The sequence below is a fragment of the Peromyscus eremicus genome, chromosome 4 (assembly GCF_949786415.1).
Source record: "Peromyscus eremicus chromosome 4, PerEre_H2_v1, whole genome shotgun sequence".
Taxonomy (NCBI): Eukaryota; Metazoa; Chordata; class Mammalia; order Rodentia; family Cricetidae; genus Peromyscus; species Peromyscus eremicus.
Window position 1 is genome coordinate 143,730,564 of NC_081419.1, and position 72,089 is coordinate 143,802,652.

General features: G+C 45.5%; 1 protein-coding gene across 4 annotated transcripts; it reads right to left on the reverse strand.

The window, feature by feature from the left end:
• Positions 1–12,156: 12,156 nt before the first annotated feature.
• On the reverse strand, positions 12,157–35,335 carry Znf217 (zinc finger protein 217). Of its 4 annotated transcripts, none has more exons than XM_059261981.1 (6): positions 35,206–35,335; positions 22,713–24,435; positions 19,886–20,002; positions 17,732–19,264; positions 15,845–15,980; positions 12,157–14,225 (listed from the first exon to the last, which is right to left on the reverse strand). In XM_059261981.1, the coding sequence occupies exons 2-5, from the start codon at positions 24,100–24,102 to the stop codon at positions 15,871–15,873; spliced, it is 3,150 nt and encodes a 1,049-aa protein (XP_059117964.1). In that variant the 5' UTR covers positions 24,103–24,435; positions 35,206–35,335; the 3' UTR covers positions 12,157–14,225; positions 15,845–15,870. The 4 variants fall into 4 exon arrangements, with proteins under 4 accessions (XP_059117964.1, XP_059117965.1, XP_059117963.1 ...); XM_059261982.1 differs by lacking the exon at positions 35,206–35,335 and adding an exon at positions 35,018–35,124; XM_059261980.1 differs by lacking the exon at positions 35,206–35,335 and adding an exon at positions 25,403–25,779.
• Positions 35,336–72,089: the final 36,754 nt, after the last annotated feature.

Genomic DNA, 72,089 nt, shown 5'->3' on the forward strand with positions numbered 1-72,089 from the left:
CGGAACCGAAGCTACAGGTGGTTGTGAGCTGCTATGTGGGTGCTGGGAATCGAACCCAAGTCCTCTGCAAGAGCAGCAAGTACTCTTAACCACTGAGCCACCCCTCCAGCTCACTCTTGTTTTTGAGACAGGGTCTCAACTCCGTAGCCCAGCTGACCTTGAATTCAGGCCTCAGCTTCTAGAATGCTGGGGTTGCAGTCATGTGCCACCATACCTAGCACACACATACATCAGGAGGTACGGCAGTGCCGGGGAGGAAAGGTGAGACAGACCCTTGTTTTCCATTGTCGATGCCGCTGGTGATTTAACCAGTTGCAGATTTGACTTGGTATTTTTATTAAGAGCAATTTCATCAGTATGTCAAGGGCTGTGAAAAACACTCCCAAGACAGGGTCAGCTGCCAGAGCAACTGTGTATCTTCAAGAAAACCCAAAGCTCCAACAGAACAACAGCCACATGGAGGCCTGAGTTCCACAAAGGAGCGTCTACACTACCACATACCTGCTGCCAGCGCCACCATGTGGCAAAGATAAAGCTTCCATCCACTTGGACTGGAAGATTTTTGGCAAGTTCCTAAGGTTATGAAATTCATATTACCGAAAATTTAAGACACATAAGGAAACTAACACATCCCTACATCATGGTTCTAAAATATCTCAACTGAGGCACAACCTGTAACCCAAGGGGGAGGGGCAGAAGTATGAAAGCATCAAGACTCTCCTCCGCTACATGGGAAGTTGGAGGCCAACCTAAATTGCATTGAGACCCCACCTCAAAATTTTTTTTCTTAAACAAAACATGGGAGAGTTGGCTCCATGGTTAAGAGCATCGGCGGCCCTTCCAGAGGTCCTGAGCTCAGTTTCCAGCACCCACACGTGATGGCTCACAACCATCTGTAACTCCAGTTCCAGGGGATCCAACGCTCTCTTCTGGCCTCTCCAAGCACCAGGCACACAGCTGCACAAACTTACATGCAGGCAAAACACAGGCATGTAAATCCTTTCTCTTAGGTTTTGTTTGTTTTGTTTGTTTATGTGCTTGTATGTTTTGTCTACACATACATACCTGATCCCCTGGGAAGTCAGAAAAGAGGTGTTGGATCCCCTGTAACTGGAGTTACAGTTGTGGGTGCTGGGACTGGAACTCATGTCCTCTGGAAGAGCAACGAAGTGCTCTTAACTGCTAAACTATCTCTATAATCCCAAAATAAATAAATCTTTCAAAAATAAATAAAAAAATTTAGAGTATGAAAGCATGTTAATTCCAAATATAATTTGTGTGGTCAATGACAACACCATGCGGCTAATGGCAGTGTATGATCATTTCTTAAGATTGATTACTTACACATGTGTGTGTGTGTGTGTGTGTGTGTGTGTGTGTGTGTGTGCAAAGCTTATGTGCACCACTTGAGTGCAGGGGCCTTCAGAGGTGAAAGACATCAGTCCCCTGAACTGGAGTTACAGGGTTTTGTGATCGGTCATGAGCTGCTGGGAACAGAATCCTGGAATTTTAAAGATGGTGGCAGACACAAGTGAGAGACAGGAATCCCGGAAGAAGGCATGGCAGAGAAAGGAAGAGGCGGGTCCAACTCTCACCCTTACATCAGGACCAGTCTCTTCCCAGAGTTCCCTTGTTTTCTTCTCAAGGGTGATTTACTAGGGTTGCTGGTGGTGGGCGACTGGTTTGGGGTTTTTTTTTGTTTTTTTTTTTTTTTTTTGAGACAGACCAGGTTTAAACTCCCAATCCCCTGCCTCCATCTCCCACATACTGGGATTATAGACACGAGCCGCCACCCCCTCAGAACACGTTACTTTAATCTGGGACCCACCTACCCCATTTCCACTTTTGCTCGGCAGAAGGCAGAGGCATCCCGACTCAGAATCCAAGTAGAGAAGGCAGCAGCAGCAATTAGGACCTGGCACTTGGAACCCTCCTGGCTCTGCTTCCACAACAGGAGTGGGGAGCAGAGAGTGCCCTGGGTGAAGTCCTGAGGGAATGTGTGCTGTTGGCACAGGCACCAGGTGCCAAGGACACCGTCAGAGGGAGGGCAAAGCTTCCTCGGGTCCCAGTGAGGTGCTGACGTGGGCTGGAAATGTCCACCATAGCTGTCTCCCCCAGGATGTTTATGGGCTGCTCTGCCCCTACAGAGAATAGTCCTACAGATGAGCTGCCTCCTTGGACCAGCCGCATAGCATCAGCCCCGCCTCCTTCCTCAGCTGTACGTGCTAACCCTCTGCTCAACTCTATCTAACAAAGTCGCTGAGCTTCCCCCTGGGGGTGGTGTGGTTTCTCTAGCCCAGACCACCCAATCCCAGCTTTTCTGTGTGTCCATTTTGTGTCCTTCTTCTTCACCCCCTCAAGCCCAAGTCAGACCCATTCCTGGAGCCACGCTAGACAAGACAAACACATTGAGGTTATAGAAGTACACCACTGTCCTAGTTAGTGTGGCTGGGGGATTCACCCCAGGGCTTCACACATACCAGGTGAGCACTGACAATTCTTAGCCTGATTCATTCTTTAAAGTTAAGTTGGGTTTCTGGTGTCTCTAGGAGAAAATACCAAAACAGCACCTGCACCCTCTTACCCCAGTGCCGCGACCACACTGTGTAAGGACCTCTTACCCCAGTGCCGCGACCACACTGTGTGAGGACCTCTTACCCCAATGCCGTGACCACACTATGTAAGGAGTGGAGAGCGCCTCTCTGGATGGTAAACATTACAGTAATCCTCCAGTTGACTCAAACATGTTCATCTTTGAGAACTTGCCCCAGATATGAAAGCTGAACAGTCAAGCTGGAAACAAGGAGATGGTCTTCATTATTGACAGGGGCCACCTGGTGGTGACACTTCAGTCTTGGCCTTTGGGTCCTATGGGGAGGCACCCATGAGTTTACTCCAGCATTCAATTAGTATTTCTCAAGAAAGCACCTCTCAAAAATCAACAAAAGTCTAACGTGGAGGCGCATACCTGTAATCTCAGCACTCTGGACATGCAAGCAAGACAGTTACATCTAGTTTCCAGCTGAAGAGCATGTCCAGAGGTGGGCATTTCGGCAGGAAAGAGATTCCTATCATCCTCCCCAGCTCATTATTACATGGCTGTCCTCATGAGGTATCCCTGCAGTCCCTACCAGCAAAGGATCTGGATGCGGCCCCACCCCCTGTGGTACTTGACCTAACAGGTCTAGGGAAACCTGACAATCTGCATTTCTAATGACCTTGCTATTCTGGGGCAACAACTGAGCACTGCTTTAGACAGCTTCAAGAAGAAATATAAAGGCCTCCATGAGCGATCTAGTGAGCAACACTGGCATTGTTTGTATACAGTAAGCTAACGTAGTAAGTCATGATGTCACCCAGAACCCAGGTGTTCAAATCAATATGAAAAGTCCAAGACTCTAGAATGTGAATTGACAAGAACAGTATAATTCACTAAGGTGTGTGCTCCACACCCTTAAAAAAAAAAAAAAAAAAAAGGAAAACCTGTATTTTCATGTTCCCAACATCGAAACGATCCAGGAACCCAGTCATCAGGAACTCAAACCCTCTCCCTGCTCCAGTAAGTCCTGACCTCCATTTCTCATGGTGGAGAGAGCTCAACCTTTTACAGGGCTTCTCGCTCTTACTGACGATGCTCTGGCCTGTGGCACCTGCAGTCACATACACATAATTAATAATTTGCGGAGACTGCAGCTGCTCCCTAAGACAGAGCCTGCCAGCGCTGATTGGACTAAGAAGTGAGTCTTTGTTCTCATGGCCAAACACCCCAGCCTCTAGTCTTTGGGCCCAGGGGTACAACCCTGCACCCCCACATCACCACCCATTGCAATCTCAATTTCAGGCCAGCAGGCAGGTCTCCTGCAGGCAGGTCAGACTACCACCATCCCCCACCAGACCCTGTAACCTACAAGCCCCACCCTCTCAAACCCACTCACTCTGAGACTTCAGCTGCTCCCTGAGACAGAGCCCACCAGCGCTGATTGGACGAAGAGCTGCTCCCTGAGAAACAGAGTCCATCAGCACCGATTGGACCAAGAGCCCCAATTAGACCAAGAGATCCCATTGGACCAAGAGAGGCTCCCTCAGACACAGACACTGCTTGCACTGAGTGGAGAAAAAGATCAGTAGATGCCCATGCAAAAATATAGTCAACAATATAAAGACAACTATGGCTCCATGAGAACCTAGTGGTCAACATCAGCAAGACCTGAACATCCCAATGCAGAAGTAGCAGAAATCGGCCTTAAAAATGACTTTAAGAAGATGATAGAGGCCTTTAACAAGGAAATGAAAAATTCTCTTAAAAAAATCAAGGAAAAGACAAACAAAAAAATTGGAAGAAATCAATAAATCCCTTAAAGAAAGCCAAGAAAAAGCAACTAAACAGGTGAAGGAAACAGTTCAAGATTTGAAAAATGAAAGAGACAATAAAGAAGGCACAAATTGAGGGAATGCTGGAAATGGAAAATCTGAGTAAATGAACAGGAAGCATACATAACAAGCTACAGATGCAAGCATAAACAACAGAATGCAAGAGATAAAACAATCTCTGGCGTTGAAGATAGGATAGAGAAAATAAATTCATCAGTCAAAGAAAACACTAATGCCAACAAAGTCATAACACAAAATGCCCAGGACATCTAGGAAACTATGAAAAGACCAAACCTAAGAACAACAGGAATAGTAGAAGGAGAAGTATACCAACTCAAAGGCACAGAAAATATATTCAACAAAATCATAGAAGAAAACTTTCCTAACCTTAAGAAGGAAATGCCTATGAAGATACAAGCTTACAGAACACCAAATAGACTGGATCCAAAAAAAAAAGTTCCCTTGTCACATAATAATCAAACCACTGAACATACAGAATAAAGAAAAATATTAAGAGCTGCAAAGGAGGCCAGGCGGTGGTGGCACATGCCTTTAATCCCAGTACTTGGGAGGCAGAGGCAGGTGGATCTCTGTGAGTTCGAGGCCAGCCTGGACTACAGAGTGAGTTCCAGGAAAGGCACAAAGCTACACAGAGAAATCCTGTCTCTAAAAAACAAAACAAAACAAAACAAAACAAAACAAAACAAAACAAAAAAGAGCTACAAAGGAAAAAGGCCAAGTAACATATAAAGACAGACTCATCAGAATAACACCTGACTTCTCAATGGAGACTGAAAGCCAGAAGGTCCTGGACAGACGTTATGCAGACACTAAGAGACCACGGATGCCAACCCAGACTATTATACCCAGCAAAACTCTCAATCACCATAGACGAAGTAAACAAAATATTCCATGATAAAACCAGATTTAAACAATACCTATCCACAAATCCAGCCCTACAGAAAGCACTAGAAGAAAAAATCCAACCTAAGGAAGTTAGATACACCCATGAAAACACAAGCAATAGATAATCCCACACCAACAAATACCAAAGGAGGGAAACACACAACACTACCACCAAAAAATGACAGGAATTAACAATCACTGGTCATTAATATCCATCAATATAAATGGTCTCAATTCGCCTATAAAAAGACACAGGCTAACAGAATGGATATGAAAACAAGATCCATCCTTCTGCTGCATACAAGAAACACACCTCAACTTCAAAGACAGACACTACCTTAAAATAAAAGGCTGGGAAAGAACTTTCTAATTAAATGGACTTAAGAAGCAAGCTGGTGTAGCTATCCTAATATCTAATAAAATAGACTTCAAACTAAAATCAATCAAAAGAGATCGGGAAGAACATTACATACTCATCACAGGAAAGATCCACCAAGATGAAGTCTCAATTCTGAATATTTGTGCTCCAAATACAAGGGCGCCCACATTTGAAAAAGAAACATTACTAAAGCTTAAATCGCATATCAAACCCCACACACTCCTAGTGGGAGACTTCAACATACCACTCTCACCAATGAACAAGTCTGCCAGATGGAAACTTAACAGAGAAATAAGGGAACTAACAGACATTTGACTCAAATGGACTTAATAGATATCTACAGAACATTCCACCCTAACACCAAAAAAAAAAAAAAAAAAAAACCTTTTTCTCAGTACCCCATGGAACCTTCTCTAAAATTGACCACATGCTCAGTCACAAAGCAAATCTCAACAGATACAAAAAAAATTGAAATCTTTTTTTTTAATCAGACCACCATGGCTTAAAGTTAGATTTCAACAACAACAAAAATTACAGAAAGCCTATAATCTCATGGAAACTGAATAATGCTCAACTAAATCACCAATGGGCAAAGAAGAAATAAAGAAATTAAAGACTTCCTAGAATTCAATGAAAACGAATGTACAACATACCCAAACTTATGGGACACTATGAAAGCAATACTAAGAGGAAAATTCATAGCACTAAATGCCCACATAAAGAAGATGGAGAAATCTCACACTAGTGACTTAACAGCACACCAGAAAGCTCTAGAACAAAAAGAAGGAAACTCATCCAGGAGGAATCCATGCCAGAAAATAATCAAATTGAGGGCTGAAATCAATAAAATAGAAACAAAGAGAACAATACAAAGAATCAATGAAACAAAGAGTTGGTTGTTTGAGAAAATCAACAAGATAGACAAGCCTTTATCCAAATTAATCAAAAGGCAGAGAGAGAGAGAGCATCCAAATTAACAAAATTAGAAATGAAAAGGGAGATATAACAACAGAGAATGAGAGAAACTCAAAGCGATTCCACTAAAATCAGGAACAAGACAAGGCTGTCCACTCTCCCATATTTATTCAATATAGTACTTGAAGTTCTTTCTAGAGCAATAAGACATCAAAAGGAGATCAAGGGGATAAAAATTTGTAAGGAAGAAGTCAAAGTTTTGCTATTTGCAGATGATATGATAGTATACATAAGTGACCCCAAAAATTCTACCAGGGAACTCTGACAACTGATAAACACATTCAGTAATGTGGCAGGGTACAAGATTAACTTAAAAAAATCAGTAGCCCTCCTACATACAAATGATAAACAGGCTGAGAAAGAAATCAGAGAAACACCACCCTTTATAATAGCCACAAATAATATAAAATACCTTGGGGTAACTCTAAGCAAGTGAAAGACCTATATGATAAGAACTCTGATTAGTCCTTGAAGAAAGAAATCGAAGAAGATATCAGAAAACGGAAAGATCTCCCATGCTCATAGACAGGTAGGATTAACATAGTAAAAATGGCAATCTTTACCAAAAGCAATCTATAGATTCAATGCAATTCCCATCAAAATCCCAACACAATTCTTCACAGACTTGGGAAAAAAAATATTCAACTTTCATGTGGAAAAACAAAAACCCCAGGATAGCTAAAAGAATCCTGTACAATAAAGCAACCTCTGGAGGCATCAACCATCCCTGACCTCAAGCTCTACTATAGAGCTACAGTAATAAAAACAGCTTGGTACTGACATAAAAACCGACATATGGACCAATGGAATCGAATTGAAGACCCTGACATTAATCTGCACACCTGTGAATACCTGATTTTTAAAAAGAAGACAAAACTGTACAATGGAAAAAAAGAAAGCATTTTCAACAAATGGTGCTGGCATAACTGGATGTCAGCATGTAAAAGATTGCAAATAGATCCCTATCTGGATCAAAAACCTCAACATAAATCCGGTTACACTGAACTTGATAGAAGAGAAAGTAGTCTTGAATGCACTGGTACAGAAGACCACTTCCTAAATATAACACCAGTAGCACAGACACTGAAAGCAACAATAAATGGGACCTCCTGAAACTGAGAAGCTTTTGTAGGGCAAAGGACACACTCAATAAGACAAAATGACAGCCTACAGAATGGGAAAAGATCTTTACCAACCCCACATCTGACAGAGGGCTGATCTCCAAAATATATTTTAAAAAAAAAATTCAAGAAATTAGACATCAAAATACCGAACAATTCAATTAAAAAAATGGGCTACAGAGCTAAACAGAGAATTCTCAACAGAAGAATCCCAAATGGCTGAAAGACATTTAAAAAATTGCTCAACATCCTTAGTCATCAGGGAAACGCAAATCAAAATGACATCTGAGATTCCACCTGTCAGAATGGCTATGATCAAAAACACTGATGACAGCTTATGTTGGAGAGGATGCAGAGCAAGAGGAACACTCCTCCACTGTTGGTGGGAATGCAAACTGGTACAGCCACTTTGGAAATCTGTATGGCAGTTTCTCAGAAAATTGGGAATCAATCTACCTCAAGACCCAGCTATACCACTCTTGGGCATATACCCAAGGAATGCTCAATCATAACACAAGGACACATGCTCAACTATGTTCATAGCAGCATTATTTGTAATAGCCAGAACCTGGAAACAACCTAGGTACCCTCAACCAAAGAATGGATTAAGAAAATGTGGCACATATACACAATGGAGTACTACTCAGCAGTAAAAAACAGTGATATCATGAAATCTGCAGGCAAATGGATGGAACTAGAAAATACCATCTCAGAAGGACAAACATGGTATGTACTCACTCATAAGTGGATAGTAGATGTAAAGCAAAGGATAACCAGACTGCAACCCACAGCTCCAGAAAAGCTAGCTAACAAGGAGAACCCTAAGAGGGATGCATGGATCACCCTAGGAAGGAGAAATAGATGAGATCTCCATGGGCAAACTGGGGGTGAGGAGGGGGGTAATGGAGGGCAAGGAATGGGGGATGAGAACATAAGGGAACAGGAGGTTTGAGCTAGAACAAGGACAGAGTGGGAGAGCAAGGAAAGAGATACTATGACAAATGAAGACATGGGAATAGGAAAAAACAGGGTGCTAGGAAAGTTCCCAGGAATCCACAAGGATGACCCCACCTTAGACTACTAGCAATAGTTAAGAGGGTGCTTGAACTGGCCTACTCTGGTGATCAGATTAGTGAATACTCTGTCATCATAGAGCCCTCATCCAGTAACTGTTGGAAGCAGATGCAGAGATTCATGGCCGGGGGCCAGGCCAAGCTCCAGGAATCCAATCGATGAGAGAGAGAAGGGATTCTATGAGCAAGGGACATCGAGATCATGATGGGAAAATGTACAGAGACGGCCAGCCAAACTAGTGGAAACTCGAACTGTGGACCAATAGCAGTGGAGTCTCCGTAGGACTGGACTAGGCCCTCTGGATAGGCGAGACAGTTGTTTAGCTTGAACTGGTTAGGGGGCCCTAGGCAGTGGGATTGGGATCCATCCCTGGTGCATGAGCGGGCTTTTTGCAGCCCAGTGCCTATGGTGAGATACCTTGCACAGCCTTGGTGCATGGGGGAGGGGCTTGGACCTACCTCAACTGAATGTACCAGGCTCTGCTGACTCCGCATGGGAAACCTTGCCTTGGAGGAGGTGGGAATGGGAGGTAAGTTGGGGTAGGGGAGGCTGGGGAGCAGGAGGAAGAAGAGGGGGATCTGTGGTTGGTATGTAAAATGAATAGAAAATTTCCTAATAATAAAAATGAAAAAAAAAATTGAGGGCTGGAGAAAGAGCTCGGTGGTTAAAAGTACTAACCACTCTTTCAGAGGATGTTCAATTGCCAGTAGTCACTTCAGGCAGATCACAGCCATGCCTCTAAGGAGCCAATGACCCTGGCGCCCTTGGGTAGCGTGTTCACATACACACAACGCATAATTACAAACCAAACCAATCTTTTTTAAAAAGGTGGGCTGAAAGGCTCAGTGGTCATGAGCACTTGCACACACATAGGGTAGCTGAGAACATCCTACAACTCTAGCTCCAGTGGATCTGGGGTCCTTTTCTGGCCCCTGTGGGTGTCCACACAGATACACATACATACTTTAAAATTGTTTACCTTTATAATACAAAGAACCCAAGATGAAATCAGGTCTGGTCACAGCAAAAGGGTGATGATTCCACAACACTCTCAACAAACCCTGGACCACCAGCGATACTGCCATTGGCCAGCCAGGAGACTCTCAGCATGGCTAGTGGCCTAAAGCATGTGTCACACACAGTAACACATTCATTCCTGGGTCTCTGCTAAGTCAGGAGGCAGCCAGGAATTGAGTCTTTGTTCAAATCGTATTTCAGAGCCACAAAACAAGTCTGGGGGTCCTGCTTTTGTTACTTACAGACAGGCTCTCCTTGAGTAACCCAAACTGGCCTGTAATTCACAATCTCCCTGCTTCAGCCTCCCCAGTGCTGGGATTACAGGCCTGAGTTCCCAACCACCACGAAATGGTCTCCTTTATAGTTTCAATAGATGATGAAGGAACAATGGAATCTTAACTTTTAAATACTCTATTACACTTATATTTATTAATTCTATTTATGTGTCTGTGTAAGTATGTATGTGGGTTTCAGGGACTGAACTCAGGTAATCAGGTTTGGAGGATAAATGTTTTTACCATTGAATCATCTCACTGGTCCCCACAAAGCTTTTTGTAAATAACTGTGTGTGTGTGTGTTGAAGTCAGAGGACAACTTGCAGGCACTGGTTCTCTCCTTCCACCATTACAGGTTCAAACACGGCAGGAGCTGCCTTTATCCACAGACCCACCTCACCAGCCCCATGAACTTTTATAAACATCTTTTCCACATTCCCAGCTTTGATTTTTGGCCACTGAAAGCTTAAGCAGAAAGGTGGGGCAACTTTATAAAGGCATCGTTCTAACTCGCCCTAACCCACTATTCAGCCTGGTATTCCTACCAGCTAGAAATAGCAAGAGGAATTCACCCTTATTCCAGAAAAACTGAACCCAAATCCACCTTAAGGTTTTAACTTCTCAGTTCAGTAACATGGATCAGAGACAAGGGCAATAAACCCCAAGCTACAGAACCAAATCTCACCCAGGGCAAGGGCCCAGTCTCTTCAAATTAACTAGTGTCACAGTGCACAGGAGAGGGGTTGGGTGGAAACCCACCACCTGATTTACTAATGTAGCTCCTGGCTCCTTTGACTAAACAGTAATGGGCCTTCCACCAGAGATACTTTTGAAATGCCATAAAATACACGGACTGGAAGAGGTTGACAGTGAGAAACACTGGTCCCACAGGGGCTGTGACCCAGGTTCAATTCCTAGCACCCACATGGTAGCTCACAACCATCCATAACTTCAGTTCTGGGGTGTCCCATGCTCTCTCCACTGCCTTCAACAGCAAGTACACATGTGGTACATACACATACATGCAGGCAAAACACTCACATATAATAAACCTAAAACATTTTAGTCTTTATCTGCTAGGGATGCACATTCACATAGTTCAGAGATAAAATTATGTCTGAGGTTTGCTTTCCAAAAACCTGGGAAAAACCGAACACGTAATCTCAGGACTTGGAAAGCAGTGGCCAGAGAGCAAGTCTGAAGCCAACCTGAGCCACATGCGAAGTCTGATGGGTCCGGGCTGTCCAGTGTACAGAGCTGGTCTCAAATAAACCCAGGAAGTGGTGTGTCTGGGCTATCCAGTGTACAGAGCCAGTCTCAAACCCAGGACCGGAGGGTGGAAAGCACTAAGTGCTCCCAAACCCCCACCCCTAACAACAACACAACTAAACCTCCAGCTTGGTATGTAAAAGGCACGCACTACCTGGCATACGGGTCGGGTCCCCAGGCCCTTCTATGTGGTGGAAATAAAGAACCAACCCTTGAAGGTTGTCTTCCAACCTCCACATGCATACCATGTTGCATGTACCCCAACACACAAAAAAAAAATAAGACTTAAAAAAAGAACAAATGGGAGACCCGGCTGCCCGGGAGCTAGGTGGCCTCACAACCATGTATAACATCAGTTCCAGGGAATGCAACACCCTCTTCTAACATCCATGGGCACAGATAAAAAGTTTAATTTTTAAGTAAATAAAACAAGCAAAAGTTAAATTTAAAACAGGAACCAGGGCCCAAAGCCAGCAAGGTGACTCAGTGGGTAAAGCCATCTGCAGGCAAGCCTAATGACCTACCTGAGTTCAGGTCATTTTCTCCTTCAGGGCCCCACAGGGAAGGAGAAAACCAACCCCCAGAAGTGTACACACACACACACACACACACACACACACACACACACACACACAGGGAGAGGGAGAGGGAGGGAGGGAGGGAGGGAGGGAGGGGGAGGGGGAGAGGGAGGGAGGGAGAGAGAGAGAGAGAGAGAGAGAATGAGAATGAACACGAACCAGGGACACAATAAAAACCAGAACACCAGAGCTGTAAAACACCAAATCTATATTTACATCCACATATAATAACATAACTTTAAGCTGAAATATATCATAAATAAAGCATGTCTACGGTCTGACAACTTAAGTATCAACAATTAAAATAAATCAAACCGGAATGAAATAAATACATTAACAAAAATCCAACGAATTGTACCTCTATCACATGTACTGTTGCCGCAAATGAAAGACACAGGAAGCCAGTAGTATCCCGAGAGTTAATACTGATGATAAGAACACACTGTGAAGTACAAGGGCTGTTTATAAACAAACAAAACCTGGAATTTTTATGCATTCAGAAAATATAACTAGAGAAATCTGAAAGCCCCCAAAATTTCAGCATTACACACATTGACTTGTTTTCTAATAGATTTGGTGATTTTTTTTTAATACAGGTTTAACTTTGCCCCCCATTGTATATAACCTCCCCCCTCAAGATTTACATTTATCATCTCTGCGAGCTTCCTGTATACTCGCTAGATTTAGGCAAAGATTGAGTCAATCATCTTGCAAATGTGTTAATCTTCAAAAATAGGCTATAAAAGTGCAGAACCTAAGAAAACAGTCTAGATTATGTACATATGGCTCAGCTTGTGGACGGGAACAGGGCCTAGTGTACATGTTCTTGATACAAAAGCACTTTCTGCAAGAGCAGACACATCTCAACCCGGTCAAGTCTCCCCTAGGGACCGTCCACAGGCCTCCCAAGGACCCCCAGGTCACATAATCAGAGTGGGAAGAGCCGGGGTTCTATGAGCTCTTCACCCTTCTGTCCTACCGAGGGGGGGGGGGGGTAAGGGAAGGGAGCAGTGCAAATTCACCTTTGAAACAGTTTCTTAATAAAATACTTTGGGTTTGCTAAACCCAAAAACTGTTGGAGAAACTCAAGGCATCAAAGGAACTCAAGTTTAAAACGTCCAGCGAGCCAGCTGGTGGCTGTCTTCCCTCAAGCCCAAGCTGCCTGTGCACTGGGGATATCACCCTGGCGGAGAAACAAAGAAAAGGGGGACGAGGGGGACTACAGCAGCTCTTCTCTCCCTGCCTGCCAGGAGGCTCAGTCAGCACTCAAGGTGTTCACAATTCACACCAGACACACCAAGACTCCAGACACAAACTAAAAATCTCCCCAAACCTTTCACTCCCTTTAAAATTGCTTCCCAGCATGCAATTCACACAAGGAAATTTGGCATATTTGTCTAGACTTAACTCGGACAACTCTCCAAGAAACTGACTCTCACAAGAGAAATGAAGAACTGAGATGGCCCCCATGGAGCCTGGCTCTGCCACCCTACAGAGCGATGGCGTCTCTGTAGGCACGTTTGCTCAGAAGCACCATAGGCCACCCCAGGGCAGGATGCCGGGGTTCCAGGACAACCTGTCCACAGAAGACAATGTTATCTTCCTTGCTGACTACCTGGTAACAGCTGACTAAAGGTGCCAGGTTCAGTCCTGCTGACTCGAGATGCACAGCCATCCTCAGAGTGCCAACACTTCCATCAGCAATTGTGCGAGGACAGACAATGGACTGTGGAGGACTCAACATAATACAGGACAGGGAAGATTTGCTTTAAAACACACTTTAAATGGGAAAGCATAAAGAAGCAGAAACTGCTCAAATCATTGAGCTCCATGAGGGAAAGAAATACACACAGTACTTCAGCAAGTTTACAACGTAGGTATTTACATTTACCTGAGGTGTGAGCGTTACAACAGTCCCCACCCCACCCCACCCCACCCCACCCCAAATGATTTCTTTTCAGCAGCGCTCAAGTATGCAAAAACTTATTTGGTCAATATTTAAAAAAATATTTAGGGACAAAATAGATTTGCAGTCCCCATTCGTGTACAGCCCAACTGCTCCCACTAGTTTTTATTGCTATTTGGTACAAAAGTTAATAGAACTTAGGAGAATGTAGTGTTCCTTCTCTGCTCTGCGAGTCTATGTACAATACAGTCACAGCTTGTTCAGTAGCTCTCATCACGTGCTCTCATCACGTGCTCTCAGAAGATGAACCAAAGTGTGATTCCGTGGAAAGTGTGTACTTGCATCCAGCGAAACCTAAGGGGAAACGGTTGAAAGCCATTAGGACAAAGCACACTGGTTGAGAATCCAAAGAAATAAGCTGGAGAAATGGCCCTACAGTTAGTTACCAGGACTGGCTCTTCCAGAGGACCCAAGCCAGGCAGCTCACAATGCCTGTAGCTCCAGCTCCAAGGGATCACATACCCTCTCTGGACAGTAAAAGCACCTGCACTGACATGGCATTCACTCACAGATGCACACATCAACCAAAGTAATACTATTTTCAACATACGTGAGTCAACCATGGGAACCTACAAGTAAAGGATTCCACTTAAGCTCCAATTTCCCAATCGACACAGCTAGAGACTAAGTTATGTGTTGATGGACTACTCAGGGGATGAGATAATTACACCAAGAACCAGAACCCAGTACTCAGGAAGGGTTACCCAGTGTAATGGCTCATTTCTGTAATACCAGGACTGAGGAAACTGAAACAGGATCCCCAAGTTCAAAGTTAGCCTACGCTGTACAGCAAGACCCTGTTCCCTACTTGCAAAAAGGAAAATCAAACTGGTGCTGCGCAAAAGCCCCTATTCCCTGAAGCTAGAGCATCTTCTCACCTCTACATCACAGCTCCATCCACGTACACACAGGATGGTTTTATGGGACTCACCTGAGTGGCAGCCCCCTCTGTCCAGGAGCACCATCTAAGCCATTTAACTGCAGTGCTCAGGTCCTAAGTCCTCAGCCTAAGAGTCAGCCTGACATGGCAGCTGCCCAGGCTGTGACATCTAAACGGACAGCCATGCAGTGCTGACAATGCCCCCCCCCCCCCCCCCGCCCCGAGCTCAAGAAGCTGCCACTCATACACAACGGAACTGTTAAGCCAAAAGTCAAAACACACCTCTGCTTGCCCATCCCCAGTTCCCTTCCCAGAACAGATAAGGACTTCAGAATGCTCTGATCAGCTCTGAACCAAAAAGACAGGCACAGCTTCAGCTCTGTGTAGACCCAAGACAGTGCCAGGCAGAAGAAGCTGGACTCTGGGAAGCCACACAGGCCAAGGCTGTCTCTTCAGGCTGGCTTGGAGTCTGTGTCTTCCAGCCTCAGGTCGGGAACCTTGTCTATCTCCAGCAGACCTATGGTAACCCTTGGTTACTGGGTTACACGCCCAATTTTGTGCTATAGCAGGAGAGCAGCTATGGAACTGTGAGTAAACAAATGGGTGTGGCACATCCCAATCCAACCCCTTTTCTCAGCAGCAGCAGCTGGAGTGTAACTGCTGAGCCCTAGCCTAACGGCCTGGCTGCAGTGAGGATTAAAGCTTGATTTATTAGATGCTCACTACATGGTAAAGCCTCAATACATTTCACGGGCTGTCTAACTACTGCCAGACACCTATAGTTCCTGAGTACTGTAAATTGTAAAAAACAAAGTTGGGCCACTCAGATGGTTCACCAGGTACAGGCACTCGCTGCCGAGCTGACAATCTGATCAATGTCACCTGTGGTAAGAGAAAAACGACTCCCTAAGACACGCTGCATCCCCCCTCCACAGCACACAAATCACCAACACATGTAACTTAAAGACAATATTTCTAAACTTTTAAAAAGAAAGTTAACCAATACAATCTATTTAAAGATACCAACACTCACCTTTTCCCCCCCAAAACCATCAGAAATCAAGTTTTTTTGTCATTTGGTCGATAATGTGTATTTCCAGCACAGTTCTCATAGCCTCTCTTCTGCAGCATGCTGGTGGACAGGTGTTGATATGACACAGGCCTCTTTCCTAAGTGAAGAGAAGGGAGAGGTCACCTGCAGTCCAGCCCCAGGCACTCGACGGAGGTGCAGGCTCTCAGTCTAGGAAGCAAGTGTCTACAGCTGTCTGTTTAGGACAACACTCAGGGACTACGAAAGGACAACAGTGGTGCACACCTTTAATCCAGAGGCTGAGGCGGAGACAGGCCAGCCTAGTCTACAAAGTGAGTTCAAGGCCAGCCAGAGCTACAAAAATCAGACAGACCGTCTCTTAAAAAGAAACATATGCCAGGACTAGTGGCACTCACCCTTAATCTCAGCACTTAGAGGCAGGGCAAGAGGGATGTCTAGAAGATTGAGGCTAGCCTGGTCTACATAGCCAGTTCCAGACAGTCAAGGCTACATACTGAGATCCTGTCCCGAAAAGAAAGTAGGTAGGTAGGTAGGTAGGTAGGTAGGTAGGTAGGTAGGTAGGTAGGTAGAGGTAGTTAGGTGGGAAGGCAGGCAGGCAGGCAGGCAGGCAGGCAAGCACACACACTTAACCTGGGCCCCAACACGATGGCTCAGTCAGTGAGGCACTTAAGGCTGCATGAGACTGGAGACTGAGGATGGAGAAAGAAAACCAACCCCAGTGTCTACCCACATCACACACACCATAACAAAACTAACAATGTACTCAAGCCTACACAGACCATAAACAAAACTCTCTACAACAGGAAAAAGGGTCAGACTTACGTGAAAGACCATGGAATACTGGACACCTAAATCCACAGGGAGCAAAACCTACCGCTTCCTTCAGGAGCAGGGATGCAGCTCAGCTGGTGCAGTGTTTGCCGAAAGCACGCAACAGGCCCTGGGTTTGATAGCCTGCACCCACAAAGACACATTACTACTTCATCACGACTTTAATGCAATCCACTGAAGCAGATGAGATCTCCTGGTTTTCTCTCCAGCAGGAAGTGGCCAGAATACACTACACTGAGAGTAGTTCTCAAGGCTTCACAATACAAGTGAAGTGGTGTACAGGTCTACACAACCAAAACCTAGAGAGACTGCCTCTCCCAGGCCAACCCTACAAGGTCTGACTGTGGCTGTCTGTGGAGCAGCAGACTCACAACACCATGAGGCAGACAAGTCTGCAAGAGAGACTTGTCTGTCCTCCAAAACTACTGTCCTCCAAGCACTGGAAAGCACCAGAAAGCTCCATGAAACTCTGGAAAAGAAACTATTTCCCTATGGGAACTCCAAAGTCATCCACAAGAGGACCACTCCCCACAAGGCGACCTCCTCAGCAGACCACAGTGTACCAGTGCCACACACACAGTCTCTTCAGCACAGGAACACAGAAAAATCCCAAATCCCACCAGAGGTTTGGAGTGTCGGCCATGACTTGTGGAAAGGAGAAGAGGGTTGTGACACAAAGGCCTAAGCAGGATCTCAATGGCACTCACATTTTGTTTTTTTTTTCCCTTGGGAACGGTCTATATAGCCCAGGCTAATCTCAAAAGCCTCAGTCACCCAGTGCTGGGATGACAGACATGCACCACCATGTCCAGATGGTACCTGCACTTCAACAGTAAGGAAAGAAACTACTTTTAGCTTGTTTTTATTTTTATTTTATTCTACATTATTTCCTTAAGAGAAATTCAAGACTTAATCCTTTAAAGTTAAGCTCTGAAGGCCCATAATCCATTGCTGCATGTTAGGTATGGAAGAATGCTTGCTTGGGCTCCTATGGGATGTGTACCTAAACCCAGCACCAACCTAGTGCCTTGGTAGTACCTTCAAGGGCTGGGCTGGCTCCTGTGTGTCCCACAGGTCCACAGGTGTACAGAGGTCCAGAGGCGTTGTAGGGTTTCTGCACAGTCAACACACTGGGGGACTCCACCTCCCCAGGGCTCAGGAAACGGGCTTTCGGGGCCATCACAGGCGATGGGCACACACACTCTGGTAACAGCGAGGTGATGCTCCTGACCACGTGGTACTTGGGTAGCTCGAAGCCCCTTCTGCCGTTGGGTCCAGGGTGTTCTGTATCCAGGGCCACCACGCTGGACTTGAGTCTTTTGGGAAGTGGCTCACAGAACTCTGCTGTGGCACTGCCAGCATTCCGGTGGCAGTAGTAGTCTCTCTCCCTCCCCTGAGGCCCCCACGGGCCGTCAACCTTCACGGGATACTCGATGGAACCGTTGCCATTACTACTGGCGAGGGAGGACTGAGACTGGGCAGCTGGCAGGGTCTTAAGCTTCAGCTCGGGTCTTTTCACTTTATCCGTAGCAGCAGAGACACCACCTTTGGGCAACAGCTCTGACTGCTGCTGTCTGGTGGCCCCGGGACCCCCGGCACTGGGCTGCGATCTGTGTGACTTCAGGTTACTCGGGGCTAAAGTGCTGGTGTCTGGCCCTGATGTCTGGGGAGCTTTGCTTGGCCCGGAGGTGCCCTGCCGGGCCTTCTCCAGGAACAAAGACTTGGCCTGTGATGAGAAGGCAAGCTTAGTCTTGGGCTTGTGCAGGCCAGACAAGGGAGGCACATCTTTGCCTAGCAAGGCAGGAGGACATCCTGTCCGCCTGCTCCTCAGCACAGACTTGCTACTGCAGTTCTTATGAGTGTCAGGATTGTACCTATGCTCCAGTCTCTGATGCATCAACAGAACTTCCGGATAAAAAGTCTTAAAGGTACAAAAGGGGCAGGCGATGGTGGGGATGAGACACTTGCTCAGAGAGATAGCAGGAGAGGCGTGGAGCGCCCCAAGGGACAGATTCAAAGGCCTGTCCTGGCAGTCAGCACCCGGCTTGTATTTGCAGTCGGCCTCCCACTCCATCTTCTCCCTGTGGCCACCTTCCCGTGCCGGGGGCCCACTCCCCTCTACTTTGCAGGCAGGGATGCTGGCCTGAGGCTCGCCCGCTGCTCTTTTTTTCGGCATGTCCAGATAAGCAGGGGCAGGACTCTTTCGTACTTTCTCGCCATTATCGGCTGCATTTTTATGGAAATCCTGAGTATCCTTGTTGTGTGCTGGTGAGAGGAGGGCGCTGCCCAGAACACTCGGGAAGACAGAAGGCGGCGTCTCCTTAAGCTGCTTGGCAGGTGGGCTGCCCTTAGCATCTTTGGCACCATCAAGAAATCGCTTTAAATTTTTGGTCTGTGCACTGTCGGCAGTTAGTAGTGCTTCCTGCGGCTCCTGGCTCCGACCTTCACTTTTAGCCTCGGCCGCAGCGTCCGCCAGCTGTTTGTCCTTGTGATGTCTCTCCAAGTGGTACCTCAGAGACGTCTTCTGGGCTGCGGCATACTCACAGAATTCACATTTGTACGGTTTTTCACCTAGAACGAGATATGCCACTGTATCATGACATTTAAAAAAAAGCGCCAATATAACTCTGCAAGCCAGACAAGCCATGACACAAAACATGGGTTGTCCCCTATCTGTCAATCTAGAACATCTCAACGGCCCAGTGCAGCACTGAACACTTAGTTAGACCTCTTCTTTCCCAGAAAAAGCCCACTGCACGCTTTCACTGACCTGGCCTCCCCTGCTGCCCTGTGGCAGGCAGTCTGTGCACTTTTTCAGCTAAGGAAATGGGAGCACAGGGAACTACGCAGTGCTCCCAGGCCAAGGCAGGCTCATGACTTCTAACCCATACTGCTGCCATACTACATCCAAAGCAACAAATATACCCTCGCTTCACTCCAAAATCAATCATAAAGTGCTTTAAGAAAGAATGTGACATGAAAAATATTGCAGTTTGTCTTCAGATGAGAGCCAGTATATGGCAGCCATAAACCAGCCTCAAAACAGGACCCCACTGTTCAAGTTAAGGACACATAAGCCACTGAACCACAGACCAGCAGCACATCATCCACATCATCCACATCATCATCATCATCATCATCATCATCATCATCATTTTAGCTAACACATGCTTTAAGAAACAAGTCCTTTACCTGTATGCGTTCTGAGATGAATATTGAGGTAATAGTTTGAACGGAAAAACTTGCCACAGTAACTACACTCTCTCGAGGACGTGAGGGGCTTTGCTTTTCCTCCATCATCATTTTTATCTTAAAGCAGAAACAAAAATATTTGTATAAGTCAGACGAAGCACATGATTCAGGCATGTGGACTCCAGTATTCTTGACATAAAACATTTGGAGAAACCATGAAATAATTTTTTATTTTAGTTCTGGGTATAAGTTTCAAAGGCTAAAATAACATACCAAATGCCATAAGGCAGTGTTTCATGCCTCAGACCCTGTGTTTTTGTTTTGTGCTGTTTTGGAGACGAGGGCTCACCTGTGTAGCCCTGACTAGCTTGGGACTCAGGAATTCGCCTGCCTGCCACCCTACTGCTGGGATTAAAGGGGCGTGCCACCAAGCCCAGCACTAAACTGTGCTCTTCTGTGATCAGATTACAGCCTAGTGCCCTAGTGTATTCAGGGTTTGCACCTTAATCACCAGAATGACCATTTCATGGATGGCGCCTGGCATGTACTGAACCTGGCTCACTGGCCAGAGACCACCTTACTCAGAACCAGCAATTTTATTTGGAGGCAATCAATATAAAACCTAACCACCGGCAGAAAACAGCTTGAGATGAAGAAAGTGACCACTAGAGGGCAGCAAGCACAAAGTAACTTCAACAGCAACCCTGGCTTGGCTTTGGGCAAGCACCTAGGGAAAACTGAACAAAATTTAGCCAAGTTTGGGAAGGTGGAGTTTATGGTTTCCAAGCAATCTCATGGGCAAAACAGACTTGGTTCATCAGAATCTACGCCAAAGGCAAGACTGAAGTGCCTGATGTGAAGGCCCACTGGAGACAGGGGCAACTAAAGCCGCTGAGGCTTCACACTCTCACCAGCCCACCAACTTGCAACTGTTAAGACTGCCCCCTAGTGTCAGCTCTAGCAGGTAGGTATAAATGACCCACCACAGCCATCTCTCAAGTCTAGTCATCAGCCATGATGCAGGAGGTGGTCGATCCCAAGGACACAGGTCCCACCTGGGTTTAAAAAGGCATATTTTAAACTAGTCATTTTGCCTTAGGAAACTGATGTCCAATTACAGGCCTCTTCCCTGTTCTGCCACATGCTGCCTTCTTACTAATTTGCAAAGACAGCTGATCCATATACCTGGGCAAGAGCAGGTGTAATGAATGGACCTAGGCTATCTCCATTACACCAAATCCCCACTAGGGAAAGGGATCCATAAAACACAACTCTTGGCTTACAATGGTAGCAGAGACTTTGAAAATCCAGCACTTTTTGAACTTCTTGAAAGCAGACCTAAAGCACACTGGCTGACTGCTCAGTGGATGCTGCCCTTACAGTCCCACTGCACTCACAGCTAGGCTCACAGCTAGCCCTGCCTGCATGCGGCTATGTCAGGGTGTAGGCTTCCTCACATCACACTTCCTCACATCACACGCAAGAGGCTAGAAACACCTTTGACACACACACGCTGTGGCCTCTCAACATCTGGGCCTACCTTCTAGCCTGGAACTTGACTATGCCGTTCTGTACAGGGTTGCAAACTTTTATAACTAATGTCAAACTCATCCTAGGGAGGAGCGCCAGAGGTGGATAAGCTAATTTTGCAAACAGGGAAATCGCAAGGTAAGGTTGGGCAATGTATAATGGGTCACCAGGAACCAAAGCCAGACCCTGGCACTCCCACTTGTGACAAACCAGGCCAGGGAGCCTCCCTTAGGACCCCACAATAGTGCCCATGAGGTCATAAGAACAACCTCATAGATGGCCTCTGTGCCTCTGCAGTGTGTGCAGGTCAGCACTGGAGATGCCCATGTGCTCCCAGAGAAAGGAGTCTACTGACTGAAGATCCTCAATCAGTGGCCAGAAAAAGAACTAGGTACTGGTTCAAATGCACAGTGGTTGACAGGTCAGACATAACTGTTTGTTGGACTCACCCCGGTCTCACAAAGACTTCCAACACACCACGCAGTGCCACAAACACATCTGCAAGTGTTATCATTAACCTGTGGCTCATGCCCCCACACATCAGGAGTGTTAACTACTTTAAGCAGCAGAGCCCCACATTCTGTAACAATGGTTCAAGTGTGGGTGGGCAGCAAGTCCAGAAACACAGGTGGACTCCATTGCTCTAGGCTCGCACCCAATCCTGTGAACCTGGGCAACAGCTTGTTTCTATAAACACCATTACAGCACACCAAATTCATGGAGCAGGACTGAAGTGGGCCCACATGCCCGGATTTCACCTACAGACCATTTCGGAAGCTCGCTCATCAACACTGGCCTCACAAACACCGAAGTGATCAGAATGCAGCAGGTGATTCCCACAGCAGGATGAGCTAACTGGTTGGGAAGCCTCCCCCGCTCCTTCTGGGACCACTAGAAACCCATGTGAACGTACACAAACACAGGGTCTTGATAGACAGTCCTGGTCTTACAAGTTAAGAACAGGAATGCCAGAGAATGGATACCAAGTCCTGGGTCTCAGTCCCAGAACTCCTAGTATCCTGCACCAGGTCACTCCAGTGCCTGAGGGGGCAAGCAGCATTCCCAGTCTCTACCCACTGTGCACTAACTATAAAAACCTGAGTCCTTTGGGAGCAGAATGTGCAGAGCCCTTTCAGAACAAGACAGGATTTTGGACAGGCCTTTTAACTCCACCCCCTCACTACAGAAAGGAAAGAAGGGCTGAGATGCTGACTACAGGGAATTTAACCACAAAGGACTGAGATTCCAACTTGACTCCCATGCTCCAGCACTGCCTGGGAGGCAGCAGAGTACTCACCCAAATGGAGCCCTTCAGGGAGTCCATCCTCAGACCCATCTTCAGAGCCCCCTTCTCGGTCCACAGCCCCACCATCTTCCATAGTGGTAGCGAGGTCTGGGGAGCAAGTCCCAGGCTGCCTTCCATCCCCAGACATGGTGGGTGACGGGGCATCGGCCCTCCTGTCCTTCTTGTGCACCCTCGAGTGCAGGACAAGCTGGTGGTAGGTTCTGAAGGCTTTACTGCATTCCGAGCAGTGTGTGGGCTTCTCCTTGCTGCTGGGCAACTTGGGATCACCATCCCCAGAAGGCACTTCACTGTTGGCATGTCTAGGTTTCTCTTTGTCTTGTGAGAGACCTGGACAACTGCTTCTATTTGTTTTGGACTTTCCAGAACCTTCCGACTTAGCCCCAATCCAAATTTCTCCAAGTTCCTCTTTCTCTGAACACGAATCCTCATTGTCCGTACTTCCTTCCTGGCCTGACTCTTTCACCTCTTCTTGGGCAACGGCCACTTTTCCTTTGGTGGCCAGCTGCCACGCCTGGTAGGTGGTGAAGGGGTCAAGCTGAGGTATACAGGTGACGGGCTTCACTGCAGTCTCCGGGTGGGATCTGGGTCTCAAGTTCAAACACTGCAGCAGCTCGTCCCTCGGAGATGTGGGTTCCCCCTCTGGCTGGGCATCAGGGGCGGTGCTACTGGCACTGGAGGCAGATTCTTTGGCATGAACCTTACTGTGCTCAATGAGGCTCTGCTTATTCGGGAAGATGAAGCCACAAACCATGCAGATCTTGTAGGGGGTGGAGATGTTCCCAGCTACATGTACCTGAACCACTTCATTGATGGTGACAGGACTCTCCAGGCCCTGCTGCGACTTGCTCCTGGTACCAGACTTGCCATTGTGTGTCCGCATGTGGTTCTTCAGGAACCACGGCTCCTTGAACCTTCTCCCGCACATGCTGCACCCGTATGTGAAGGAGTCCTTGTGTTTCTTCATGTGGCTCTCAACGTCAAAAGCCCCTGGGAATGTCTGCCCACACACATCGCAGCTCAGCTCTTCCTTCTCTTTGCAGTTGTTCTCCTTCGGTGGTTCTGTCGGCACCTGACCCTTGTCAAGAGGACTTAGGTACTCGGCCTCCACACGCAGCACGGCTGGCTCGCAGACAATGGGCCGGTGCTGCATGAGTACATGCTGACTGAGGTCTTCTGCATGGGAGAAGGCTTGGCTGCAGAACATGCAGTCCAGGGGCATGTGCCCTTCAGCTGGGGTCATGCTCCTCTCCTGCGCAGCTCGGAAGGGGACTGCAGCTGGCCCTTTGATGGACACAGCATCATCCACCTCCACTTGGGTGCCTAGAGAGCTGCCAATGACTTCCGGCCCGTCCATGTACGCGAGGAGTGATTGAGTTGGCATGCTGCCTGCCACTTCAGGGTCAGATAGGAAGGGACAGTCCAGCCGTCTGCTGGGGAACCTCTGGAGTTAGAATAAGGCCACTTGTGAGACGTCACTCAAACCTCCAGGAGCCCTGGGCTTGTAACTAAAGTCCAGAGGGGCACGTGTATTCCGTGTTTAGGACAAGCTCGGTGATGGAGATGGGTCTTTGCACAAAGTATGATGGCTGCCCTGTGCTGTGATTCAGATGTGAGTCAGCACGAGGGCACTAGTTCTGTCTGTCTCCATTGGGTGAGTGGCTCAGTTGAGCAAGACGTTGATCCCGGCAATGTGAAGACAAGGGACTTCCAAACTCTGAAAGGAAAAAACAAGACACGGTGAGGAAGGCTCAGAAAGAGAGGGTTCGGCCCATGAGTCACGTGGTCTTTTCCACAAAAGGAGACTAGACTCAATTGCCACACCTTTAACTAATCCATAATGCATCCTGCTAAACATGTTTGTTAATTAAATCACTAGCATATTTCCCAGTCGATACACTTACTAAATGAGTACAAATTCAACCAGTAAGGAGAGTTTAATCCAGACCTCTGCTCACTAAAATATAAAAGCCAAGTTTAAACAGGGAATGGCTATGACAGGCCAGCCAGCCAAAGCTACATAGTGAGTTCAAAGTAAGCCTCGTCAACATAAAAGTCTAAAAAATTAATGTAATAACTATAATAAGAAGTCACACTTTAGGATAGAACTGTTACAATTCTGCTGTCTCAGACGCCACCAAGATACACATGTGCCTCCTCCATACAGACTACAAAAGCCCCAGTATGGTAAGGCTTTAATCCCAGTGGCCAGGAGGAAGAGGTAGGTGGATCTCTGAGAGTTTGAAGCCAGCCCAGTCAATATAGCAAGTTCCAGAACAGCTAGAGCTACATAGGGAGACCCTGTCTCCAAAGGAAAAAAGTTAGAAAATGAGCTGACAAAATGAGACAGCTTCAGGCAATACCCTACAGCCAGTACTCAAAACGGTTACCTACACGAGACACACGAGGTCTCCATCTCAGTCACATAGAGGTCCAAGCCTCAGCACACAACAGAGGAGCCCTTCCTCGGGTCCCCATTCACACACACCTCAGAATGGGCATTGGCCTTGGCCCAGGACTCTGATGTTTTTGGGGCACTGGCGACTGCCAGGTAGGGTAGGGCTTCAGAAGGCAAATGACCTATCAGATGCAGAAGCCACTTACTTTGCAAGTGTCCACATTTCTAACAGGCCTCCACAGACCTGGCTCCGTGTGGCCCATCTGTGTTCCATCAGAGAACATACCTCTCACCTTGTACCTCCACCTTTCACTTGGGCACTGGCCAGGTGGAAGGAGGACCTGACTTAGCACTCTATGGGATCTGCTTTGGAGGCTGGTCTTTCACTCCTGAAGGACTAACCCCTAAAAAAGTCAGTGTCCTTCATGGCACAGAGGGCTTGCTTTTACAGCCCTGCCTCCTCTCCTAACAAGTTGGTTCATTCCAAAGGAACCAAAGGGCACCAGGCCACCTGCCACAGTTCTGTCCTTCTCCTTCTGTGTCCCACCCACTGCACACTCATGAAGCTGGCTCTTCCCCTTCTTCACACTAGGGCTGTGAAGAGCACAGAGGGGGGAAGAGCAGGCCGCTGGCAGCGCTTATCTTCATGTCTGCCTTTATTACAGTCACAATGGAGGACAAGTTCCTGGAGTGCTTACCACCCTGTGACCTAACAGAGACCTAAGTTCTAGCCCAAGTTAGGACCTTCAAGGTGTCACAACAACCTGGGCACTTCCTGTAGTTACAACTAGAGCAAGGCTCACAAGCACTGAACTCTGTCTATGGCTCATAGATCCACACAACCAAAGCACTGGCCGAAAACGAAGCTTTGGACCGATTTTAGATTGCTACACATTCACTAACCTGACACCCACAACCCAGGCAGTATGCTCACTAGAGAATTAAGCACAGCCTCTGGAAATCTCACCCTGCCGACCCACTTCTGTTCAGAGCCATAGGGTTAACTGCAGTTCGAGTACAGTCACCTAGTTACTAGACGGCCTTTCCTCTTTGAAGCTCTAAAATAACTAGTTTAAAATGGCAGAGAAGCAATAGTTGTATCAAATAGTGAATTCCAGGCCTAACTGGGCTATCATGTGAAACCCTATCTCAAAAAGCTAAGAGCAAACCTGCTTGAGCTGGGCTAACAGTAGAGGACAGCAGCGCTGATCTGTGAAGCCTAAGCTTTTGGAAGAACCCCACTTGTCTACAAGCTCCCTTTCTGAAAGGTTACCATCCCTTGGTTCAAACCATGACCACTAAGCCAGGGGTAAGGGTAACTTACAATCCCCCAAGTGTCATCTGAGTACCTTCACTCACACAGCCTGCTTCCTGGACAGTGCATTCTGTTCAAATCTGCATTGTCCTATGTTTTGAATAAAGATTCCTGCTACTTCAGGGAAGAAAGAATGGTTCCAATTTTCATCTCTGAACTCCTCAGCTGCCTGAGGGAAGAGGCTGCAGCTCAAGGTAAAGATGCTCTAAAGATGGCAACCTGAAGCCGGGCGGTGGTGGCGCACGCCTTTAATCCCAGCACTTGGGAGGCAGAGGCAGGCGGATCTCTGTGAGTTCAAGGCCAGCCTGGGCTACCAAGTGAGTTCCAGGAAAGGCGCAAAGCTACACAGAGAAACCCTGTCTTGAAAAACCAAAAAAAAAAAAAAAAAAAAGATGGCAACCTGAGACATGCCCAGTAAAGGACAAGAGGCACATTGCCCGGCCGGTGGCCAGAGAGAAGCAGGGCCTCATCTGGCTGAGAGGTAGACAAGGGAAGAGCAAAGCTGGGAGTACTTCCTCCTTCTAAGAAGCTTCCAGAACAGATTCTAATGGTCACAACTATGCCCATGGTACAGCCCTGGACAGCCCGAGTTACAGCATCTCAAGACTCAGGGACAAGCCTGTCCCACAAGTGCCTACCACCATCCACTACAGTTCAGCTGTGACATACTCTCAGGACTTTAGTTCAATCTAAAATCATCCTATGAGGAAACATAAATTTAAAATTAAAGATAAATCATCTTTCTCTACCATCATTTTAAAGATTTTAAAGTTTTAAAATATAAAAAGTAGCATCCTAAGATCCTAAGGACAGAGTGGCTGGCTGGTTCACTGCTGTTTCTCTGGGACCTGACAATGGATTTTGCCAGGAAGCAGGGGCCAAAGCAGCAGCCATTCGCTGGGCTACAGTGCCTGCCACTCCTGATACGATGCTAAAATGAACCCAAGTGTTCACAGGATTTTCTTCCTGAGAGTCAAAAGGCCACTCCCCATGACCACTCTCTGCAACCAAGACTAACAATTTTTATTTCTAAGTAGGTGTGCAGGTGACTGCAGAGGCCAGAAGCTGGGGGCAGAGTATAGAAGCAGGGTACCAGATTCCCTTGGAGCTGGAGTTACACAGGTGGTTGTGGGCCACCTGGGGTGGGTGCTGGGGACTGAACAAGGATAGTCTGGAAAAGCAGCAAGCACTGTTGACAAGTGAATCATCTCTCCATCCCTCCAAGATTTTTTGTTTTGGATATTTTTGAGACTGGGTCTCTCTACATAGCCCTGGCTATCCTGAAATTCACTGTGTAGACTAGACATACCCTCGAACTCAGAAACTGCCTCCCAAATACTTATTATTAAAAGTATTAAGGTGTTTCCCAGATTCCCCAACACCACCCCCATCTATCTATCTATCTCTCTCTCTCTCTCTCTCTCTCTCTCTCACACACACACACACACACACACACACACACACACACACACAAAGCTGACCAGCACAAACAGCTGTGCCCTGAGTTGAAGCCAGAATGTGGTCAGTTGCAGAGCACTGGCCTGCCATGCGTAGGTCTGGGATTCCATCCCTGGCACTGAACATAAGACTGCACCCCTTGAGTGTGTGCCCTCCCGTGGTCCATCAGAACATGACAGCAGGTGCTCCCTCTTCCTCACAGAGAAGCCACAAGTCTTTCACTCAAGTGTAAAGCGGCAGAATACTTCTCAAGGTGTTAAAATGGATTTGCTGCGCTACAATCTTTAAAGAACTGCAACAGACTTAGGATGGGAACCTATGGAAGCAGCTGTTGTACAGTAACTGCCACCTAACAAATGGTCCCTCTGCCTGAAGAGTGCAGGCAGACTCGGCTTTCCCAGAAGGCTCCGGCCTTCCTGCTGGAGTGCAGAAGGCAACAGAAGCCCAGTCCTTTAAGGACTATTTGACAGAGAACTGAAGGGAAAGGGCCATCACTGCAATGCAAGTTTGTTTGGTTGCCAGGAAAGCAAGTATTCTAACCACACCAAGCTTGTTAAAAAGAACTCTGCAAAAAATAAAAAACAAAGCTCTGTTTAAAAACCTTTTTAAATCTTCACTCCTGTAAAGGCACCACTGAACCTTCAGTCCTACGCTCCAGGCACCGCACTCAATACGCCCTCACATTTAGAGAACATACTGGGGCTTAATGCACATTAAGATTACTCAGTTTCACCAGGCGGTGGTGGTGCACACCTTTAAGCCCAGCAGGGAGATCTCTGTGAGTTCGAGGCCAGCCTGGTATACAGAGCGAGTTCCAGGATAGCCAAGGCTATTACACAGAGAAACTCATGTCTTGAGAAACCACCTGCCCGACTCCCCCCAAGAAAAAGATTACTCAGTTTTCAGTAAGAACCATATGGCTTTGCTTTAACTGCTCAAGTGTGTTTGATATCCTTTAAGTCCCTAACTAGACATTGATGTGTGACTAAATGGACCATGAATCTCTCCCCAGTACCTGACTGTAAAATTACCAATTACACAAGATAGTGAAAAGAAAGACAAACGGTGCTCAAAGCAACATCATCAGGGGAACTGCCACTCGAGACAACTACTATACTTGGGCTTTGAACCACCACTGCACACAGAAATACTCACAGCCACACAGAGCCTTCAGGTAACACATCTGTGTGCTTCCCATGAATCCGTTCTCTCACATTCTTGGTAAGTGCTATCTCCTACTGAGGATCAGGAAGGCATCGAGGACATTTACTCCTCTCACAGGCAGCAATCTGCCTGTCTTCCAACTGCTTCCCCCAGGTTAGAGGTGTCCTAACAGACACGAAGACACTCAACTCACTCTGACCAATGTATTTCTATCTTTAAAACTACAAAATTAGGGCTAGAGACATGGCTCAGTGGTTAAAGGAACTGGCCGGTTACTCCTCCCGAGAACCTAGGTTCAAATCCCAGCACCCACATGGCAGCTTATGGCTTTAACTCCAGCTCCAGGGGATCTGCCTGAGTGTATATGTGTGTGAAACATCTACACGCAGTGCCCAGAGTTTAGGAAAGGTGTCCTGAGCCCCTGGAACTGAAGAGCCAGCATGTGGATGCTGGGAACCGAACTCAAGTTCTCTGCAAGAGCAACAAGGGCTCTTAACCAGCTGCTGAGCCATCTCACCAGCCCACTACATTTTTTTTTCTTGACCTTGCAACAGGACTAACTTCTCCATCAGTCTACCGTAACAAAACCTACCACTTCTTTAAAAACTCCATTTGTGTATTATGAGGGGATGCATACCACACCACATATGTGAAGATCAAAGGGCAGACAATTTTTGGAAGCCAGTTCTCTCCTTCCAACATGTGTGTCCCAAGAATCAAAATGCAGGTTCATCAGGCTTCGTGGCAAGGGGCCTTACTGTCTGAGCTATCTCTACAGCTCCTAAACCTTTAACTTACTTTTCTTTTTCTGAGACAGGGGTTCTCTGTGTGTAGCCTAGACTGTCCTGGAACTCGCTCTCTAGACCTGGCTGGCTTCAAACTCAAAGAGATCTGCCTGCTTCTGCCTCCTGAGCACTAGGACTAGGCGTGCGCCTTGCCACAGCCACGACCACGACCACTGCCACTGCCACTGCCACTGCCACCGCCACCGCCACCACCACCCCCCCACACACACACACCCTGGGGCATAAACCTGTAACTTTCGATCTTTTAAAAAAAAAAAAAAAAAATGACCCCAAGAAAGACATAGGGATCACCCAATGACAGAGAAATGGATGAGATCTACATGAACCTGGCCGTGAGTGGGGGTAATGAAGGGCTAGGGTCGAGGGAAAGAGAGCTTAGGGGAGCGGGAGATCCCACCTGGATCAAGAACAGAGAGGGAGAATAAGGAATAAGAGACCATGATAAATGAAGACAGCATGAGAATAGGAAGAAGAAAAGTAGCTTTTCATCTTTCAGTGACCAGATCAACTTTTCCCTAGCAGGTGAGTGAAAAGGCACTTAAAAAGTTCAGAGAAATTGATTTAAGTGTAAATTCTCAGTTTAAATTCAACATTATAATCCAACTATCACAGGCAAAACACTGCTGCAAGGTAAGGTGAGAAACTCCTGAGAACACTTCACTCCAAACAGCAGGAGACCCAAGGGCTGACAGCAGGAATTAGATCCTGGCCCTTTAACTAGACACTGCCTGATTCAGCCCCAAACAGTTCAGGTGTGCTGAGGGAGCCAGTTTTACTTTCAATATTGTCAATACTAAAAGATACTGAGATGTGTAAACTGGCTTTCAAACACTCCACGGTGATCTGCAAGGCAGCTCATGGGGAATTATTTCCTTGCTAGTTTTCAATTAGGCAGGATGGGACACTGGTGTTCCAACTTTCTCGCAGTAACCCTGCCTATCTAGGGCAACCTTACATCTGCTTTGAGATCTGATGGGGCCAGCTGCACAGAGGAATGGGTTTCAGGAAACTACAGCAGCAAACTCACATTTACCTGGGTTCTCAGCTACACTGACTCAGTGTCTGTGCACAGCACGTCCGTGTACACACGACACAATACTACATCAACAAACAGTACGCCCATTATGTGGCACCAGGAATTATACACTATGCCACCTTTTTTTCAGAAGGTTAAATGGGCAGGGTCTAAATCAAGACTCAATGTAACTAACCAGGTAAAACACAACCTTGAGCAATGCCCTTAAAATCCAGGAGTTTTCCTCAACCTCACAGAACACCCCCTTCCTACATAATACATAAAGCTGAATAAATGCTAACATTGTGTCTAGTTCTTTCATAGTTACCTGTTTGCATCTCAAAGTAAATAAAAATAAAATTTCCTTTCAGTGAACAAGACCAACCACTATTGGAGAGATTTACATGTCAGAATTTCAATCTGCAGCTACTAGGAAATAAAAACTGCCACCAACACTGAATTTTGCCCTTTTTAAATATTCACATAAGCAGAGTGTCAAACAAACCATTTCTTTTGACATAACTAAATGTTTTACACTATCCTGCTCTAAGAGACATTAGAAAAGTAAAGTAAAACGCCACCTCACCATTCAGCACTGTCTTAAACTTGAGAGATCATCACAATCACCCATTAAAAAGGCAGCTGACTTGGGGGTAGTGTGGGTAAAATAATAATAATAATAATAATAATCATCATCATCATCATTGGAAAAGCTGAAGAACAAAAGCCAGGGGTCAACTCATCCCCTTGCTCACCTCTGCTCAGCTGTCTTTTCAGGGTTAGTAATTGTATTTCTCAACTTTAGCATAAAATTACCAAACTGGCCCCAAATTTCCAGTAACTCAATAATGTTGCTAGCCTGGGCAGGAAGCAATGGCTCTTCAGAGGTTGCAGTCAACAAACGTTCACATGTAAAGTTCTCTAGGGAGTGCAACATAAAAGGGAAATCTGTGGTAGCAGCTGGCTAACAGGGGCTCCCCCGATTATTTGGAAGCTAGACATGTCCAAGAATTGAACTCACTCATGAGGAGATAAAGATTTTTAGGAGAAAATGGTGGTGTGTGCCCCCACTCCCTATACACACACACACACACACACACACACACACACACAACTTCCTTAAAGGCAAGATTGCTATCTGCCCTCGTGGTCTGAATTCAAAACCCTTTGGCCCACATACCATTGCAAATCTGTCTGTCTATACTACTGGCTGGCCAAGAACCTTAATCCAGATCACCTAACTGAAAGGCCAGCTTTCCAGCACTTTCACAGTGCCCCCACAACAAGGCCATCAAGGGATATTCCACCACACTTCCCCACAGAGCAGAGGGAAGACACTTCCCCAAGTCTTTGTGTAATAATCCACTTTCTTCCACATGCATTTAAACTAGTTAACACGCTTCCCCTACAAAACCTGGAGCTGAGGTGTGTGAACTGAGGCGCCTCCTGTCACGGCTTCAATTTACATGCCTTGTAGCTAAGCCCTTCCTGGTTCAGAATATTTAATAGGACTGGAATCCTTTAATTCAATTTTGGTAGCTGTTCCACACACATCTTCCAGGTTCTTATTTTTTAATAACCCTGGTGAATTAAAAACTATTCCATATGCTCAGCTGTGATCGTTCAACTTAAAATGGCACATTTTGACACTAGAATACCAGACAGTTTGCCCCAACTGCCTCGTGTTGTTCCTTTTAATTCGAAAGCTGGGAAACCCACTTCTTGATAACTCAGCTTCAACTTCCCAAATTATTAATTACACATACTGCCACGGGATTAAACTGAAATGGGAAATCAGGAACCAGCCACTTAAAAATTATAGCCAGTGACCTCAAAAATCCACAATGGAAGCCACACAGTATGAGATAGGACAATCTCAAACTGTTTTCTGAGCGATTGGAAACAGCTTCCTACACAGTATCTTTAAGGCCCAGCCATGTTTTCACAGCAGTCAGAGAGCAGAGCCTTCATGAAGTTGTTTTTAAGGCAGTCAAGGGTCATTAAAACTACTTCAAAGTTCTTATCAACCAGTATCATGTTTAGAACAACTGAGAAAAAAGAATGTCATTTAATAAAGTGGAAAAGGAGCTCATCTTTTGGAACCCCCGAGGCTCTAATCAGGCAGTTCAGAATTAAGAGGGCTTCTAGACGAGGATGGCGGCCCTGCTGTGGCAAAACATCACTTCATACTAAAGTGATGGTAAGAGAGAGAAAAGGTGATTAGCACTTATCTGCCAGGAGGAGATAGACTGAGTCATCGAGGGCCATTGTGTGACTTAATTATTTCATCAGTTTGGAAGAGACTCGATGATTAAGTCTTATTTTCAAATTTCCTCTAAAATAAGCCCACTGGAAAAGGATTAGGGGCGCCTAGTCACCCCCAAGTTCCTCTGCCAAAAATGGAGGATTACAAAACAAATGCAAACAACCCCCCCCCAAAAAAGCCAGAGTCTGAACTTTCTCTCCCCCTCTTCCTCCCCTACCACCTGGGGGAAAAGAAAGAGAGCTATTATTAAAATAGATTCTTCAGCATAAAGGGGAAAATTTTTCTAAGTGGTATCTTAGTTCCTTTTTTAAAGTAAGAAGTGAAAGGGAATAATACGAAGCCAAGACAATTACTAAACTTCAATCTCACGAATTATTACACTGAAAAAGACGAGATCAGACTGCAAAGTGGGAGACGCGGTTGAGAAGTAAAAGGACTAAAAGCTGGAAACTGAAGAAATGCATCCTCCCCTCCACTTCCTTCTGTATGCATAGGAGGGCAGAATCTTTAGAGGTCTCTTGGATTTTATACTTACTTAACTGGGAAAGTGGCAGGATGGGTAGGGGGGCCTTGAGGGTGACTCCCAATACAAGATCAGGATTCAAAATGAAAATCTAAATAACCAAAAAGCAAAACTTCACCACTGGACTCCAAAAATCTGAAAAACAGTATCTAAAATAAATACGATTTCTCGGGAAGGAAAAAAAAGTCATCTATCATTAAGGACACACCTTAAAAAGTTCTCGGTACATTAACTAAGTAAGCACAGACTAGTGGTCTGATGGTTCTATTTTTCAGACAGCAATTAGGTTAGTTCTCTGCACTTGGGGGGGGGGGGGGGGGCTAGACCTGTTGTTCATCCTTCTCGAACCAAAAATTAGGCGTCTGAAATCTGATTTGGTACCGATCAAGGCAGTCGATCCACTTGGGGGAAAGTAGTCAAGAAGAAGGCTCTGGGCGTCCTTCACTTACAAAGCGAGGTGAAAGGCCCCCTGAGGCCCCTACCTAGTCTCCAGGCCTGGCAAGCAGCTGTGGCTACCCTGCCTCTTCTTTTGTTGGCCTTAATCTCATGTCAAGTTATTCAACCAACTCAAAAGCGATGAAGACATAATTGAATCAACCTGAACTAAATCAGACCTAGGCCTCTTAAAACATACAGCTTAATGGCTCCAACCCATCCTCAAACCAGGAAACCGGCCACGGGATCCTGTGGTACACATGGTACCCCACAGGATCCTGTGGTACACATGGTACCCCACAACCAGGGACCCCAGGCTGGCTCCCTTTAATCTAACGCGTGCTCAGGAATGTTTGTTTCTCAGAAAGAGAAACTAAGGCTCAAGGACACAAACCTTCTGTCTGGGGAGAACCCCCCCCCCCAACCAAACAATAAAAAGTTTAAAAGTTTCTACTGCCCGAATGCGGACCGGCACCCACTGGGGGTCCCAGATGGGGGCCCCCAAGGCTTTGGCTCACTTCAGGAAGCAAACCTTTTGGGAAAAATCCCCGCCTGCTGTCCCCACCCCCACTCTCCCCGCCCAAGAATGCGCTTCCCGTGCTCCGAGGGTCCGTGGCGGGGGCGCCCTTCCCCGTGCGCCCGCTCGCGTCGGGGCTAAACTGAGGCGCTCGGGGCCGCGCCCTCCAGCGTGCGGTTCCGCCTCCCGCCGCCCCGCACGAACTTCCCACGGGAGTTTGCGGGGCGTCCTAAGTTTGGGCGTGAAACCGAACACCTTCCCTCACTTGCGGGAGGCAGGTCCCGGAGGGGGCGCGGACCCCCGACGGCCACGCCGCGCCGGGCGGGCCATTGTCTCTCGGCCGTCCCTCCCAGCCCCACGCGCGGCCCCGGCCGTGGGGATGCGGCCCCGGCGCCCCTTTACCTGCGGCCGGCCGGCTGCACCGCCCCGGCCGCGGGCTGAACGAGCGGCAAGGGCGGCGCGGCCTTTGTGCGTCCGCCGCGGGGCCCCGACGGCGCGGGGCCCCGGACGGGGCCGCGCCATGCCCGCCTCCCACGGCCGCGGGCGCCGGGACCCCCACCCACACAGCGGCTCCGGGGGGCCGGGCTCACCTCCGGCGCGGGGCGAGGGAGCGGCGCGGGCGCCCCCTACTCGTCCGCGCGGGGACAGTGCAGGCGCGGGGTCCCTGCGCGGGCGGCCGGCGTCCGGCGGGGGGACTGTTGGGGCAGAAAGTGCTCGCAGCAGCTGTTGCGCCCTCCCCCCCGGCCGCGCCGCCCGACGCCCCGCCCCCAGCCGCGCCTGTCACGCCCCCTCAGCGCCCGCGCCTGTGCGCAAGCGCACCCCTGCCCCGCCCACCGGTGCCGGCCACGCCCCCCACGGGCCCCCCGAGGCGCGAGCCCCGCAGAGCGGCGCGCGCACCCCGCTGCCGCCCCACGGGCTCCCGCGCACGCGCGCCCCGCTCCACCTCCCGCCATCCGGCCTAACGTGGCGCGCTCGCGCCCGGGCGGTTCCAGTGACAGGTATTCTGGAGGGGGGGGCTGCGAGCACAGCGGCGCAGGCGCACAGCCAATCCTCCCTCGCTGCCTCCCCCCCTCCCTCGCAAGGTGCGCCCGGGAGGGGAGGGGAGGGGAGGAGCCGGTTGCCCAACTCCCGGGTCGCCCAGAATCAGGAACAAAAAAAAAAAAAAAAAAAAACTTGCCACTGGTTTTGGGGAGCTTACAGGATAGCGGTGTTCAGGAAAAGGAAAACACTTTCCAGAGATTCAATGTGAGATAAGAGGATTAAATTTCTCCAAATTAGTATCTTCATAAAGCTAATTGTCTTTTTCCTTAAGACCCTGGGCTTGCGTTTCTATTATAATTTGACGTCTGAATTTGGATTTGGTACCAGAAATCTACTGAGTTTGCATAGAAATTCACTTGGGTGAAACTAGGCTTAAAAGTGGGGTCAAAACAAAAAGAACACAGCCCCCCCCACCCCCCACCACCGCTTTACGCCCAACTCACTTAAAACGTCTCCCTACCGTTTTGTTCCGACTTATAGAAAAGATGAAAGAAAACAGGAAAAGGTTATGACTCCAAAGGCCTGGGACAGATGCCCCCTGTTTAAAGGAAGCCCCAGGGAGGAACTATGGCGGCCATAAATCACATCCAGTAATTTTTCTGCTCCAAAATGCAAATGAATTCAAATATAGAATAGATCTATTGCTTCACATAGAAAGGCCAACTTGTTTGTTTCTTTTTCAAGCTGGCCCTCCGTGTGTCAAAAAGTGGAAAAACATCAATAAAGCATTAATACCCATTTTCTAAATCAAAAGAACGGAGGGGGGGGTTGGGAAAAAAAAGACCGGAACTGGTAAGCAAGGCAGTCCTTAATAAATAGGAAGAATTCAAGAAGCCAGCTTATCAAGGGGCAAGAATCTGCCTTGTAGAATGTTTTTGCTGTCGTTTTACATAACTACCAACCCACATATGGTCTCGTTAGTCCTTTTTTCAAAGGAAGTGAATCAATTACTTACTCACAATTAATTAGCAGCGCTGGAAGTAGATACTTAAGCCAGCCCTGATTCTCATTCAAGTCCATAAGATATCGATCATTTTTAGTACTACAGTTCCTTCTCTCACCACAAATTATTCTTTCTTTAAAGTATTGGTTAAAGCCATATAAATATTCACACTCTACACACAACAGCTCAAACATTCATAAGCAGTAGACTTCATTTAACTTTGTCCCCAAAAACGATGGGGGGGGGGGGCAAGCTTTGACACAAACAAAGAAAACTCTGATCAAGTAAAGTGGATGGAGGTTGAGGCTAAACCGAAGTGTAGCCTCAGTCTACATGTTAATGGATAACCTTTGCACTCTGAAGCCTTGAATACTGTAAACACAATAGTGCTTAGAGTTAAAAATCTTAGTGTGGAGATGGAGCCTAAAGAGAAGTCCAAACTTCTCCGCAGCAATAAGGAAACAGTCAAATATTTTGACAAATAATCGTTTGGCTAAGAACAATGAGACTCGGTCTCTCAGACCTTGTAGCTACTGAGTTATTTTCAGAGCAAAGCAAGAAAAAAGGGGGGGGGGTGTTTCCTCCATGCCCTCACAAAGCCACCACTCTAAGCCATTTTGGCATCAGATGGTCTGTTACTGTTTCTCCTCCCCCTCCTCCCACCCCCACAAATAAAAGGGACAATAAAAAAAAAACTTACAATGTTGTAGCCTTTAAAATTGAAAGAGAATAGCCTTCCCTGCTCTATCTGCTAGAGATTTGTATGTGATCCTGATGTCTGAGCAAAGAATTACAAAGAACCTTCCCTCCTGGAGATGTGCCAACAAAACTGGGAAATCGTTGCAAAATTCTGCCAGTGACGGCTGGGCTTGCAAACACACACACCGTGTTTTCCAAGGGACGTGGAGGGATCGAATTCCTGCCTTAGAATGCGGAGGCTCGTGCCTCGCGTTGATTTGGGAAGCGTGGGTCGTTAGACACAATTAAAAGTCAGAAAGTCACAGGAGAATCCGAGGGACGTTTGGTTTCGTAATAAGCAGCTAAGAACTCCCCACTCCTGGGCGAAGTGGAAACTGAAAAATCGAACGTTGGTCTCCACGGCCTTGGCCCCGCCCACGCGGAACCCAGCTTCGCCATCACTCACTTCCCAGGCTGCGCTACCTCTAAAGGAATCAGGTGCTGAAGGACACAGCCACCGAGTGGGACCCGGCTTTTTCGTCCCTGCTGCTGGGATCTACACGTGTACCCAAACTCAGGCTCCATCCTACCTCCTCCTGAACCCGACAAACCTCAGCCATGTCCTGTCCTTTTCACAGTTCCAAAACAGCCACCACCCCCCAGCCCCAAGACACACTTCCCAATGTGCGCTTATAAAAATCACACCATTATCTCTGATTTCATCTTAGTGCTAACAGGCCTCTTCCTTGAACTAATATCTGATTTTCTATCCAGATCCTGCCTGTATACGAAAATCTTACAAAAACAAGGGCAAGCGTGGTTTGCTGTATATACTATCTACAGGAATTATCTTTTTGAGACTAAGTCCTAATTAGAAGTGCAGATGGAATATAATCTTTCCTAAGTATTTATTTCACTGTGGAACAGATTACAGAGAAACAACTTGGAAACGAAATCCCTGGAGCTGCAGCAGAAACACACGCTCCAAAGAACTCAGTGTACAGGGCAGGAAAACCAGAAAAACTGCAGGCAACAGGAAACAGAAAAAGTTAGCCGGACCTGCATTTACAAACTACAAAGGACTCTGAGAGGGAGGCAGGGGCAGCCCTCTTCCCAAGACTGAAAGCACTAAATTAAGGACAGATAACAAAGCCAAGAGAGGGCACTCCATTTTTCCCTTCCTGGATTTCCACCCAATGGAAGTCATCTTTGAAAACACTCAGTAAGTTAAGGAAAAGTAGACGGCAGAAGTTACCTTTCAGGAGGGAAGGCGGAGCTGAAGCCTGCCAGTCCACCTGGCCGGAACAATACAGGAGGAGAGGTGATTGCTGGTTTTTACGAGCAAACCAAAAAGGGAGGGGCTAAGTAAAGCTCAATTTAAATAGAGGCTGAGATATAATCCGACTTGATTGACTTAAATCAACCTTGATTGGGTTAAGAACACCATTTGATTCTAAGAACATCTGTCCCTTTGGCATTTTTGTTAACCCCTTTAAAGGCACAACTGTTTGTTCCTCTAACATTGCTGTTTCCCAAGGTTGCCTTCTCTCAAAATATTCGTGGAAACTGCCTTAAAGACTTACACATATAATGTTCCCAAAGAAGCCCCTTTCAAAAGGTTTTCCACTCAACACGTTTTCCCAATGGGACAAGGGAAGAGAGATAAAGAAAAGTAAAAATTATTGAAATCCAATCATGGCCACCAGTCTCACTCAAGAGAACCATTTTCTATTCACACACTCAAACCAAAACTTTTTGGAAGCAGGCAGATCAAGGCATTCAAGGCTAGACTGAATACATGAGATCCTGTCTCAGGAAAAAAAAAAAAGCAGGACTAGGAATATAGTTCAGGTGGTGGAGTGCTTGCCCGCAGGCAGGAAACCTGTACCTGTCTCTAGCACTGCATAAACAGGGCATGGCAGCCATGGCTGAAACCCCAGTACTGGGCACAGGGAAGCAGAAGGATCAGAAGGTTTGAGCACAGCTTGGGCTGTATCATAAGTCCTTGTCTCAAAATAATAATAATAACAGCAGGGCATGATGATGCATGCCCTTTAATCCCAGAACTCTGGAAGTAGAGGCAGAGGTGACAGATCACTGAGGGCAGCCTGGTCTACATAGTGAGTTCCAGGACAGCCAGGGCTATGTAGAGAGACCTTGTCTCAAAGAAAATTATTAGCCGGGTGGTGGTGGTACATGCCTTTAATCCCAGCCCTTGGGAAGCAGAGCCAGGCTGTGAGTTCAAGGCCAGCCTGGTCTACAAAGCAAGATCCAGGACAGGTGCCAAAACTACAGAGAGAAACCCCGTCTCAAAAAAAAAAAAAGAAAGAAAGAAAAAGAAAAATCAAAGAACATTATTATTATTTAAATTTTAATATTATTATTAAAAATTTAGAGCTAGGGTTGGAGAGATGGCTCAGAGGTTAAGAGCACCGACTGCTCTTCCAGAGGTTCTGAGTTCAATTCCCAGCACCCACATGGTGGCTCACAACCATCTGTAATGAGATCTGGCACCCTCTCCTGTATATATAATAAATAAATCTTTAAAAAAAAATTTAGAGCTTAAGGAATATTATAGTTACTGCCACCTTGTATTATAATCAGTAAATTTTTCTTCCCCACAAATAGCTCCATTAAATTATATATACACACACATTTACCAGCAAATCCTATATTTTCTGCCTTTTTTTTTTTTTTTTTTTATTTCTCTGTGTAGCTTTGTGCCTTTCCTAGAACTCACTTTGTAGACCAGGCTGGCCTTGAACTCACAGAGATCCGCCTGGCTCTGCCTCCCAAGTGCTGGGATTAAAGGTGTGTGCCACCACCACCCCCTAGCTTCTCCCTTATTTTCAACTTTGGAGCTGAGAATACCACTGAGTGGTAGAGCATTCACCAGACATGCAGGAGGCCCCAGGTTCAATTCCCAGGCACCTCAAAAATATTTCAATCTCACTTCTGTTAATTTACCTGTGTCTTTAACCCGAGCCTGGCGTGGGCCACCCAGTTCCCTCCTCCAGTCACACACAGTGACCACGTACACGCCTCTCAGATCTATCTAGCTTTGCCTTCATGCCTTCTCCATCCATAACAAAGGACATCCTTCACAGTGGAGAGTAGAGCCTGTCACCACCCTGCTCAGTGGTTTCCTATTGCCCTGAGCTAGAACAGCTTCCCTGGCCAGCCTGGCTAGCCTCTGGGTCAGACCTAACTCTTGTAGTCTCAAGTCTGGATAAGGTCCTCACTTCAAATCCTACACATATCAACTAGCAGTCTTCTTAGAGCAGAGCTTTCCACCTGCCCAGCCTCTGCCGCCATCACTTCCCACTCCACAACAACAACAACAAAAACCACCTACTTCTCCTTCTCTTCCGAGGGATCTGACATGGCGGCCTGGACAGGCACATCTTCTCCCTTCACTAGGGCTCAAATACCCAGGTGCCACCATTTAAGAGTTACATAATCCTAGACCATCATTTAATCTCTGTTAAGGTTTAATTTCTTCACCTAGAAAAGGGTGTGGTAAGCCTGGTCTGGTGGCTCAGTAACTCCAGCTGCTCAGAAGCCTGAGGCAGGAGGATCACAAATTCAAGACCAGCCTGGGCAATCTGAAACCCTGTCTCAAAATAATAAAAACTAAATAAAGGATGTGAAGGCACATGCCATTAAGGAGACAGACGGGAGAATCTCTGTAAATCTGTGCCTACCTTGGTTTATAGTGAGACTCAATTAGTTAACTAAAGTTGTGATAGTACAATGCTATAACCTCAGCATTCCAGAGGTAGAGGCAGGAGGATCAGAGTTTAAGGTTGACCTAGGTTACATACTAAGTTCTAGGCTAGCCTGGGCTCCATGAGATTGCTGTCTCAAAAATATTAACAAAATAAACTAATCATGATGCTGGATGCCCAAAATCCTAAACACTCAGGAGGCTGAGGCAAGACCCTGTCTCAAAACAAAACAGGGCTGGGATGTATGTAGCTCAAAGGCAGAGCACCTCCCTAGCATGTATGACGGCCTAGATTGCATCCCCAGGACTGAAAAAAGAAAAATAAAGATGCAAAGGCAGATGAGCATGACAAGAAATATAATGGTAATGCAATTATTCAGATAGCCTGCAGAAATAATCCACATCTCTATAGGACTCTGGAGGCTTAATGAGACCTGTTGAGCAAACCCTAACCACCCAGGCTTCTGGGTACCCTGAGCAGGCTGTGAGCAAAGGAGGCAGAGTGGTAGGAAAACAATGAGTCTGGGCTCATCTCCTGAGACAGAGAAGGGAACTGGAGAGAAGTAGAGATTCCCTTCCCGGAAGGAAAGCAAGCCATGGTCATTATGGCCAGGTGTGGTCGTATTGCTCCGTGAGCTCAGAATTAGGGAGGGTTAAACCAGGAGATTAAGGAATTCCCCACCACCCTATGCTACCCAGCAAGAGACACTGCCTCATTACACACACACACACACACACACACACACACACACTTAAAAATAAATAAATAAGGACTCGGGCTATAACCAAATCAGGAAAGTGCTTGCCTAGCATACACAAAGCCCTGGGTCTGGTCCCTGGCATGGACTGCTCAGGATGTGGTTGCTCATGCCTGTAATCCTGGCGTTTCAGAGGTGGAGTCAGAAGGACCATTGGTTTAAAGTCAAACTCTACTATTCTCAAAAAAATGAAAAAAAGAAGAACAAAAGATATGGCTGGGTGATGGTGGCTCACACCTTTAGTCCCAGCACTTGGGAGGCAGAAGCAAGTGGATCTCTGAGTTCAAGGCCAGCCTGGTCTACAGAGTGATTCTCAGGACACCCAGAGCTGCACAGGGAAACCCTGTCTTGAAAAACCAAAAAAAAAATAAAAAATATAAGAATAACAATTAATATATATTACTGAGTTAACAAGGCCATGCCAAAGCCTTGGCTTGAGTACGTTGCAGTAGGCTATCAAAGGTCAATTCTCTTTTCTCATTCAGCACATCAACAGCACTCCACAGAGCTGTTAATGTGTTAACCCTCTTAGTCTGTGGCCCCCACACCCTCCTGATTCCCCTCAACCCTCTATCCTGGTCTCCACATGCCCCTGGTACCCCTTTTCCTGTTCAGGTAATCTCCCCCATTCCAACAGCTCAAAAAACTATCTCAATAGTTCCATCTCCAATTGGTTCAATATTCAAGCCTGGTGCCATCACAGACCTGCCTCAAGTCCCCAGTGTCTCAGAATAACAGTAAAATCTATAACAAAGGCTGTGTGACCAAGTGGACTGTTAAGAGCTCAGTCCTTAGCCCGCTACAGAGATGGCTCAGTGGCTAAGAACCCTGCTGAGACGGTAACCCACAGATCCAGGGAGGCTACCTAGCAGGGGGGACCCTAGGATGACTGTAGCTTATAATAAGTTTTGGTTTTGCCCAATCACTGGGCATGCTTTTAGTGAAACATTTCACTATTAGGATAAGAATTTGTACCATATCAAGCTGATGAAAGGATATGCTGGCTATATTTTCAGGAGGGGAGGCTAAAATCTTTTTAGATTATGGATTAGCCTATAGAAAAATGTCTGACATAAGTCAAACAGTGAAGGGGAAGATGAATAGGAATCTCACTTACACAACTTAAGTAAAACATAGCTCTCTTAACAGATGAAGATAGGTTTCTTCTTCTATCCCAGAATCTAATCAATATTTATATGTATAATTCAACTATTATTTGGCTTAAAAGGGCTTACTGGGAAATGTTATCATTTTTACTATTTTCTATAGAGAAAATATTTTCCAGTTTCAAATAACTCTGGACTTTGGAATTATAACCTGTTTTTTAGTTCAAAATAACAAAACAAAACATTTAAGTGGAAAATGCTGAAGGACCACTGAACTCAATGTTGTATTTACATATCTGTATCTGTATAAAATAATGAATGTTTGTTTAAAAAGGTAAAATAAATAAACAAACAAACAAATAACATGGGGGGGGAACCCAGCTGAGGTAGGTGGATCTCTGAATTCCAGGCCAGCCTGGTGTACAGAGTGAGTTCCATGACAGCCAGGGCTACACAGAGAAACCCTGTCTCAAACAAACAAACAACAACAACAAAAGCCTGGGAGATGGCTCAGCAGATAAAACACTTGTTGCCAAACCAGACTGGACCACCTGAGTCAGATTCCCCAGGACCCACATGGTGGAAGAAGAGATCTGACTCCCAAAGGTTGTCCTCTGACCTCCATGTGTGTGCCATGCCACTCATGCATGCCAGTATATAAACCACACACACACACACACACAGAGAGAGAGAGAGAGAGAGAGAGAGAGAGAGAGAGAGAGAGAGAGAGAGAGAGAGAGAGAAATGTAATTTAATTTTTTTCAAAAAATAAAAAAATAAATATCCCAGGCAGACAAGTTAGTCCAGCACTTGGAGAACAGAGGCGGGAAGAAATCAAAACAACCCTGACTCCTTGAGACCTATCTCAATAAACTAACCAACCGCCCAGAGCTGGGGTTTCAATGCAGGCCTTGAATCTCAGGAATCCCAGTGCTCAGGAAGCTGAGGCAGGATTGTAAATTTGAAACCAGCCTGACCTACAGAGGGGGTTGATGGCTGGCCTGAGCTATGAAGAAAGACAAAAACAAAAGCTGGGCCTGGTAGCCCATGGTAGCCCATGGTAGCCCATGCCTATAATACCAGCACCGACACCTGGAGGTAGGAGTCCAGAGTTTCAGGCCAACCTCAGCCACAGCAACTTCAAGAGCAACCTGGCCCACATGAGACCCTGTCTTCAAAATAAAAATTCCCAATATAGGGACCAACTTCCCCCTATACCTCCTTTACCTTGTCCCTCAAAGCTACTTGTTTGCCTCCTAGGCCACTTCTCTCTCAGGGTCCCTTCCTTCTTATTCCCATCATCCTTGATTCATTCAATCTGTGTCACCTGGTTCTCACCCTCCTGACCCCATCTTCCTTCCAGCCACACAATGACCACGGGACTTCTGTCCCTATATGAAAATCTATTTTCCAGAACATGACTCAGTTCACTCTCTGGACACCAGGATGCAAAACTATTGTGACCCCAGCCAACCTTGCAGCCTGATTCACTTAGTAAATATTTACAATCCATTCCTTTCTCCCGAGCAACTAAGCTAGCAACTAAGCTAGGTGATAATTACAGGAGCCCTGCCTTCCTGAGGCTTCTATTTTACAGAAGTACATGGTCACCAAATTTAAACATAAATAAGCAGAACGGTGTATAAAACATGGTATCTACCCGGGACAGGTCATAGCTCATGTAAACCAGAGGCAAATACAAAGGTGTCCAGAGCTTCATTGTAACAGGACAGATCTTGAAATGCTGAATACAAACTTCAGAATATAAACAGCAGTTTATATTAGCAATAAAAGAATCAGAGCACTCAGGCAGCTGCATCACCAAGGCAAGAACTGACACAATAATCTACAAAAGTTTGCCAAGTTCCTTTACAAAAACAGCTTTGTGTATGGATGGGTGTCAACAAACAGGTACCCCTTCCGAAACAGAAAACCAGAGATCGTGAGACAACAAAAGTTACTAAATCTTGAAGGAAAACTCAAAACAGTTGATGGTAAATGTTTTCATTTCTTTTTCTTTCTTTCTTTCTTTTTTCCCCCAAGACAGGGTTTCTCTGTGTAGCTCTGGCTGTCCTGGAACTCACTCTGTAGACCAGGCTGGCCCCGAACTCAGAGATCCATCTGTCTCTGCCTCCGAGTGCTGGGATTAAAGGCATGCAGCCTATAAAACATATAATTGCATGCCATAAGCCAAACACAAAAAGATCAACACTCTGTCCTCAAATTGTATCATCTGAAAAATTGAACTCAGAGCAGAATACAAATAAATAACTAAATCAGGTGTGGTAGGACACACCCATCGTACCTCCACTGCATTGGAGATTAGAGGATCAGAAGTTCAAGGTCATCCTAGGCTAGAGCACAAACTTGAGGCCAGCCTGGACTACTTGAGAAACTGTCTCAAAAAGGAAAAGTACCAGCCTGGTCTACAGAGAGTTCCAGGATAGCCAGGGCTACACAGAGAGACAGTATCTCAAAACACACACACAAAAAAAAGATATCAGAAGGGGGCTGGGGGTGTCAACGGATAGAAAAGTGAGTTAGACTGGAGAACATTCCTGGGAATCTACCAAATAGCATGAATGCAGATGATTATGAATTAATGTGTAAAGTAATATCATGGTTGGGTTTGACAGTACACACCTTTAATCCCACCACTCTAAGTGGAAGGAAGCAGATCTCTGTGAGTCTCTGTGAGTCTAAGACCAGCCTGGTCTATTCAGCAAGTTCTGGGACAGCCAAGGCTACATACATAATAGAGATCCTGTCCTTCAACACTAATATATGTGTATGTATGTATGTATGTGTGTGTGTGTGTGTGTGTGTGTGTATAAATATATATACATATATAATTTCAACACACATATATATATGGTGTGTGTCTGTGTGTGATGTATTAAGAGATTTTAAATATTCTAAAAGCAAGCCAAGCATGGTAGTACTGGCATGTGATCTCAATATGAAGCTGAGGCAGGAGGATTACCAGGTATTCCAGCCAAACCTAAACTACCTAGTGAATTCCAGGCCAGGATGGGCTACATAGCAAAACCTTGTCTATATATATATATATATATATATATATATATATATATATATATATATATATTTTTTTTTTTTTTTTTTTTTTTTTTTTTAAGAAAAAATTTTTGGCTGAGTGTGGTGGTACAAGCCTTTAATCCCACCACTTGGGAGGCAGAGGCAGGCAGAACACAATTATCATAGGTCAATCAAAAAGTAGTAAGTTTGCAAAAATCCCCAGTTGGAAAACAGCCTGGGCTACAGTGACACCCTGTCTCTAAATGTGTATGTGTATACATGTACATATGTTTATAAATATACTCACACACACCACATATCTAGGAAAGACCTAGAATACCTTTTTTTTTTTTGGCTTTGCATCCAGGGCCTTGTACATACTAGACAAGTACTCTGACACTGAGGTACACCCCAGCCCTAGAAATATACTTTTATAAACATTTGATGAGCATTGCATTCACTCCTTCCCCGGCTTCCAAGTTCCCCTAACACACCAAGTACCCCATACATGCACAAAATAATGTGCAGGGCTTGGGCAGCTCAGAGGTTAGGGGCTTGTATAAGATCCTGAGTTTAATTCCAGCCCCTAAGAAAAGTGAAGCATTTCCGGGCTGTTTAGCATAACACTGGCCCTGGCCCCTTCAGCGCCCCCATTCTTCCCTCAATACAAGTTAGGATCTAACACTTCATATCAAATGTCCATTGGGCAAGTGGATCTCTGTGAGTTCAAGGCCAGCCTAGTCTACACAGTGAGTTCCAGGACAGGGCTACACAGAGAAACCCTGTCTTGAAGAAAGGAAGAAAGAAAAAAAAAAAAAAAAACCCAAGCCGGGCAGCAGTGGCACATCCCTTTAATCCCAGCACTTGGGAGGCAGAGCCAGGTGGATCTCTGTGAGTTCGAGGCCAACCTGGTCTACAGAGTGAGTTCCAGGACAGGCACCAAAACTACACAGAGAAATCCTGTCTCGAATAAAAAAAAAAAAAAAAAGAAAAAGAAAAAAAAAATCAAAGTCCAATATGTGTGGGGAGAGGCACTTTGTTATTTCTGGTTTCTTACTGCGTCTCTAGCACCTAGAATAGTGTGTGGCACATAGTAGGTGCTTAGAGTACTTGTGTAGCATATACAAAGGTCCTGGGTCCAACCGCCTGTGACATTTTTTTTTTAAGGGACTCACTATATAGCCCTGGCTGTCCTGGAACTCAAAGAGATCCACCTGCCTCTGCCTCTCTAGCATTAGGATTAAAGGTGTGTGCTACCACACCTGGCCTTAAACATTTATATTAAGTAGGAAGAACCTGCATGAGTGGCATATTTATGTAATTACATAGAAGATCCACAACATGGAGTAAACGGATCTCCCCTTCAAGGACCCATCTTCTAATCCGAGGGTTAGGTTAGTGCACACAGCCAGGGTAATAGCACTCTAGAGAATGGCAGGAAAGCTCTGAAGCCGTGGAAAGGGTCTGAAGGCAGAGTCTGGAGAGGACCTCCAGGGATAGGTGGAATGCCTATAGTTTTCTTTCTTTCTGCCAAGGTTTGAAGATGATAGTGGGACCCCCAGAAGTTAGATCACTCCAGGCTTCAGGACCAAAAGCTCCAGGAACAAGTCCAGCCTGGCATGGAAACCCATTGAAAAACTGACCTATGTGTATCAGCTGCCCGGAGCTTCCTGGCCATGTACGGCCACAGTAACAAACTGACTCAGTTATTAAGTGACCCATTTCCTCAGACAGTAACACAGACCACTCAGTAACATCAACTCAGATAAGTAAGTGTGTCCAATTTTCAGGTTACTTTTACAGCAACTACAATAACTAGTAATTAAAAAAAAAAAAAAAAAAAAAAGGCCGCGTGTGGTGGCGCACGCCTTTAATCCCAGCACTCTGGAGGCAATGGCAGGTGGATCTCTGTGAGTTGGAGACCAGCCTGGTCTACAGAGTGAGATCCAGGACAGCCAGGGCTGTGGCACAGAGACATCCTGTCCTGGGAAAAGAAAAAGAGAAATTAGGAAAGCGTGTACTGGGACCACACTCTGAACCAGTACTAACTCGGTGACTTCGGTACACTTAAAATCCCAGAAGAGACTGAGTCAGGATAGAAAATTTCCTACTTGCCTGGGCTACAGAGTCAGTTCTCTGGGTAACTGATGTCTGTAAATCCTTCTCCCGCTAGGCCTGGTGGCACACACCTGTAATCCCAGCACAGGGAGGTGGAAGCAGGATTAAGGGTTCATATACAGCAGGTGGATCTCTGTGAGTTCCAGGCCAGCCTGGTCTACAGAGTGTTCCAGGACAGTTGAGGCTACACTAAGAAAACCTGTCTCAGAAAAAAAAAAGTTCATAGTCACCTTTGACTGCATAGCAAGTGAACTCCATGAAACTCTGTCTTAAAAAAATAATAACAGCTGTTACACAGAGAAACTCTGTCTCGAAAAAAAAAAAAAATAATAAATAACCTCATATAGAAAAGAGGCAATCCAAGATGACCAAACTTTCCAATTTACTAACTTCTCTTATTTAAGCTTCTCTGGCTGAAATGAAGGCGTATGGCATTTCAGACCCCATTAAAGCATCAATCACAATCAGCAAACACTTCCTGAATAGGTCTTCCCAGTCCAATCAAATACAGTTTGAGGCAAAGTCAGTATGGGCTCACTGCTATGAGAACACCTCCTTTGTATGCCCTTGATACTGACTTAATTTTCTGAGGTTCAAACTAAGACTTCACTGCCCAGCTGGGCAACCTTCACCATCTGGATGTCTCGCTGCCTCTGTTTCGCCCATTTTACAAAAGGTGCTTGGAGACACTCATACTCTGTATCGGGGTTTTGGCACACACCATTACCGTAAAGACCACTGATTCTAGGCCTGGAGGTTCAGACCTATAATCCCGCCACTCAGAGGCAGACACAGGGTGATTACAAATTCAAGGCCTGCCTGGGAATGAGTTCAACGCCAACCCTTTTACAGTATAGCCTGTCTTAAAATAGAAAATGAACACAGACCCGGGGAGACATTGGGTTCATTGCCCCCAATACTCAAACTGACACAGAATACCACTGACTAAGGTCATAGACTCCACCAGAACATCAAACCGGGGCAGACGCCCACAGACTCCTTCTTGTTCACTGTTGGGGGGGTGGGGGGTCGGGGTCGGTGTCAGATGTGAGCCTAGATTTGCTACTCTAGGCAGTCAGTCCTCTGCTAGACGCCCGGTAAGAACGCAGGTACAACTGTCCGCAGCACATACCTCAGTGTGGGCAATCTCTACCAGCCTGTCTCTGGGTAGCACGGAAGACCCCTCCGCAATTCTAGTCCGGGGAGAAGCCAGCCAGCCCAGTTTATATAGGAACAGGAGGGCAGGCCCGCAAACATGCTACCCAATAGGCCTGCAAGAACACGGCTTGAGCCAACCCTCAACGCGAGATTAGGGTGGGGTCCGCACGCACCTCCCTAGGATCAGGCAACCGGAAATGAGCACAACAGTTCTCAAGGACTTCCGGAATTCAATCCTGCCTTTGCTGCTCAGCCTGGCCGTTTGCTCTAGTTGGAAGAACAGGGGTAACGGGTGGACACTGCGGGTGGAGACCTTTGGTGGTTGTGTGGTTAAGGCAACGTCTTAGGTACCCCAGGCGGGCCTCCTAGTCACGATGTAACTGAGACTGTCGTGTGTGGATGCCTCAGCTTCTGTAGGCCTGCGGGGTGGGGATGGGGGACCCAGGACGGCAAGAGCTCTTACCACTGAGCAACATTCCCAGCAAGCCCTGAAATCTCATAAGATGGGGCCTGCAATGACGACCAGCAAAATAACGTCAGCCATGAATCTCTGCCTCTTTCCCAGTACCCAAAGAACTTTCTGGTTCAATCCCTCTGACAAAATAAATAAATAATTGATATATTTTTACTTTTTTTTTTTTAACTTTTTTTTTTTTTTGGAGCTGAGGACCAAACCCAGGGCCTTGTGCTTGCTAGGCAAGCGCTCTACCACTGAGCTAAATCCCCAACCCCATTATTTATTTATTTATTTTAAAGATTTATTTATTTATTATGTATACAGTGTTCTGCCTGCAGCTCAGAAGAGAGCACCAGATCTCATTATAGATGGTTGTGAGCCACCATGTGGTTGCTGGGACTTGAACTCAGGACCTCTGGAAGAACAGCCAGTGTTCTTAACCTCTGAGCCATCTCTCCAGCCCGAGGGATGAGTTTTTGTTATTGTTGTTGTTTTGGGGTTTTTTTGTTTTGTTTCGTTTTTGTTTTTCCAGACAGGGTTTTTCTGTGTAGTTTTGGAGCCTGTCCTGGAACTAACTCTGTAGCCCAAGCTGGACTCGAACTCACAGAGATCCGCCTGCCTCTGCCTCCTGAGTGCTGGGATTAAAGGTGTGCGCCACCAACCGCCTGGCGATATATTTTTACAAAGACCAAGCCAGGGCGTCTTCTGGAAAAATATTTTAAGAGATTGAGTTTTGTTGTACTTCCTGGAAGGATCAAAACACCTGATCATTGGACCAACTTTCCTGAACTGTTAGACAAGGCTGGCCTTGAACTCAGATCCACCTGCCTCTGCCTCTGCCTCTGCTGGGATTAAAAGTGTGCTCCACCACTGCCCGGTTTAAGAAAAGGGAATTTAAAAATTCAGATACTGGGCTTTTGAGAAGTAGGAATGATATATATGTAGGAAAATGTCAAATATTTAAAAAATATTTTTTTAACAAAGAACTACTACCCTGGTATGTTATCATTGCTCTTCCCACCCCCTCACATAAACACCACACTAATGAGTTTTCTTTCTCTTCCTCAAAGGGGTGGGGGGAGGGGTGCAGTAATAAACCTCCAAACCAATAGAGCTGACTTTCCTGCAAGAACTTGTAAGCCAGCCGTATATCCCTTGAAGGAAACAAGAATGCTAGGAACAGAATAAACAGTGTGATTGGAAGTCCACAAATAAAAACAGTGTGTCCCCAAGAAAACAAACTAGAATTTATCTAAATGGCTCTGGCTTAATCCTCTACTGGCTAGCACAGTGGGGCTGGAGAGGAAGCCTCCTTTCAGAAGGGTGTAAAAGTATTCGGCAGTGTTGATGTATCATGAGCTCAGCCATATGGAAACAAGTACAATATTCACTATATATACATATATACATGTGAAATAATAAAGTAAGTGGAGAGGGCGCTGGACTGTGTGTTGCAGGCCTGGTCACACTGCAGAGTGGCCTGTGGACCACAGGGTCATCTCTCCTACCCTCCCAGGCCCAGGTGGAAAGCATTTCATTACCACATTTTCAACAAGTCCTCCAGTTTCCCCTTTTAATCCAAGTTACTTTGTGGTTGTTTGGCAGTGCTAGAAGCCCATGTTTTTATAGCCAAAGAAAATGTGTATTTACTTTCAGAAGAGCACGGTCACATGACTAACACAAGCCAGCCTCCTGCCGCCAGTGATTTATAGGAACTCCAAAAGGCTCTGCCTGCGAGCATCTTCCTAGGGCCTCCCTCAGCCTTTGTCGATGGAAGTGTAAATTGGTACAGTCCTTTGTACACATAACGGGGAGACAGGCAAGGGCCTTACAGACCTGTTCGTACATCTGGATTCAGCAGTAACAATGCTGGGATGGAGGCTAACAACACAGGTCCCAAGGAAGAAGAGTTCTTAGGAGAGAAGATATTCCCAGCAACAATGGCTGGAAAAAAATAAACGCACACTCTTCCCCAAGTCAAAGGAGTTACCCTACACTAGTACGTAGTGATTTTCAAGTCAAAACTTGGACTCAAAGGCTCAGCCATTAGGAAACTTGCAGCTCTTGCAGAGGTCCAGGGTTCAGATGCCAAAACCCACCAATGGCCACTCATACCTGTCATTCTAGCAACATGGGATCCCACGATCTTCTGGCCTCATCTAGTACCTGCATACCTGTGCACATACACACAGAGACACACACACATACCCATAAATAAAAATGAAATAAATCTTTAAAGATGAAACCAGAACTTTACATAATCCCAATATTTAGGAGATAAGAGGCAAAGCTATCCCGAGTTTCAGGTCATCCTTGGCTACACAGAAAGTACCAGGACAGTTTGAGCTACAGGAAACCTTTTCTCAAATTAATTAATAAGTTAATTAACTGAAACTTTATTTTAATTTTTAATAGTCCACTGGGAAATAGTTTTGATAGCAAAACTATTTGGAAAATCAAAACTGCAATTACACTATTTAAGTTTTACAAATCAAAGCCCGGTGGCGGTGGCCCACACCTTTAATCCCAGAATTTGGGAGGCAGAGGCAGGATCTCTGAGTCTCGAAAAAGCATAACAAAACAAAAAAAAACCCTACAAATTGTTTTCTTAGAAAGCAAACCAATCAACCAAACAAACAAAAAAGAATGTTAGCACACATGAAAATGTTTAAATCTACCATGCAAGTGGTCCAAGTCTGAAACCTCAGCCTTTGGGAGCCTGAAGCAGGAGGATCAGCCCAGGCTTCATAACATGACTCTATCTCAGAGAGGAAACCAAAATAAAGAAACAAGAAATTTAAATCAGCTACCAGTAGTAGTGCATACCTTTACTCCCAGCCCTAAGGAGGCAGAGGCTGGTGGATCTCTGTGAGTTCGAGGCCAGCCTGGTCTACAGAGCAAGTTCCAGGACAGTCAGGACTACATAAAGAAATCCTGTCTGGTAACACCTCCCCCACCCCTAAAAAAGAAAAAAAAAAAAAAAAAGATAAATCAGGCTGGGGAGATGGCTCAGCTGGTAAAGACATTGGGTGCCAAGCTGCATATCCTGCGTTCAATTCCCAGGACCTACAAGGTAAAAAGAAAAAAACTCACTCCCAGCCATGTGATGGTGGCTCACGCCTTTAATCCCAGCCCTAAGGAGGCAGAGGCAGGTGGATCTCTGTGAGTTCAAGGCTAGCCTGGTCTACAAAGCAAGTTCCAGGAAAGGCACAAAGCTATACAGAGAAACCCTGTCTCAAAAAAAAAAACAAACCTCACTCCCAAAAGTTGTCCTCTGACCTCCACATGTGTTCCATGGTATGTACATGCCGATGAAGAAGTCAATGTGATGAACAAAAAAATAATTGAAGACATTTTCTTATTATGGAAATTTTTAGTACAGATTAAATATGTGATACCAACAAACTCTATGTAAAATATATAGCACATGGAAAATTCTCTAATAATTCACACTTAACTATATACATGTGTGTGTGTTTAGAGATATATACAGAAATCTATAGATAACTGACATGATAAATAAGAATTTATAATACTTTCCCAAATTATAAAAGAAGAGAATTGAAACAGTTGCTAACACATTGAAATTACAGAAGCAGGTGTTGGGTTTGGGAAAGACCATTCTACTATTTTTGCTATCTTATTTACACGCACTTCAAATTTGCTCAGAATACTTCTAAATAGTCGAGGTTTTTTTGTTTTAAATAATGGGATATGAATGACTTTTTCTCTACTTCCTGTGTTTCTCTAATTATTTTCCACAAACCTGCTGGTAACAACCTTTGAAACGAAAGAAGTCTTTGCCCAAAAAGAAATTTAAAACTCAAATCTAACAACCTAGTGAGATGTTTTCCTTGTTATGAAACTCGAGTGACTGAAAACCGTGCTTGTTACCGGTGCATGCAATGTTCTTTTGGGACAGCATGTGCCATCAGAATCTATGCTGTAAATACGATCAGACGATAAAAGGGCAAGCTGCTGTGAACTTTTCCAAAGACCAGGAACCATTTAAACCACACACACACACACACACACACACACACACACACACACACACACACACGCTGCACCTCCTTCCTGCTTCTTAAATGTTAAATGGCAAGACACTGTGGTTTTATTTCTAACCCTCCATGCAGTAAGCAGAGAGCTGGGCAGACAGAGTTCTACATACCTCGGTGCTGACTCAGAAAGGAAGGGTTCCACATTCCTTAATTAGCAGTATCAGAAGCACTCCCCTTCCGTCAGCGCAGTTCCCATTTCGCCCAACACACAGCATGCTCAACACCCCACAGGTCCACATACAGGACAACGATGGCGCTGCTTAATTTATTGTGTTCTGCTCTATTCTGTTACACACCGTTCTCTCGTTCCTAGTGCTGACCGGATGAAGATATCTGAGCTTCAAGACTTCAGACATACCCCATGTATCTAGAGATCACAGTAAGAAACAGATAAACACGCGACCAATTTGAAAATATAGCTGCCTTGGCAGGGTGTGGTGCTGCACGCCTTTAATTCCAGTACTCCAGAGGCAGAGGCATGGGGATTTCTGTGAGTTTGAAACCAGTGTAGTCTACTAGTTCCAGGCCAGCCAGGGCTACATAGTGAGACACTGTCAATAGTAGTAATAATAATAATAGCAATAATAATAATATTAATATTAACAAACAAACAATAACAACAAAAGAGCTTCCTCAGCTATTCATAGGCAAATGATTCTAAAGTGTGGTGTCCAGAAGTTTCTGTTTTAGCACCAGTTACTGGAATCAAGTTTATGACCTGTCTTCTGAAGAGAAAGCCTTCAGGAAGATTTCCAAGTGCGATTACATGGCCATCCAAAGTGGCATATTTGATCAGATTGGAAAGGTAGGTGGTAAAACCATTGCAGCCTAAAAAAATATCACATTCTCACAGAACGTTTTTTTCCTTGTAAATATTGGATTTGAATACAGCCACAGTTACTTCAGAGAGTTCAGAGGGCTTGTTAAACAAACAAACAACAACAAAAACAGTGTATCACTGTGTAGCCCCAGCTGGTGGAACTCATGGCAATTCTCCTACTTCGCCCCCTAAAATGGAATTACAGTCAACCTCAAAAATACTAGTATTTCAAGGAAAGGATCACAACTCCTGGCCAGAGTTTTGTTTGAGTTTTTCTTTGTTTATTTGTTTTTGTTTTTCAAGACAGAGTTTCTTTAATCTCAGAGTGCTGGGCACAAAGGAGTGTGCCGCCATACCCAGGCAGGCCACAGCTTTTTAAGTAATAGAGAATGGCCCTAAGGAGACAATCAACAGACTTGACAGGATTTTTTATTAATAAACTATTTTGAAAAATATCATTTTGTACATTGGTGGAGCCCAATTCCCCAACATATTGTGTTCCATGGTCCTCATGTGTTTGTCTGTTTATTTAGAGATAGGGTTTCCCTCAGGCTGGTCTGGACCTTGTGATCCCTCTGCCTCACAGTGTGCACCTTCATAATTGCCCTGTTTCCTCACTTCAATCTGTTCTTCCTCAAACTGTGTGTTTTTCTCTTGATAGATTTCTATTTGTTTTAACTGTGAGTAAGAAAGAATGACTTGTTACTGTAATCTCCACACTTAAACGACAGAGGCAGGAGGAAGCCAGCCAGGACTACACAGGAAGACCACGTCTCAAAACGTAAACACACACACACACACACACACACACACACACACACACATACACACACACAAACGTTTAAGCCAGGCATTGAAGCACATGCCTATTGGTGAGGAGGAACACAGGATTGAATAAAGCCAGCCATCTGGGAAATATTGGATGATCTTGCCTCAGAACAAGAACCTTTAGGTTGGATGTGGTAGAACAGGCCTTTAATCTCAGCAGTGGCAGGTGGATCTTCCACACAGCAGGCTTCAGGCTAAAGCCAGGTAGTGAGGCCAAATCTCAAAAAAATAAAATATTTTATACGTACATATATGTGTGTGTGTGTGTGTTTTATATGTGTACACTTCACATACATATTTGAAATACATTTTATTTATTTTTTTGTTGTTGTTGTTGGTTTTTCGAGACAGGGTTTCTCTGTGTAGCTTTGCACCTTACCTGGAACTCACTTGGTAGCCCAGGCTGGCCTCGAACTCACAGAGATCCGCCTGGCTCTGCCTCCCGAGTGCTAGGATTAAAGGCGTGCGCCACCACCGCCTGGCCCATTTAATTTATTTTATCTGTTTTTCTTTTAATATATTTTGAGACAGAGTTTCACACTGTAACCCAGGATGACCTGGAATTCAACAATTGTCCTGCCTCTACCTCCCTGGTGCTAGGATTATAAGTGTGAGCTCCCATGCCCCTCTGAAATACATGTACTCAATGTAAGAACTATGTGAGGGTTAACAGACATAACTGTGTAGCGTCAATGACCTCGGTGAGTCAAATAGGCCTTGAATTAGGATGTAAGTTAGTAGTTGAATGCTAGTTTAGAATGTTCAAGGTCCTGGTTCAGTCTCCAGCACCAAAATAAATAAATAGATATATAGATGAATAAATGGATGGATGGATGGATCTTGGAATTTTGATATTAGGGGATCATGTAAAACCCATAGTTTGTCACATGCCTTAACTTAGTTTCCCTTATAAGACACTATCACAGCCAAACATAGTGGTTTACGCCTATATCCCAGCACTCTGACAGGCTCAAGAAGCATCCCACCACTAAGTGTGTAGAAGCATAAGTCACAGACTTGGGTTTTTTGCATCACTTACTAATTTTTATAAGCAGACTCCTTGCATAAACCTTACATATTTAATATAGTACAGGTCCTGGGAGGCTGGCTAAGGGAAGAGTACCTGTAGGACACAGGAAGGGCCTTGAGTTCAAATACCAAAAACAAAATAAAAACATTGGAAACTACAGCACATTGTTGGACAGAATCCTTAACCAAGGAAGTGAAATCTTTCAATGTCAAAGAAATCCAGCTTGAAATGGAACTGATCTAATCAATATTGGGGGGGAAATGCTTGCATCTAACAGAAGTTTTGCTCATCAAAAACAACAACAGCAAGAAGACTGGGTTGGTGGTGGCACACCCTGTAATCCCAGCACTTGGGAGGGAGAGGCAGGCAGATCTCTGAGTTTAAGGCCGGCCTGGTCTGCCCAGCGGGTAGTCGGAGCTACAGAGAAACACATACATGATGGGGGCTGGATTAACTCTCAGAACTAGGCTCCTTCCACCCCGTGGATTAGAAAGCATTTCATTTTTTTTTTTTTTTTTAATGAAGCAGTTAGGGATTTTATTAGAATTATTTTAATGTAAACCTAAAGGTGAGGGTTAGGAGAAAAGGTGTCGCTCAGAGTTGTGGGTGCAGACTCCTTAAGAGAGAAGAACCAGAAAGCAATTTTTACCCTGTTCTTTGTTTTTTCTTAACTACTAAAAAACTTCCACAGCTCCCTTCACTTCCAGGTTCGGTAGAATATGTCAACCACCAGGGAGGCACTAAAATTTAGACCTGTCCTGTAATAAACAGTCAAAGCTTTTTTGTTTTGTTTTGGTTTGGTTTTTCAAGACAAGGTTTCTCTGTGTAACCTGTCCTAGAACTGGCTTTGTAGACCAGGCTGGCCTTGAGCTCAGAGATCTGCCTGCCTCTTCCTCTGCCTCCGGGAGGAAGTGCTGGGATTAAAGGTGTGTGCCAGCATAGCAGTTCTGAATCAAAGCTTTGAGACTTTCATATCCCTGGGTTCCATCTGAAGTGATGCAAAACAACAACAATAAATAATAATATACAGTCAGGGGCTGGGGAATTATTGCTTACCATGCACAAAGCCCTGGCACCAACCACATAAACGGGGCCTGGTAATAACCCAAGCCTTGAATCCCAGTGCTAGGGATTTGAAAGCCCAAGATTTAGAAGTTCAAGGTCACTCTCTGCTTTATAGAGTATTTGAAGCCAGTCTGGGCTACTTGAGATCTTGTCCCCCAAATGAAGTAATTAATTCTAAGCTTTACTGTCTCAGACACAAGGACACCTACCACTGCTGGTAGCTTCTGTTCTGTTCATCTAGAATCCGGTGGGAAGGGTGCTCATTTGCAGTCCTTCACTGAGGCTCTCAGCAGCTCCGCCACGGTTTGGGCTCAAGCCCTGCTCCTTTGCCAGGCAGCAGGGCCTGCAGAAACTGCAGATATTGTCGGGACTGTTAGATATAGCAACCTCGGGCCTCCTGGCTGTACTGATGATATTTCTTCACCTATCTTCATTGGTTGGGGTTATTTCCTTAGTCACAGACTGGCAGTTATTTTCGAGGCTGTCAATAGGAACTATGAAGATAAACAAAATTATTTGAACAAGAACACAAAGTCTATATATGCTCTATCTTTCGGGGGAACCTATGATTTTTTTTCTGTTCCTTAAATTTTAGGTGGTTTTCAGAATAGTGATCTGTTCTTTGCGTCTTTCCCGGGACATCTGAAGGTTTAAGCCTTCTGCAAACATTTACATTTCTGACCATCCAGCAGCACTTAATATCTTCGACACTTCCTAACATTAGAAAAAGGAGGAGAAAGCTTAGGGAGATTTGGCAAACAAACCTGTCATAATCTGGCAAGGAAGTGCTGAGCAACAGTATCTGGGTCTGACTTTATTGGAACATTTGAGAGCAATTAAAATGTCTTTTTTCCCCACTTATTTTAGAATGTTTTAAAGCACACACAGGCATAGAATTGAAAACTGCTTTGACAGTGGAAATGAATTATCAAGCTGATCAGAGATGTTCCTACCACTCGGTAGACTGTCTATATATAATCCATTCTCATACTTCCTGATGTCCATATGAGCATAAACAAAACACGGTTATGGTGGTGAAAGTCTGTAATCCTACCACTCTGAAGGTGAGACAGGAGAGTGATAAGTTCAAAGCCATCCTCTGCATGAGGCCCCAGGTTCAGTACCTAACACAGCAAAAATTAAAATATAAATAAGCCCTTGAACATTATGGTGTTGGGGGGAGGTGTGTGGGGCCTCCATTGGGGTCAGAGGTCTTCCCTCTCCCTCCGCTATGATGTGGGTACCAGGGGTGCATTTCACTTGCCTTCCTCAGAAGCCCCCTGAGCGGAGCCCTAAGACCAACCAGTCCTTGCTTGATCTAAGTCCGGATAAACGATCTGTACTGTAGCTTTGCTTTTGGGTAAGGTTTTGTTCTTTCTTTCATTTCTGTTTTGTTTTTGAGACAGGGTCTCACTATGTAGCCCTGGCTGGCTACACGATTCAATTTGTAGATCAGGCTGGTGTGTGCCTCTGCTTGGAATACAGTTTGTCACTTTGTAAAAACAAACAAATAAATAATAAATAAATTAAGTTTAACTTAAAATGCTGTTTAAATTAAATGTATTCTCTTCCTGAATAAGTATGGCCCTTGCTTATCCTGGTGTATCCTTGAACTATTTCCAACGCACATATGACAATTTCAGGTTTTTTGTGGTTTTGTTTCTTGTTTTGTTGTTATTTTGTTTTGTTTGTTTGTTTTTTCTTTTCACATACTACCAGCGATTCCAGTTTCCCTTGCCGGGATTAAAGGAGCCGTAGGTGTAAAGGGAACCGCACAGGGGCGGGCTCCAGGGAGTCCTCGCTTCCGGGTGTCCATCTGCCTGCCCGTGTCTGAATTGCAGAAAGATGCCACGACCCTCTTCGACCTTGGCTCCACGCAGAGGCAAAGCTCACGAGTGGAAACCGAACCAGTCCCGACTTAACCCAGCAGTCCCTAGGGACAAAAGTGGGGTTGTGCAATTTTCTCAGTAAGATGACCCGAGGCCAGCGGCATACTTGCCGGTCACACTGGAGACTGTTTCGGGTGTGTTTTGGATTCTCCACACTCAGCACTTAGGGCCTGTGACCTTCGTCTTAGGCGACTGTATTTTGAGAACATGTGGTAGAAATTGGGATTTTTTTTTTCCCTTCTTCCTCCTCCTCTCTCCACCCCTCTTCTACCTTAAAAACAAGATAAGCCCGTATGCAAATAGATTCCGGGTAACCTCAGAGACGTCCTCAACCTTATTTGCTGAGTTACAGAGTCTTCCTGCGACCGGACTAATTTTTATTTGCATGCCTATAACATCACCAATATTCCATGTCTGAGTCACTGAGGACGGCTCTGGATTTATCACTTCGAGGCTGCTTTCAACCACACCAAAGGGGAAATGGGCGTCCTCTGTGTCAGCCTAAGACTGTTTATAAGGAGGGACACAAGAGAGAAAGGAATTTTTTTATTATTTTTTTTATTTTTGCATTTTAAAAATGAATCTTTTTAGATTAGCAAAGAAAGTAATGGGTCTCCTTGTGGCATTTTCATTTTCCCTTGTCATGACATTTAGTTCTTATTGGTTCGGGATATTTAAGGAGGTTTTAACATTGAAGTGAGGGTTGGAGGGGGATGTGGCTCAGCAGCAGAGTGCTTGCCTTGTTTGATTAGAATAGATTCATTAAATTTGAAAATATAAAATGGAAATGTGTACACATGACTTAAAGGTAACATTTGAAATAGTTTTATTCATGTGGTTTACATGTTTAAAGAAGCATACAGTGTGCCATTCCCATAAATACAGCTATTCTTCTTTGGGGGTTAAAAACTCCAGTTTTTTGTGGAAAAAGTATACTTTTCTATGCTGAATAGTTTAAGATGGAAAAATACCCCTCACCCAAACTCCTGTAAACAACCCTAATTAAACCTATTGGGTAATAAACAAAACAGAATGGACCTTTAAAAGTAAAAGGGGGACTGTTTGGAAGGTGAGAGGGTGGGGGTGGGGAAGGGGCAGAGCTGGTGAGGAGTGAGCAACCAGGACCACATTCGTGTCTGAAAAGGTCCTAATGCAACTCATTTTTATAAATAATTAATATATGCCAATTAAAAAGACAAATCAGTGAATAACTTTATGACAAGAAAACTAAGAAAAATAATAATAAATGAAATAGGAAAGAAAAGAAAAGGGAGAACAACATCAAGGCGCTTGTCAGAGGGAGCAGGAAGTCTGAAGGAGAGTATGTGACAGTTTATTTTTCAACGAGCCGCGTTATCAGGTGAATGAACTCCCTCTGCAGGATGTAAACATGCAGCGGGGATGCCTGCCTACTCCAGGAGCTCCTGGATATTTAAAAAGCTTCTCAAAGCCAGTTCTTCTCCAACCCCAATTACGGCGCTTTTCTGAAGGGAAACACTGAGCCGCTCATGAAATCATCAAGATTTCGAAACCTACTTACACCATTTTTTTTTTCTCTCTCTCTTTCTTTCTTACCTATGCCAAAAGCAGACAGTAGCCCAAACTTGGAGAGGCTGTACCAGATTTGCTTAGATCTGGGGGTTTTGGCAGAGTGGGGATGGCTGAGGGTGGGTGAGGTGTTCTGCTAAGGCAGGAGCTCAAAACCTCCCCTTACCCTGCTGGTCCACCATGGAGGGGCTTATCGCTATCTCCCCGGGCCTGTGATTAACTAATTCTGGTGCAGTAACTATTTGTCCATACTCCTGGCCGGCCTCCAAGTTTCATGTAGAACTGTAAATGGGCGTGGTCCCCACCTAGGCTGGCCTGTGTTCCTAGGAAGCCTTACATACAGCCTCAGCCCTGCAGGATTTGGCCAGACATGAGTTACAGAGTGTTTGGCTAGGGAGTACCATCTTCTTGATCTGTTTCTCACTACTGTGTGAGCTCAGGCTGGCACATCGTGACCAAAGGACGGTCAACAAATATTTGTGTCAGGAATAAATGTGGAAGAGTGTTTCGGGATACTTCATTTTAAATAATTATTTCTATTTATTTATTTTTGAGATGAACCATCATGAAAGCACAGGCTGCCACCTATAATTTGCTTTGTAGCTGAGGCAGGCTTTGAACTCCTGATCCTTCCGTCTTCCCCTCTTAGAGTACAGGTGCACCGTCACTGGGGTTTCTGTTATGCTAGGCAGTGGAGCCCAGGGTTTCCCACACGCTGAGGAAGCACTCTCCCAACTAAGCTCTATTCCTAACATTGTTTATTTATACTTTTTTTTTTTTTTTTTTTTTTGAGATGGGGTCTCTCTATGTAGTCCTGGCTGCCCAGAACTCACTTTGTAGACCAGACAGGCATCGAATTCAGAGATCCTCCGGCCTCTGCTTCTGGAGTGCTGGGACTAAAGGTGTGCACCATCACATCCAGCCCTCAATGTGCATTCTTTAAAAGATTATTTTTATTTTATGTGTTTGAGTGTTTTGCCTTCATGCACATTCTGGTGCCTGGGGAGGCCAGAGGGCATCAGAACACTGGAAATGGAATTCTAGATAGTTGTGAGCCAATGTGTGGGTGCTGGGAACCGGATCCAGGTGCCAGGTCTCATTTATTCTTAGAACATAATTTTAGCCAGACATGATGGCATGGACCTCTAATCCCAGATACTGGTAGGTAGAGGCAATTCCAGGCCAGCCAGGGCTATGTAGTAAGAATAAAACAAACCTCGATCACATAAATTTATGTAAAATCAGTAGCTGGGGTGGGGCTGATCCAGCATAGTTAAGCAGCAGAAGTTTCTGAATAGCTACTGCTTCCCTATTCCGTCTCAAGCGAGGACTGTAAAATCCCTCCTTTGAATGACACCTTCTGTTTGCATCACAGTGTTAAGAGGATTTCACAGATGACTTCAAGGCAGAGAGGGAAAGAGAATGCCCCACTTGATAGACTGACAAACAGTGGCTCAGAAGAGACAAAATCAGCCCTATAGGATTCCAGGACTCAGGTCTTGTCTTTCCCAAAATTTGCGTATTCTTATCTTGCAAGGGAAACCTAGGAGATTGTGTGTCTTGCTTTCCTATGAAACCTGTGTTTGTAACTTCTGGAATCCACAAGGAAGGTTTCTGCCGGTTTCCTCTCTGCTTTGAAGCTTCCTGTCCCCCTCCCTCTCCTCCCTCCCTCTGTGTCTCTTGTTCTCTCTCTCCTCTGCCTCTCTCTCTCTCCCTTACAACAGACAGATCACCTGTAAGAGAAGGAAGTGGCCTAGAGTATGGGTTTCCTGTGAAATGGCTTCCTCTTTCTTTTCTCTCCCTGAGTGCATTCTGGTATTATTTTATCCCAGCTCCTCCCCCTTGAGACCCTCTCTCTATTCCATCCTTGTCATCCACGAACATCTTATTAATGATCCCCACTGAGTTTTAATTTCCTTTGTGTGGGTAGCTGTGTGTTGGAGTTCACATTTTTAACAATGATGTAAGACTTCGGCTTTTTCCCTATCATTTAGGGAGAATTTTTTCTTTTAAACTCATCATTTTTTCGGTAATTCACCCAGTGGGTGGTTATACTGACACCATGGGAAACACTGTAGAGTTCACTGACAAACTCAGGCTAATGCTTAGGATGACAATCAAGGACGGGGGGTGGGGAGGTGGGGGGCCCGGTGTATCTCACGGGGGTATATAGAACACCTGGGAGACTGGACATTTTTGTTGTGGTCTTACAATCTTGGGAAGAAGGAAGAAGGCTATGTGGGGAGGAACTCTGCTGTATTACTCAGCTAAAAGTCCCTGTGCCCTGCCCTCCTGCTGGGCTGGGCTGGGCTGGGCTGGGCTGGGCTGGGCTGGGCGGAGTCAGCTTTTCCCTCTCCCCCTGGCATTCTATTGGACTGTCTTCCAGTTCAATTTCATTTTCTTTTTTTTATTATAAATATTTTTGTTTTATAACTAATTTAATTTTGCATATCAGCCACGGATTCCCCTGTCCAGCCTTCCCCCCCATTCTACCCCCCCCCCACTCCCACCTCCTCCAAGGCAAGGTCTCCCCTGGGGAGTCAGCCCAGCCTGGTAGATTCAGTTGAGGTAGATCCAGTCCCCTCCTCCCTGCACCAAGGCTGAGCAAAGTGTCCCAGCATAGGCCCTAGATTCCGAAAAGCCAGCTCATGCACCACGGACAGGTCCCGGTCCCACTGCCTGGGGGCCTCCCAAACAGTTCAAGCTCATCAACTGTCCCACTTATCCAGAGGGCCTGGTCCAGTTCCCTGGGGGCTCCTCAGCTATTGGTTCATAATTCACATGTTTCCGCTAGTTTGGCTATTTGTCCCTGTGCTTTTTCCAATCATGGTCTCGATATCTCTTGCTCATACAATCCCTCCTCTCTCTCTCCAATTGGACTCCTGGAGCTCCACCTGGGGTTTGGCTGTTCAATTTCATTTTCAAACCATGTGAAAGAAAACCTGTTCTCTGGTGTGTGATGCTCCTCTCTGAGGTGGCAAAACCCTCCCTGTAGTGCTGGGTTTCTCTGGGTCTCATTTGCAGAGCACTGGCCATTTGGGGGGGAAAAAGGACTATCACCAACCACATGGCTTGGGGGCACTTCTTTATTCCTGGTGCCACCTTCTGAGCAACACTTGTACTCTTTAGTTAATCCTAAATGCAACTCTAAGTGGGACAGAAACTATGAATGTCCTCAATCACAGAACGAGTTCCAGGACAGACTCCAAAGCTACACAGAGAAACCCTGTCTCAAAAAAAAAAAAAAAAAAAAAAAACCATCACGCCTTTAATCCCAGCACTCGGGAAGCAGACGCAGGCGGATCTTTGTGAGATCGAGGCCAGCCTGGTCTACAGATCGAGATCCAGGAAAGGTGCAAAGCTACAGAGAAACCTTGTCTGGAAAAACCAAAAAAAAAAAAAAAAAAAAAAAAAAAACCCCACAAAAAAAAAGTTCAAAAGTTCATCAGTTCTCCAGGCAGTGGTGGTGCACACCTTTAATCCCAGCACTCTGTGAGTTTGAGGCCAGCCTGGTCTACAGAGTGAGCTCCAGGACAGGCACCAAAACAACACAGAAAAACCCTGTCTTGAAAAACAAAACAAACAAACAAACAAAACGCAATGGGGAAAATCCGAGGTCCAGGGATGGCAAGGGACAGGACCAGGGTCACACAGCTAAGCTTTGCTGCTTTCAACTCGTTGATTTCTCAAGGCTGGGATTGCCACTCCATTCTTATCCCAAAGGCAGAATCGATCTATCTTTCTCCCCTCTTCTCCTTTTTCCCCTCCCCCAGTCTCAAAGGAATGTAGGAGGAAGTCAGGGAGAGTCAACTCTAAAACAGGCTGAACACGGAATTAGAACCTACCTGAACGGAACTTCTCTTCTTTTAAGGTTGACTCCATAGCTGGTTGTGTCACACGTTCACGTGGTTCTCTAGCCAGGTCAGATCAGCCGGAAAAGAAGCTATATATCCTCTATTAAGAAACAGTACAGAGGCCCAGCAAGATGGCTGGGACAGTGGGAACGGGGACTGGACACTTGCCTGACAACCTAAGTTCCATGCCCAGAACCCACATCCACACGGTGGAAGGAGGGAACTGACTCCCCAAGTCATCCCCTGATCTACACACTTGAGCCACTCAAGTAAACAGAAAATAAGCTTTTCAAAAATGAAAAATGCGTGTTTGTTTGAGACAGGGACTCTGTCTATGCAGTCCTGGCTGTCCTGGAGCTCTTACTACATAGATCAAGCTGGCCTTGAACTCACAGAGCTCTACATTTCTCTGCCTCACAAATGCTGGGATTAAAGGTATACACCACCACACCCAGTTGTAAAGTATATTTTTAAAGTAGCAAACTTGTACAACCACTGTGGAAATCAGTATGGCAGTTTCTCAGAAAATTGGGACTCGATCTACCTCAAGACCCAGCCATACCACTGTTGGGCATATACCCAAGGAATGCTCAATCATACCACAAAGATACATACTCAACTATGTTCATAGCAGCATTATTCGTAATAGCCAGAACCTAGAAACAACCTAGATGCCCGTCAGCTCAAGAATGGATTAAGAAAACGTGGTACATATACACAATGGAGTACTACTCAGCAGAGAAAAATGACAGTATGAAATTTGCAGGCAAATGGATGGAACTAGAAAATATCATCCTGAGTGAGGTAACCCAAACCCAGAAGGATAAACATGGCATATACTCACTCATAAGTGAATACTAGATATAAAGCAAAGAACAATCAGACTGCAACCCACAGAACCAGGGAGGCCACATAGCAGGGGGGACACTAGAATGACTGTGGCTTATATTAAGTTTTGGTTTTACTCAATCACTGGGCAAGCTTCAGTGAAACATTTCACTATTAGGATAAGAATTTGTACTGTATCAAGCTGATAATAGAAAAAATAAAATAAAATTTTAAAAAATGTAAAAAAAAAAAAAAGGAAACAAAACCAACCAGAACAAACTAAAAAAACAAAAACAAAAAACAAACAAACAAAAAATCAACTCTAGCTTTAGCTTTAATGCTTGGAGGGATTCTCTCTCTCTCTCTCTCTCTCTCTCTCTCTCTCTCTCCAACCTTTGCACCTTTCCTGGAACTCACTCTGTAGCCCAGGCTGGCCTCGAACTCACAGAGATCCGCCTGGCTCTGCCTCCCGAGTGCTGGAATTAAAGGCGTGTGCCACCACCGCCCGGGGGGGGGGGGGGGGGATATTTCTCTTAATGGTAGCTTCTATTCACTCAGCCACTAATTAAAAAGGTGGGTTCTTTTTAGGGGGAGGATGGGGAACTAGGGGCTGGGGAGATGATTGGCTCTGTGGTCAAGAGCACTGGCGGCTCTTGTAGAGGACCCAGAGGACCCAGAGGACCCAGAGGACCCAGAGGACCCAGAGGACCAAGCTTGTAGGTTTGATTCCTAGCAGCCACACGGTGGCTCACAGCCACCTGTAACTCCAGTCCCAAAGGATATAACACCCTCATTGGGCACCAGACATGTGGTGCAGAGACATACATCCAGGCAAAATACATACACAGGAAAATAAATAAATAATTTGTAAAAGTTTTGTTTAGTTTTTTATACATTTTAAACATATTAAAGTATATTCACATGCCCCTGTAAATATTTCTCATCCATTTTCAGTATACAAGAAATGTTTTTCAATCTTTAAATATCCACAGTATGGTAACAATGTTCTTTGTTATGAGGTGAGGTCGGAGGCTAACCAGCTAAGCTGCAGGCAGATCGACATTTCATTTTTCGTGGAGACTTTACAAGCCTGTAGTGTTCTCACTCTGAATCCATGCAATTGGTCCTGGTGGATGCAGTCCAGGAGGAAACACACACACACACCCTGGACTTGATAATGTTCCGGAAGCTTCTTTTTCTGGATCAAATCCTCACTATCACTACTCTTCTGGCGATTTATCCCACCTCGTCCGAAGAGGAAGGGAGTAACAAAAGGTTCCCTTTTACACAGACAAACACTCTTTCCTGTTCTTTTAAATCTTTCTTCTTTTGTTTATTTTGTTTTTGTTGTTCTGTGGTTCTGGGGATAAGCCCACAGCCTTGATCTTTATAAACAGTCTGCCACTAAGCTACACCACAGCTTTCTGCGTGTAGGCTTTCCTCACACACTTGTTTTTTTCTTTCCTTGAGATGGTGTCCTGTGTAGCCTGGCTGGCTTCGAATTCACCAGGCTGGCCTCAGACTCACAGAGATCCACCTGTCTCTGCCTCCTGAGTGCTTTGTAAAGATATGTACCCCACTACACACGTTTTAAAAAGCAAAGCACCCACTAATAAAATAACTTTGCCCTTTTTTTTTTTTTTTTTTTTTGAGACAGGGTTTCTTTCTGTAGCCTTGGCTGTCTTGGAACTGGCTCAGTAGAATAGGCTGGCATTGAACTCACCAAGATCCAATTGCCTATGCCTCTCAAGTGCTGGGATTAAAGATGTACACCACCACTACCTGGCTAGTGCAATTTTTTATAATGATAATTTAAATTTTTTCCCTCAGATTTAACAGATTTATTTATCTTATTTTTATGTGTGACTGCTTTTCCTGCATGTATGTATGTATGTATATTATACGCATGCCTGGTGTTCTTCGGACCCCCTAGAACTAGAGTTAAGAATTGGGGTAAGTGTCACATGAATGCTAAGAATTGAACCCAGGTCTCTGCAAGAACAAGTACTCTTAACCACTAAGCCGTCTTGCCAGCCCAGCTGTATGTAGAGACTAAAAAATAAATTAAACAGCAAGGGAGGTAGGTGAGGAGAAGCAGCAGACTGGGAGAAATGGGTCCAGTTCTGCTTTTGGGGGGTCTGCACGTGGAGTTTTTTGCTTTGTACTTTTCCCTCATTTCTAACTTTCTTCCAAAAGGACACTAATCTTTCAGAAGTTGTTTATTTCATCTAACTTCAAAGGCTGTGTCTGTACTATTTTTAGACATTATTACTACTTCTAATTATTATTATAGTTTGTTTTTCTTTCCTTTTCTTTTTTTCCAGGCAGGGTTTCTCTTTGTAGCCCTGGCTGGCCTGGAACTCACTCCAGACCAGGCTAGCCTCGAACTCACAGAGATCTCCCTGCCTCTGCCTCCTGAGTGCACTACCGTAGCCTGTCTGTTTTCCTTTTTTTCTTGAGTGGATGCATGTATGTGTGTTTGTGTATATGTGTGTGAATAAGTGTGAGTATGTGTGTATGTTTATAAGTGTGTATGTCCATATGAGTGGAGGTCAAAGGTCAACCTTGGATATTTATATTTCTTCAGGAACTGTGCACCTTATTTTTGGGTCTTTCACTGACCTGGAGCTCACTGAATAGGTCAGACTGGCCAGTCAACACACTCCAGGATCCTCCTGTCTCTACCTTACCAGTACTGGAAGCGTGTGTGTGTGTGTGTGTGTGTGTGTGTGTGTGTGTGTGTGTATGTGTGTGTGTGTCTGTCTGTGTCTGTCTGACTGTCCATCTGTTTGTGTTTTAGGAATCTGAACTCAGCTCCTCATGCTTGAAAGGCCAACACACCTTACTAACTGAACCGCTTCCCCAGCCTGCTGGTTTCGTGTTTGTTTTCGGACAGTGTCTCACACTGGAGGTAATCCTGCTGCTTCACCTTCCTGAGTGCTAGGATTTGAGGTGGGAGGCACCATGTCTGTCTGTCTTTCCATTTTTCTTTCTTTATTTGAGGTAGACTTTCAATCTGTAGCCCAGGCTTGCCTCAAACTTTCTACCATTGTCCTGTCTCAGCCTTCTACGTGCTGGGATGTCCGGTTCACTCTATTGTACTCGGCTCTTTTTATTTATCTATCAGTCTGTCCTCTATCTATCTATCTATCTATCTATCTATCTATCTATCTATCTATCATCTATCTGTCTGTCTATCTGTCTATCTATCATCTATCTATCTATCTATCTATCTATCTATCTATCTATCTATCTATCATCTATCTATCTTTCAACAGTCTCACAGGACAGACTTGGCTGTTCTGGAACTTACTATGTAGACCAGGCTGGCCTCAAACTCAAAAATCTGCCTACCTCTGCCTCTTGAGTGCTGGGATTAAAGGTGTGTGTCACCCCTACATCTGGCCTGTTAATTATTTTTAAAATGTTTGTGATCATTTCCTTTCTTGTTCACTCATGTGTTAGGTTTTAGGGATGACTTCTGAAAAAGCAGAAAATATTCAATATGTTTCTTCACATGGAGGAAACCAGCTTCTGTGTCCTGCAGGTTCCTTGGTCTTTTGTTTTGCTTGTTTAATTTTTTAAGACAGGATCTCAGTTACCCAACTTGACTTTGGACTCACTCTGGAGCCAGAAGATGACTTAGAGCTTCCGAATTTCCTGCCTTCACGTCTTGAGTAGGACTTACTAGCATGGACCACACTTGATTTACGGGGTGCTGGGATGAAACCCAGAGCCTCATGAATGCTCTGCATACTCTACCAAGTGCTTCTATGAATGTGAGGCTTGCCATGAGCCTGAACATTTGTATTGGTTAGTCTTGGTTGTCGCCCAGACTAGATTGAGAAATGCCTCGAAGATTAGTGCAAACACACCTCTGGGTGTGAAAATGAGTACTCCCACTTGATGAACACTTCAGTCCACAGGCAGATTCATCTGAAGAGATTACTGGGAGGCAGTGGCATGCCTCCCTGGCTATAGCAAACCCTGGTTCCTTCCTGTCTCCATGATGGGAAGTCCTGTGCTCCACCCCCTCACCCCACCCACCCCACCCATGACCCAGGAAACTGCGAAGCAGAGCAAACACATCCTTCCTCTCTTAAGCTGTTTCTGTGAAGCATTTCGTCATAATGTGGAAAAATAGGAATTAATACAATCATGTTGTCGCCACTGGCACCGTCATTTGGAAGATTCTCAAAAGCCTTCTAAAAATCATTTACTCGGTTAGTGTGTGTATGGGGGCAGGGGGAGGGAGAGAGCATGTGGAGGTCGGAGGACAACTTTTGGGAGTTTGTTTTTTTCCTTCACTTATGTGGGCTCCAGGGATCAACTTCAGATTGTCGGTCTTATCAGGAAGTGCCTTTACCAACTGAGCCGTTTCACAGGCTTCAGACTTCAGATGATTCTAAATATATTAAGAGGGTTTTGTTGTTTTTTTTTTCCTGAGACAGGGTTTCTTTGTGTAGCCCTGGCTATCCGGGAACTTGCTCTGTAGACCAGGCTGGCCTTGCACTCACAGAGGTCTGCCTGCCTCTGCCTCCTGAGTGCTGGGATTAAAGGTGTGTGCCATCATCATCATCATCATCATCACCACCACCACCCCCCTTTTTTTTTTTTTTAGATAATGTTTAATTATCTCCCAGTGTAGTCCTATGTCTACCTTCTGAGTGCTGGGATTAAAGGTGTATACCACCATGTGGGATGTTGGGTTTCTTTTTAAAATTCTTGTTTATTGATTTTATGTTTATGGGAATTTTGCTTGGATGTACATCTGCATACCTTGTATGTGCCTGGTGCCTGCAGAGGCCAGAAGAGGGAATCAGGGCTCCTGGGTCTGGAGTTACAGTGGGTTGTGAGCTGCCATGTGGGTGCTGGGAACTGAACCCAGATCTTCTGAAAGAGATTTTCTTTACTTCTCTTCTTCACTTCTCAGTCCTTCCCAGCTGGGCTTCTTTCCCAAGAGAAGTTGGTGTCTTGGTTTCTTTTCTTGTTGCTGTGATAAAATATCCTGGCAAGCCGGGCCGGTGGTGGCGCACACCTTTAATCCCAGCACTTGGGAGGCAGAGGCAGGCAGATCTCTGTGAGTTCAAGGCCAGCCTGGTCTACAAAGGAAGTTTTAGGACAGCCAGGGCTACACAGAGAAACCCTGTCTTGAAAAACAAAAACAAAACAAACACACAAAAAATCCTGGCAAAGGCAATTCAAGGGACAAAGGATTTATTTCAGCTCACAGTTCAATAGAACAGTTGATTCTAGAGGGAACATCCAGGAGGCAGGAACCTGAGCCAGCTGATCACATTGCACCCACAGCCGGGAACAGAGAACGAGGAACACATGCTAATTTCTCCAAAGAGTCCCAAACCCCAGCCTAGGGAATAGTGCTGCCCATAGTTGAGATGAATTAACCTAATCAGAACAGTCCCTCCTCAAGGGCCCCAAGGCTAACCCAAGCTACATAGTCCCATCCAGGCCTGCCTAGGGGCGGTCTCTCCCGTGATCCAGATCCTGCCCAGCTGACAGCTAACACTAACCATTATATTGGTGAAGCGTGTCCCAGCTGTGAGGTTTGTAGAAACACTACTCTCTATCCTCTTGGGGCCACGTGATGGCTAGTATGGCCAGTCTCCTGGGAGGCACACCTCTGGGCGTGCCCAGGAGGGGGTCGCTAGACATGAAGGTTGATGGGAGAAGATCCACGGTATAGGGGTGTCATCTTCCCGTGGGCTAGGATGCAGGGACCACTAAAAAGAGGAAATGAAGCTGAGAACCACCATTCATCTCTCTCTGCTTCCTGACTCTTGAAAATGCAATATGACTGGCTGCCATGGCTTCCCTGTCACGATGGACTGGACCCCTCAAGGCGTGAGTGAAAACAAACCCTCCTTCCTTCCTTCCTTCCTTGAGTTTCCCATGTCAGGCATTTAGTCACCACTGTGAGAAAAGTGGAAACACAGACAGACTGAGTGCCAGGGCTGTAGCTCTATTGCTAGACGCTTGCCTGATGTGCACAGAGCCCTGAGTTCCTCCCAAGCACGGCACGAACTAGTCCATTCCTGTAATCCCAGCACTCAGGAATGGGGGTATCCTGGGCTACAGTGCAATGTAGTGAGTTCAAGACCATCCAAGGTTAGAGGGCTAGAAACCTTTTCCAAAAGCAAGCAAGTAAAAACTGTTATGACATTTTCATCTTTTGTAATGGTGATCTTCTATTTATAAATATCAGTATGGGGCTGGAGAGATGGCTCAGCAGTTATGAGCACTGGCTGCTCTTCCACAGGATGGGAGTTCAGGTCCCAGCACCCACAGAGGGCAGTTCACAACTGCCTGTTACTCTTACTTCAGGGGATCTGATGCCCTCTTCTGGCTCCCTCTGGTACCTACACTCACTTGAGAATACTCACATGTGGACACACATAAACATAATTAAAAATTAAACAAATAAATCTTTAAAGAAATACCAGGGCTGGAGAGATAGCTCAATGGTTAAGTACATTGGATGTTCTTCCAAAGGATCCACTGGCTGGATCAC

Excerpts from the sequence above, each read along its gene's own strand:
- Znf217 (XM_059261981.1), bottom strand. The coding sequence starts at position 24,102 with ATGCCAACTCAATCACTCCTCGCGTACATGGACGGGCCGGAAGTCATT. Across the intron at positions 20,003-22,712 it reads CCCTGAAGGGCTCCATTTGG|ATAAAAATGATGATGGAGGA; the intron begins GTGAGTACTCTG and ends TTCTGCTTTAAG. Across the intron at positions 15,981-17,731 it reads AGCCAGCCCAGCCCTTGAAG|GAAAGAGGCCTGTGTCATAT; the intron begins GTACTACCAAGG and ends CTCTTCACTTAG.